The following is a 72,089-nucleotide window of genomic DNA, read 5'->3' as shown; positions in this document are numbered from 1 at the left end:
TAGCATCTTTCTTGATAAGTAAATTTTCTCTTTAATAAAGTTGGGATGTATCATATCCGTGGAGTTTTCCTAGAGTTGTGGGGATCCTCTGTTGTGTGGTGAGAGTATCTAAGTGTGATCTTGTAATTTGTTAGTGGCTAACAAATGGTGTAAGTGATCTGAACACCCTCTTTAATCGCTCCACTAAATTGCTACGTTTTAGTGCTCATGGGGTTTGAATTTTAGTTGAATTAGTTGTTTTTCTTCTGTCATTCTATTTCTGGGAGCGTATTAACAATGTTTTTAGTTGAGGGGTGAAAATAACACAATCTTCCTTCTTATGTTATCATTGTGAAGGCGAGGGATTAGAATTTCGTGGCCTACATGTGTTCTAATGAAAAACTATCACCCCCTTAGAGTTAATGACAGAAAATCTAAACCCACAAGGAGTAATAATCTAGTAAACAATAATTAGGTCACAATATTTATATCACAGTATATTAGCTTTATTGATATTCTGACATATAACCATATTGGGCTGGATGTGCTGATACTTCCTTGCTCTAGGGATGGAAAATAGGTGGCTCCAACCTGTCCATTATTTTATTGTTTACCTTTATTAATGGTATTATTGACAGTGCGATATTTTGGGCAATTAGAATAATTATGTGGGACTATGCACATTGTAAGAATAAATACTTTAGATTTTTTTTATTATTGGGGTGCTATAAGCTGTCATCTTTAGTTTACTTCACTAGCTCTATCACCATAAATTGTTAAACATTTTGGTGAGGACTACCTGTACAAAGCTAATGACTGAGAAGCTTGGTAATCAGGATAGGGTCTTTTACCAATGCTTCTTGCTAAACCCCAAGTAGACATATATACTTTCTTTCTTTAAATCTTTATTCAAGATCTATGCTGTGCTATTGTGGTGCTGGCTATGTATGAGTATCCTCCCTCCAGTCTGGGGGGACATATAGGCTGTTGAGCCAGTATAGGCAAGTATTTATTCCTTTGCTGCCAGAACAACTTTTCTACTGAATATATGTATGGGATTAGTGGAGGAGATGTTGTGGAGCTTGTTCTGCAATATATTACACTACATGAACTTAACACAACAGACATAAACATACCTCAACTTTAAATGCACAGGAGACAAAGTAATGTATTTGTGAATCATGATATCAGGGTGGAGAATAATAGTGACAATGTTGTGTTTGAATTTATCTTAATACGCACAGGTTGCATATTGTTAGTTTCCTGGTTTATGCAGAAATTGTTCTTTAGGAAAAGCTACAAATTTATTCTAGTGTTGTGCCTGGCAAAAAGCAAGGATTCCACACAAGAATGCACTTGTAATAAAGAGGTGGAAGAGGTTAGTCTGATGCAGAAACAGTATGGAAGCAACAGTAAAAGACTATTACAAAGCCCAGAAAGCAGGAGAGACATAGTGAAGGGATTACATTGAACATTGGCTATTAGCTGCTGAGAAGGAAGCAGATCTGTAGGCGTGGTCATCTGTTGATCATGACATATAGTGATCAAGGGCATGAGAGATAGAGTCTGAGTGGGAATCTCAGTGTTGAGGGTTCTGGATAGACAAGGTGGGAGATGGGATGTGGGTCTGTTGACTTTTTGTAAAGGTTTTGGTACCTTTTTGTTTACCATCCTGGCAAGACAGCCATGTAACCTAGGAACATGAAACAAATGTCAGAATTATTTTGTACATGTATCCCTGCACATGGTGCTCTGCACAGATTCATACCAGGATTTAGCTGACCAGTACATAAATTATCTTTCACTGAACCATACACTACTGCAGTCTATCTTGATTAACCTACCTAATATAATTCACGTCAAAACAATAAGAAACACAACTGTGCAATGTTAACAAGCTGCTTTAACTTCAGTCAGTGAAAACCCCAGAGTTGGTCACAAAACTACCATGTAAGTAGTAGATGCACACAGCGCAAATGCCCAGAGCATAAGACACATATGACAAAGGCATAATACATTAAAAGCAAAAAACAATACATAGAATAGAGGTGGTTCACTTTATCACCTGTACCCAATGTTTTATTACCTTAATTAACCACAATATAAACAAGTTCTCTTAGATTTTATAAAAAGACAATATACCATTACGTAACAGAGGCAAACCTTTGGAAATAGATTCCTGATGATAAATTAATGTGTAGTGTGATAGACGAAATACAATTGTAAAAATTGAGTTATTAGTTAAGGGGGGGTGACTGCCCAACTTAAATAATAAATAATACATGCAATTCTCAGGGTGAACTAGGCAAGTCATTGTATTAACCTGAGCTCAAACTACGGCAGCTATGGCTCAGAGCAGACAGGCTGATCTCAGAGCAATGTGTAAAGCATTTATGAAGTAACAAAACAGTCATGAAGCCACAATAAAATACAATAAAATTCCCAAATCAAATGAGCAAAAATGGAGTAATTTGTAATGAATAAAATGACACCAAAAATACAACAAAGTGAACCAGAAATATGAATGTTTTTCATTTTAAGTACAAATAGTGCCAGTAAGCATTATGTAGTATCACAGCTACAGTGGTACAAGAACAAAGTAACAATAAGCTATTAAAATGTCACATATGTGAAGGCACAATTAAGTTAGAAGACAATATACATAATCACCAACAAAAAATCATGAAAAAATTATGATAAGATACCCAACACAGAAAACACTTATGACTGCAAAAACAAATTTTTACTAAAAAGACAAATATGCAACAGAACAATTACAAAGCAATGACAAATACACAAAAGGTGCTCACACAGTTACACAATAAGCATTACTAAAACACAATTTACAGGGTAAGCAAAGAGACGATGGCAAAGGAAAAAATTAAAACAAGACAAGTCCAACACATAAATGGAACAAAGTATTCCAATAAATTCTTCCTCTTTAATATATGCCAAGGACAAGCGTTGACGGCGATTTGCCCCATTGAATTTATAAGGTCATCTTCAGGATAGGAAAATATTTTATAGAACAATCAATTGATGTAGTTTGTGTAGTCTTAGTCAAACGTACTCAGACGAAATCACAAAGGACCTCATACCAATATTTTAACAAAATCGGAAATCCAGCCACAAAAGTTAAAGAGCACACGTATAATTTACAGTACACACGTAAGTTCAGGTGCAACTTTCAGACCGTCCCACTCAAAGTTCAGAAAACATGAGACAAGAATGCTACCTGATAAATCAAACAAGTGTGTGCATTTCTCCTTGTATGTGTCAACTGTGGCCAACTGGTCATGGTTGGCCAGTACCTAGGACAGCTTTTGAGGCTGACCATAATAGAGTACGGGCCGGCTACAGAAACCAGGTTCCACCAGGTAGGTGGTTTTACTTTGGTACTTAGGCCCAGATTTATAGCTGGGTTGATAGCCCACTGGTCTGCCATGGGGGCATAGTAAAATACTCTGTCCTCATGATGGAGGGACTGCCCACCTAATTTATAAATGATCACCAGGCAGGTGGTCATTTATAAAAGCATTACCAGGAATTGCCATCATAACGGTTCCTGACAATGCATTTTACTCTGTGCTAAGTAACGGTGGGCGAAGTTCGCGAAGTAGCGCTACACGAAGCTACGCGAAGTGCACTTCGCACTACGCGAACTTCACGTAGCACTACGCGAGCTGCGTAGTAGCATGCTCACACTGTGCAAGATGCATTTTCAATGATTGCACAGTGTGGACAAGCATCCGGCCCTGTGCAATAATTGAAAACGGCATCTTGCACAGTGCGAGCTGTAGTTTTCTGCCGCTATTGTAGATTTTTACTCGAGCTGCAACTTTCTCAACGCAGACTGGTAGTTTCTCATCGCGAGCGGTCGCGAACATGCACGACCACTCGCAACGAGCAACCTGATCTCCCCGCGTTGAGAATCTCACCAGGAGGTTTATTTTCCACGCTCGCGATCGGCAACTTGATGTTGCTGATTGCGAACGAGGAAAAAGTCTTGCTGGGATGTCATTTTGCTTACTCGCGGTCGCGAACATGACGTTGAGGACCGCGAGCAAGCAAAAAATGATTGCTGCACTACGCTACGCTGCACTACGCGTGTTTGCACTGTGCTACGTGTAGCTCGCGTAGTGCGAAGTTGCGCAAACTTCACAAACTACGCAAGCGTAGCATAGTGCTTCACCCAGGGTTAGTGCTAAGGAGCCTGGACAGCAGGACACAGCCCTGTAACACACAGTATTTCTTTTTTCTTTACAAAAAGTAAATACTGAAACAGGATTTTCTTTTTGTAAAGTAAAATAATAAGGCTACTCTTGCCATGGGAGTCTTGTGGGTGGACCACTATGTTGGTGGTATGGGAACTCCATCACCACCACAACGGAATTCTTTTGCCCCCAACATGTAAAGTGAGCATTAGTCTTAAAAATGGAGGCAAAAAATCTTCAGCGGGGCAGGGCACCAGGCTGCCTACACACCTTTAATTGTACCTGCTTTTTCATAACATTTTTTTCAAATAAATTGAAATGAATACACACTTTTACATGTCTTATATATTATAGGTACATGTTAACAGTTGTAGCTTCTAAACAAAACATTTAACTGAAATATTTTACATTTGAAGACATTGTAATTTTTTAAAATATATTTTGAAACAATATTTTTAGCAACATGTTGAACTATTTTTACAAACATCTGTTTAGTTGATATTTATTAATAAGTACTGTAAATTAATATAACTAATTTTATTAGCACTTTTTAATATATTTCCACTTTTATAGTTTTGTACATTGTATACCTTGTTTGATCTTCAGCAGGTACTATAGAGTGCTAAAGAGGGTGTAAGGAGATGCCACCTTTATGTCTGACACTCGCTTGCGGGTGGCGATGACTCCTGACCATCCCAAACCAATGAGGTAAACATTCCCAGGGCTAACCCTACCCACATTTGCAGCAGTTCCTGTTTACCCTACTACAAACAACCCCCCAGTGCCCCCTCTGCATTAATCCAATATAGTGAAATGCTTCTCCCCTTTTGCAGAACCCGTGTCTCCATGGCAGAGGTGTGGCCAGCAAAAAGAGCAGCCACACCTCTGTGTTCACTCTAAACCAGGTTTATGAGCAGCTTCACTGCCACTGGTGTGGAAAAGTAAATTTTGCCATGTTCTGTGTCTCTACGCCTCATCCATCATATGTTATGTGTGCATGACCAATATGCATATGTTATTCCCCATGTCCGATTAATGACGCAATTACAGTTGTGTCCACCTTTAGTATGCTAGTTTCCAGTCCTCGTGAATACTACGAATATCAGGCCTATGTAAAGTTATGTTGCCACGTTTCTCAGTGTGCACGTTATTCCATTATAAAGTCCCCGTTTCCAGGCCTCAACAGGGCCCGGACCACAGATTCAGCTCCTGTCTCCTGAAAGCCTCGCTGAAGAGCGATACAGCCCCCACCTGTATCCTCGACCTTTCACTTACTTCCTGCCTCGCAGTGCCCGGTGCAGCTTGGCTCTGCCTCTGAGTCTGCCAAGAGTATGTTATAGTTCTAGCTATCAGTTCGGTCCTTCTTCTCTGCATTCCTAAGCTACTGAACTGCATCAATAGTTTCCGTCATTGTCTAGCCTTCTCGTCTCCATGTTAGAGAAATACTGTATTTAATGGTCATTTAGTATTCTTCATCACGCACTACATGTAGAATAATGCATGGTCCAGTCTTAGAATCAAGTTAGCTTTTCCCCTCATGACTTCTAGTTTATATCAACATGTTCCCTAAACATCAGATACCAGATAGGGCTTAGGTACATGTCGCTCCGACCCTCCAGACTTTAGTCTCTGCTCCTAGCACAGAGTTCGTAGCCCCCAGCTTCTCCTAGTAACACGTCATTGCCAGTTTTCGCGCACCATTAGATTAGAGGTCCCGGCTCCTTAGGTAGCCCCCTCCTATGTTTCCGCCCATTCATGACATATTCTGTTACGTTTGCATCACATGTCTATGTATACTCCCAGTTACACCTCTTTTCACTGTTATCTTTCGCGACTGCTACGCGTCACGCCTTCTGCTCCACCCACTGCTACGCCTACTGCAATGTAATGCTATGTGTTTGCGCTATGTATATAAGTCAATGTATTATTATTAAAAGTTAGCGCGCTCATCCCAGACCAAGCCCCAGCAGCTGCTGGGTCATTCTATGCAGGTTGTCCTGATCCTGTCCTTGTGCTGTAATAAACCTGCAGAAACTCCTACTACCTCGAATCTTGACTCTTATTTTATTGAGCTATCTGTTATTCATTCATTCATCCAAAAATAGATCCGGTATTATTTATTTATATACCACATAATGGCGCCCGAACAGGGACTTGCCCTTTCCCCACGCGTCGGTGAAGCCACGCCGACCCCCTGACCCTCTGCAGCCGTGACGGAACCATACCGGCCACGTGCAGATATTTCTGCTTCAAGTATCCCTCAGGCCCACGGAGGAGACGGAGGAGGCGGTCCAGCATCCGAACGAGACGGTGGAGGAACGCGGCGAGTCCCGACCAGAGCCCAAGCCGAGAGTTCAAGGTCCGAGGTATCCGGAGGCCCACCCGTAACTGAAGTCCGAAGTCCGAAGTTCGTCGTCGTAGCAGTCCAGTCCCGTCCGAGGCCTTCCGTTCCGTGCTGCCCGGTGAGTACCATTGCTGGGGTAGTATCTAGACAGGACCAATCTAAATTGACTCCTGGTCCGTGGGTTGGTGGTGCCCAGACTCACAAACGAAGTGTTCACCTAGGTGGATACGGGTCTTGATGCGTCCCTTTGTGGGACCGGTATGTTCCGTACTGTTACAGCAGTGCATCCAGTAACTCTAGTCTGTTCCGTTCTCGAGAAAATTCTTGTATTTCTGTTCTCAGTATTCCAGGTAATATTCTGTTCGAACTGTCATTTATAATGTTGTTTAATGTCTTTCCAATGTCGTGGTATGCCTGAATTGTTTTCCTAATTGTTATTGTTTTTCGTGTATTGTATTGTGTTCCGATTCAAGTTTACAATGCCGCTCTTTTCCAAGTTACGTCAGTTAAAAACTAGAAAGGGTTTATTGGAGGAAGCAGTTCCTGTTCCGCCTAGGGACAGTCCAGGCCACTTTATGTATCAGAAACATGGCATAAGCGCCATAATGTATCTAGATTTATGGGTAGAGTATACCAAACAGTTAGAAGAAAAGTATAGATGGCCCGTATCGGGTACATGGGATGCCGAATGTATCATGCGAGTAGAAGAAGCATTATGGAAAAAGAAAGCCAGACAGTCACAGAAAGATGCCATCGAGTTATGGCGTAAAGAAGCGCACAGAAGAACGGAAAAGGAAGTCAGAAAGTCAGAGTTAAGTAGAGAATCCCAGGAACGAGCCCAAGAAAGAGAATTAATCGAGATAGGTGAACAAGTCAAAACCGAACAGTCAGACAGACAGAGGCATGACAGAGGCATGCCCTCATTAAGGGTATGTATCCTCTTCTTGCCGAAGGTGTGCCAAAAGCGACCCCAGAGGCATCCAGTAATTTCCCGCCACTATTAGTTCCGACCAAGCTACGTCACAAACAGACTGCAGCTGATATTTTTATTTCGTCCTATCTGGACGACACAGTCCCCGAATATGCAAATCCTGTTCGCGCTCCGCCAGTAAATCAGGCACTTCCCGCTCCTCCAGACACCGGGGTGCCCTTAACAGCTCCCCCGGCCCAGTCCGCTATACAAGTCCAGCCCACGTTACAATTACCGACCCTGCCAGGACGAAGAATGTCAGTCGACGATTCCAGTTTAGGGGCCGCGGGAGGAGGTCTTCCTCAAACCCCGCCGCCACACAAGCGTTTATCAGCACTCGAATTACATGCCCAAGCATCACAGCGTACTCCTAAAAGTAATAAGTCTGTCACAGAAATCAGACAAGCCCTTAACGAATGTGTCTATGATCCAGTTCCAGGCGAATATAATATGGTTTTATATTCCGTACGTGTAAGGAGAGTGACCGAGTATCTAGTCACCTTACCGAATATGAAAGAAGATCTAGACAGAATATATCGTTTCATCCGTACAGGGGATGATCCAGAAAGTATTGGCGAGATTATGTCTCAAAGAAAAGCCGAGATCCAGCTCATGATATTAAAGTTCCTGATAAATTGTCTAATAAGAGAACAAGATTACCCGTCTAAAGATCCCGCTGAAATGAGAATCCTGACAAGGTGGAGTGATAATATAGCTGAGGGTAAGCACAAGACCGTCGGTGCCATGGAGAGTATGTACAAGAAAATTCGTAAAGAAATAATAAGGTTACACGAACAGCGTAAAGCAGCACAAGTAAGCGAGAAAGAAAGTATCTCTGATCCTGAAGAAGAGGACGAGAATCCCGCCAGAATAGCGTATGTAGGAAAATCTAGATTTCCAGATCGCCATTCACGCCTAGAACACAAGTCTATTTTTCATCATCCAGCACCAGAACAAGGTTCCCTAGAACAAGTATTTCAAGCTACCGATCACATTCTGAAATCACGAGTCGGTTACAGTGAATTAAGTACTATGCATGAACAAGAACTAGCCCGATCAGCAGTCCGATGGATTACTGATTCTACCACTTTTCCAGACGAAATAGTGGCACAAATGTTTCTGAAACTGCCCCCAGCCGAGCAACGACTGGTGGGTATGTATATGATCCAACACCTTATTACTCTGTATGAGGGTCAACATTCTGATCCAGGCCCGTTGCATGATATCCTGAACGAGTTACTCCAGTATAGATGGAGAGGTCTAGGTACCGATTTAATTAGTGTCATTCTAGAACAGCGTCACAAATACAGAACGTTTCTGAACCCGCATTTTGTTCATGTCTCACCCCCAGAAAGTAAACCATTCTACATAGACAGACAGAATCCGTTACGAGAGGTCCACCCAGTCCAAGGGGCGGGTGGCGTAATGCAACGAGTGTTTGTATACACTCCGATTTCAAAGATGGAACTCCTTGAAATGAAGAAATTAATTCCCTGTCATGACAAAGATCCAGCGGGGTTCCATAGAGAACTAAAAGACATGCTCCGTATGGGAGAATACACTTACCCAGATATCATTAAAATGTTAAAGGTCCTGTTACCCGCAGGGGTATATGAAAAGCTAAAGGAAAAAGAATGGGAGGTGGGAGAGAAAAAGATCGATTGGATAGCTCTAGAAGCTGAAGACAAGGCACGAGTACCAGGTACCGGTCTTGGAGATAAATGTAAAGAATTACCAGAATTACTGATTCAAGTTTTACCCAGATTATTGACAACGAGAAAAGAAGACTGGGATGCAATCTCAGCCTGTAAACAGAAACAAGATGAAGATATTAGTGATTTTTATTCTAGATTCGAGAAATGTTTCAGTATTAATAGTGGTCTCAAGACAAGTAGTGAGTCATACCCTCATCTTTTCGTTACCAAATTAGTCGAGAATTCAAGCCCACAAATTAAAAATCGAGTTTTGAAAGTCGAAAGCACCTGGCAAGCAAATACCCCGTCCCAGATGCTCCAGATGCTCCAGTACCACCAGAATAGAATCAGAGAGGAGCAAGAACACGAAAGAAAACGTATGAAAGACACGAAAATGAAAGTGCTAGTTGCACAATCTGTTCCTCAAGACAGTCAGAAGAGGGGTCCGAATCAAGCCAGTCATCCTGCAGCTCCCGTTAAAGGGAACTGCAATTATTGTAAACAGCCAGGTCATTTTATAAACGAGTGTGCAGTTCTGAAACACAACATAGCTACCGGTAAGACTAAAGAAAGACCACGTCCGCCTAGACAAGAACAAGTTTCACAGATTCCTCAGTCACAGAATGCACAACAGACAGTTACAGTACCGCAGCCTATCGCTGCAACACAGCACGTTACATCGCAGATGTACCAGTATGCACAGTCTGAGTATCCAGAGTACCAGTCATATTCATGAAACAGCCTAGAGAGGGAGGTAGGCTTGCCTCTCATCGAGATACCTGTAGATCAAGAAGTTCCCTATGTTCGCAGTCAAGTATTAGGGAAAGATAGAAAGTTTTTGATCGATACAGGGGCAAGTAGGACCACAATCAATCATGCCGAAGTTCCAGGGGCTCCGCTCTCAGGCTCAAGAAATGTTTCCCTTGGATTTTCAGGAAAGCCAATAGTTAATGAGATATCTAAGCCAGTTACTCTAGAAGTAGGTCCATTGTCCCGCACTACTGATCTGTTACTTACTAAGTCATGTCCAGAAAATCTATTAGGCATTAAGACACTGAAAGAATTAGGTGCAGTTATTTGCTGTTCCCCAGAGGGAATACGTCTGTTCCTACGTGACTTCAAGGGTCACTATGTATTACGAGATTTTGATTCAAGATTGTCTAAAGTTCCACAGCATTTATGGGCGCAAGGTCCAACTGATGTAGGTTACATGCAAATCACACCCCATCGTGTGACTCTCAAGCCAGGTGTAGTGTTACCACGAATCAGACAGTACAGATTGCCACCTGAGGCTGTAGCAGCCTTATCCAAAATTATTGACGAGCTCATCGCTCAAGGAGTAGTTGTAGAAACTGACTCCAATGTATGCAATTCTCCGATCATTCCAGTCATGAAACGTACTGATCCAAATGCACCCCCAGTATATCGATTAGTGATTGATTTACGAGAGCTTAACAAATGTATTATTCCTCAGTATCCAGTTGTCCCAGACATCTCTTCCCTGTTAACAGCCATTGATTCCGAAGCCATGTTCTTCACTGTCATAGACCTCAAGAATGCATTTTTTAGTGTTCCAATTCATCCAGACAGCCAGTTTCTTTTCGGATTTTGTTTAAATGGAAGGAGCTATATGTTCACACGCGCTCCTCAAGGTTTTACAGAAAGTCCTAGTATTTACAGTCAAGCACTTAAGAGACAACTAGACAACATTCACATGCCAACTGACACTGCCCTGCTCCAGTATGTCGATGATTTACTGATCACAGCCCGTTCTGAACGTGCTTGCGAGCGAGCATCGCTTACAGTTCTGTATTTCCTAGCCGAGATGGGGCACAAGGTGTCACCTTCGAAGCTTCAATTCTGTGTCCAGCAAGTGGTATACTTAGGACACTTACTGTCCAAGAGGGGTAGGCAGTTGACACCCGACCGTATCCAGTTAATAGCGAGTCTTCCCCAGCCCAGAACCCAGAAGGAGGTACGTGCCTTTATCGGCCTTACTTCTTATTGTAGACAATGGATTCCCCAGTATGCATTTCTAGCCAAGCCACTGATACAGTTAACGACACAGGAGGCAGCCGTATCGACTGTCCTCCCTTGGACATCTGAACATACACTTAGTTTCAACGAGTTAAAGAAAGCTTTATGTCAAGCTCCAGTTCTAGCTACACCGAACTACAGTAAGCCTTTTACACTTTTCGTTACTGAACGCGAAGGTACAGCATTATCTGTTCTCACACAAGATCAAGCAGGACAATACAAGCCCTGTGCTTATTTTTCGAGCACATTAGATCCAGTCGCCCAGGCGTTGCCTGCGTGCCTCAAGTCAGTTGCAGCCACAGCACTAGCTATCAGACAAAGTGATTCCATAGTTTTAGGACATTCCCTGACAGTACAAGTTCCACATTCAGTAGAAGTTCTTTTAAATCGAACACAAACACAGCACTTGACAATTGCACGTTTAACAGGTTATGAATTGACACTGTTCCAGCCACACATAGATATTAGACGCTGCAACGTCCTGAATCCTGCTACACTGTTACCATCAGTTAGTTCAAATCCAGACCCACATGATTGTGTGGAAGTAGTTAACATTACGACAAAGCCAAGACAAGACCTGACAGACATTCCGTTACCAGATCCTGACCTGACACTTTATGTGGATGGTTCATGTATGAGAACTGGTACAGGAGAACTAGTCGCCGCGTATGCAGTGACTACTGACACCGAAGTTATTGAAACACACCGTATTGATACCCTGTCCGCTCAAGCAGCAGAGCTAGTCGCTCTGACACAAGCCTGTATACATGCCAAGAACCTGAAAGTTAATGTTTACACGGATTCACGTTACGCATTCGGAGTTGTACACGACTTCGGAGTGCTCTGGCAGGAGAGAGGTTTCATGACTTCTCATGGAACCAAGATTCAGCATGGTCTCCTTATTCAAGCCCTGTTAGATGCCATACATTTACCGACATCCATTGCTATCATGAAATGCAAAGCACATACGAAAGTTACTGACATTATTTCCCAAGGTAATGATCTAGCAGATCGCACAGCCAAGCTTACAGCACAGACTCCAGACATTCCAGTTAATCAGACACATACTCCAGATCTGACTACATGCATGACAGTTAAGGACCCTACACAAGATGTCATAGATATCCAGTTACATGCTACTCCCGATGAAATCAAGAAATGGTCTGAACAAGGAGGGGTCCAGACAGATCAAGGATGGTTAACGAAGGGTAGAGCCACATGGTTTCTCCCCGATTCTATGGTTCAAGTCATTATTAATACCGCACATAGTCCAGCACATTTAGGAGAAAAAGCTATGTTAGACAGTATCCAGAACATTTGGTTCAACAAGCATTTACGAGCTGCAGCCAAGCAGAAAGTCCGTACCTGTATGATATGTTGTCAGTTTAATCCAGGTAAAAGTGTCCCGGTGGAACAAGGTGGTTTCCAGCCCCCTGACCACCCTTTTGAGGTCCTCCAGATGGATTATATTCAGATGGAGCGATGCCGAGGTTTCAAGTATGTCCTTGTAGTTGTATGCGCTTTGTCCAGGTGGACAGAAGCATATCCAGTCCCAGATTACACAGCCGCGACCACTGCCAAGCAGTTGGTTCGTGAATTCTTCCCTAGATATGGACTCCCTAGAGTCGTATATTCTGATAACGGCCAGCCATTCTCATCCGAACTCATGAAGCACGTTTCCCTTTTGTTAGGGTACCAGTGGAAGTTCCATTGTGTACGCCATCCTGAAGCAGCCGGTCTCGTAGAGAGACATAATCAGACCCTGAAAATCCGTATTGCAAAGGTTTGTAAGGAAAAAGGTGTGGACTGGCTAGTAGCTCTGCCAGTCGCCCTGTTTTATATGCGCATGGTCGCACATTCCAGATCAGGTCTGTCCCCGTATGAGGTCGTATTCGGCCGCCCCCCTAACATGTGGGGTACTCCTAGACCCCGAAGTATTACTGATGTTTCATGTAATATGCTGACAGATTACCTAGCTTCCTTGATGTCTGCCCTCAACTCATGTCGTTCACAGGTTGCTGCCGCCTTTCCAGACAATACCGAGGTGGCACCGCACGAGATCGTTCCAGGCTCCTTGGTGATGATCAGAAATTTCGACAGATCAAGTCCGCTGGAACCACGTTGGAAGGAGCCACGTCAGGTCCTCTTGACCACCCGTACTGCCGTCAAGTTGGAAGGCAGGAAGGGGTGGGTCCATCTTTCTCATGTAAAACTTTTCAATGGATTGAAACCAGTCTTCAAGAACATTTCCAAGGATTCCCAAGATTCTAAAGACTGCCAAAACATTGTTTTAAAGGACTGTCCCGCACAAGACATTATTACAACCCCTCCCTTGTTAGAGAAAACTCCGCAGCAGGAGTATAAGTTAAAGCTCAGGTCTAGTAAAATAAGTCAGTCAGTTTGATTGTATAAGTCCTCCCCTAGGTGAAACGGTTAGACTGTTTCTGACATGTATAAAATAGACCCCCATAGTGAGAGAGTCAGTCGAAGTTCAATCAGATGTATCATTTTTCTGAGTTTCGTATTATTCATCAGCATAATGATTTCCTGCACCAGCTATGCGTTCTATCTGTATTGTCCAGTTCCTCATGTAAATATGTCTGCTAATGCTACAGTAGAGCACACGTTTAGTGATCTGCCTCCTCACGAATATTCTTACCGCCTCGCTATGCGTAACAACACATTTATCCGTATGTTACATTACTCACACCAGACCAGCAATGCCACTAATTGTTGGGTGTGTGGTCGACTCCCCCCTTTTCAGACACCGAAGGGAGTTCTGCCACTGTTTCCTTATCCATTCTCACACAATGGTTCGTGTGGAGCATGGTCCACGTTAACGTCATCCTCAACAGATATGTCTTTTCTTAACAGTACATGTTTCTCAGACAAGCAAGGTTTCCCCCACAGAACAGGTTTAGATCTAGAAAATGAAGTATATAATTTAGGTAATTATTCGTCGAATTTCATGGTCCTGAATGTTCAGTCTGATACTACTCCAGACTTACCTGCTATTTCAGTACTACCAGTCAAAGGCGAAATATGTGTCCGTAGTTATGGTTCTGTACATATAGGTCATAGTGAATGTACTACTGTTGTCAAGTATAGTGACAGTGGGAAATCTGTTTTCAAAGCTTCACGTCATTCTTATTTTATTTGTGGTCAGACCGCATATGTCCGTCTGCCCCTCGATTGGGAGGGAACCTGTTACATTGCTTTCCTACTGCCACCTGTTTTTCTAGCCCCATCTGATTATCACAGAAACACACATCTGGTACACATTAGACATAGAAGGGAGTCCCCAATTGTCGATTATACTGAAACTACTCTAGAACAGTATACAGATTTCAATAAAGGTTTCTTCTTCTTTGTAGGACCTGTCCAGAATAGTAAACTGATCCGTAGGTTAACAAGAACCCTTGAAGCTGTAGTAAATGAGACTGCCTCTGCTCTAGGTAACCTAACCGAAGAACAATCTGCTATGAGATTTGTCGTTTTGCAAAATCGTCTCGTCCTTGACGTCATACTGGCCGATAGGGGCGGGGCCTGTAGAGTCATCGGATCTAGTTGCTGTATTTTCATTCCAAATAACGCGCCGTCTGTTTATTCAGCTATAACCAGACTCCATAAAATTGCCCATCTGTTACACCAAGACCCAGGCACCTGGACATGGTCCGGTTGGTTCTGGAATATAATTTCCGCATGGGGATGGAAAGTCCTGTCTTTTCTAAGTATTGCAGTAGCGATCATATTTAGCTGCTGCCTCTGTATACAATGTGGCCCTGCGATTTGCAGCATGTGTGCTACCTCTTGTATTCCTAGTCCCAAGCCCCGTTCTAAATCCCGTTCCAAGACAATTCGAGACGAGCAAATGGTACTGCATGAAATGATAGATGGTATCATAAAAATTGATGTTTCCTGATGGTAACGTAGTGACAAGGAGGGAATGTGGAAAAGTAAATTTTGCCATGTTCTGTGTCTCTACGCCTCATCCATCATATGTTATGTGTGCATGACCAATATGCATATGTTATTCCCCATGTCCGATTAATGACGCAATTACAGTTGTGTCCACCTTTAGTATGCTAGTTTCCAGTCCTCGTGAATACTACGAATATCAGGCCTATGTAAAGTTATGTTGCCACGTTTCTCAGTGTGCACGTTATTCCATTATAAAGTCCCCGTTTCCAGGCCTCAACAGGGCCCGGACCACAGATTCAGCTCCTGTCTCCTGAAAGCCTCGCTGAAGAGCGATACAGCCCCCACCTGTATCCTCGACCTTTCACTTACTTCCTGCCTCGCAGTGCCCGGTGCAGCTTGGCTCTGCCTCTGAGTCTGCCAAGAGTATGTTATAGTTCTAGCTATCAGTTCGGTCCTTCTTCTCTGCATTCCTAAGCTACTGAACTGCATCAATAGTTTCCGTCATTGTCTAGCCTTCTCGTCTCCATGTTAGAGAAATACTGTATTTAATGGTCATTTAGTATTCTTCATCACGCACTACATGTAGAATAATGCATGGTCCAGTCTTAGAATCAAGTTAGCTTTTCCCCTCATGACTTCTAGTTTATATCAACATGTTCCCTAAACATCAGATACCAGATAGGGCTTAGGTACATGTCGCTCCGACCCTCCAGACTTTAGTCTCTGCTCCTAGCACAGAGTTCGTAGCCCCCAGCTTCTCCTAGTAACACGTCATTGCCAGTTTTCGCGCACCATTAGATTAGAGGTCCCGGCTCCTTAGGTAGCCCCCTCCTATGTTTCCGCCCATTCATGACATATTCTGTTACGTTTGCATCACATGTCTATGTATACTCCCAGTTACACCTCTTTTCACTGTTATCTTTCGCGACTGCTACGCGTCACGCCTTCTGCTCCACCCACTGCTACGCCTACTGCAATGTAATGCTATGTGTTTGCGCTATGTATATAAGTCAATGTATTATTATTAAAAGTTAGCGCGCTCATCCCAGACCAAGCCCCAGCAGCTGCTGGGTCATTCTATGCAGGTTGTCCTGATCCTGTCCTTGTGCTGTAATAAACCTGCAGAAACTCCTACTACCTCGAATCTTGACTCTTATTTTATTGAGCTATCTGTTATTCATTCATTCATCCAAAAATAGATCCGGTATTATTTATTTATATACCACACTGGGATTGGTGCTTGGCTGAATTGGGTAGCAAAAAAAGGGGCCTGCCCAGATGTTATCTGATATATGCCTGTGAAAGGGGAGGCCTCTTTGAAGTAAAATACATTTCCAGGCATACACCAAATAGTCATCCTGTCAGAGGAACGAAAACACCTTCAAATAACCAGGCATTTGTCTCTGTTCTGGGAGCAGTTTCCACACCTCATTCCTTCGGGGCTTGAGCAGCCAGAGGGCTGTAGCTGAAGGATCAAGCAAATTAGCCTCCAGAGGCTTTAGGAAGGAAAAGGTAAGATTCTAGGTAACTGTTCCTCAATATTTATCAAAAATCCAAATTCACCCTTATAATGAGCTTTTGCTAAATAGTACAACTAGTTGTTGAATCTGTTCCTACCCTATATATCAAAATATTATTTAATTTTGCTTGCCTGTGTTTCTCGATGCCACTTCCTTCAGTGATTCTAAGCCAGCCTTCCTACAATGAAAATATCTTTTGGGGTGCTAGTCACTGTAAGGGCAAGTTTTTTAAGACTTGATTTAAGTTTTCATTCATATAAACAAACAGACCCATGGAGCAAATCCATATGAATAAAAGGAATAGTCAATTTCATATCTTGGTACCATTTAACCATGTTTGCAATATCACTAGTTGACTCGAACAAGCATCAGAGAACATAACAAAGGGATATGGCAGTGTGACAACTTGTCATGCAGAGATTTTTAGTTCCTCAACATCATAGACACTCATGTGCAACACTGCTGGATGGCACATACATCCACCCACAACTCCAGGAAAACATGTCACCTAGCAGCCAAAGAACAACCGATAGGTACTGCACTGTTCACTCATCTTTGTTTTGTTGTGTAATTAAATATCTTCTAAGAGTGACCCCGAATTCTTGGTGCCTGGACTGAGGTTTTGCAGCAGGGCATAATCAGATGCTAGAATTTCCCTAGTTGAAGCGTCCCTCAATCATTCATTGTGGTATTAGGCATTTCATGCATGCTTTCGCCTGAAATGGCAGAAACCGGTCCCCGGAAGCTTGTTTCCTTCCCAGTGTAAGAATTGGCTTTTGTAGTCTGGTCTGCCCTGTTCCCATGATGCACTGGGCCAGGGACAGACTAATTTGCATACAGCCAGGTTCTGAAACTGGGATGGTGCAATGAGCTAAAAAACGGTGTTGGATCTAGCCCTGATCTCTTGACTGGGTGAGAGTACTCTGCTTAATTCAGAGACTCTGTCCATCACCACCCCTTGTTGTAAATAATTTTGTCCACCCTAAGCGTGGAAGGGTATACTCAGATGTGAGTCCCTTGCTCATTGCACCATCAGGATTCAAGCAAGCCGGGCCGAAGATGCCTGAAATGGCAGAAACCGGTCCCCGGAAGCTTGTTTCCTTCCCAGTGTAAGAATTGTTTTTGTAGTCTGGTCTGCCCTGTTCCCATGATGCACTGGGCCAGGGACAGACTAATTTGCATACAGCAGGTTCTGAAACTGGGATGGTGCAATGAGCTAAAAAACGGTGTTGGATCTAGCCCTGATCTCTTGACTGGGTGAGAGTACTCTGCTTAATTCAGAGACTCTGTCCATCACCACCCCTTGTTGTAAATAATTTTGTCTACCCTAAGCGTGGAAGGGTATATTCAGATGTGAGTCCCTTGCTCATTGCACCATCAGGATTCAAGCAAGCCGGGCCGAAGACGCCTGAAATGGCAGAAACCGGTCCCCGGAAGCTTGTTTCCTTCCCAGTGTAAGAATTGGCTTTTGTAGTCTGGTCTGCCCTGTTCCCATGATGCACTGGGCCAGGGACAGACTAATTTGCATACAGCCAGGTTCTGAAACTGGGATGGTGCAATGAGCTAAAAAACGGTGTTGGATCTAGCCCTGATCTCTTGACTGGGTGAGAGTACTCTGCTTAATTCAGAGACTCTGTCCATCACCACCCCTTGTTGTAAATAATTTTGTCCACCCTAAGCGTGGAAGGGTATACTCAGATGTGAGTCCCTTGCTCATTGCACCATCAGGATTCAAGCAAGCCGGGCCGAAGACGCCTGAAATGGCAGAAACCGGTCCCCGGAAGATTGTTTCCTTCCCAGTGTAAGAATTGGCTTTTGTAGTCTGGTCTGCCCTGTTCCCATGATGCACTGGGCCAGGGACAGACTAATTTGCATACAGCCAGGTTCTGAAACTGGGATGGTGCAATGAGCTAAAAAACGGTGTTGGATCTAGCCCTGATCTCTTGACTGGGTGAGAGTACTCTGCTTAATTCAGAGACTCTGTCCATCACCACCCCTTGTTGTAAATAATTTTGTCCACCCTAAGCGTGGAAGGGTATACTCAGATGTGAGTCCCTTGCTCATTGCACCATTAGGATTCAAGCAAGCCGGGCCGAAGACGCCTGAAATGGCAGAAACCGGTCCCCGGAAGCTTGTTTCCTTCCCAGTGTAAGAATTGGCTTTTGTAGTCTGGTCTGCCCTGTTCCCATGATGCACTGGGCCAGGGACAGACTAATTTGCATACAGCCAGGTTCTGAAACTGGGATGGTGCAATGAGCTAAAAAACGGTGTTGGATCTAGCCCTGATCTCTTGACTGGGTGAGAGTACTCTGCTTAATTCAGAGACTCTGTCCATCACCACCCCTTGTTGTAAATAATTTTGTCCACCCTAAGCGTGGAAGGGTATACTCAGATGTGAGTCCCTTGCTCATTGCACCATCAGGATTCAAGCAAGCCGGGCCGAAGACGCCTGAAATGGCAGAAACCGGTCCCCGGAAGCTTGTTTCCTTCCCAGTGTAAGAATTGGCTTTTGTAGTCTGGTCTGCCCTGTTCCCATGATGCACTGGGCCAGGGACAGACTAATTTGCATACAGCCAGGTTCTGAAACTGGGATGGTGCAATGAGCTAAAAAACTGTGTTGGATCTAGCCCTGATCTCTTGACTGGGTGAGAGTACTCTGCTTAATTCAGAGACTCTGTCCATCAACACCCCTTGTTGTAAATAATTTTGTCCACCCTAAGCGTGGAAGGGTATACTCAGATGTGAGTCCCTTGCTCATTGCACCATCAGGATTCAAGCAAGCCGGGCCGAAGACGCCTGAAATGGCAGAAACCGGTCCCCGGAAGCTTGTTTCCTTCCCAGTGTAAGAATTGGCTTTTGTAGTCTGGTCTGCCCTGTTCCCATGATGCACTGGGCCAGGGACAGACTAATTTGCATACAGCCAGGTTCTGAAACTGGGATGGTGCAATGAGCTAAAAAACGGTGTTGGATCTAGCCCTGATCTCTTGACTGGGTGAGAGTACTCTGCTTAATTCAGAGACTCTGTCCATCACCACCCCTTGTTGTAAATGCTTTCAGTAGAAAGCACATTTCAAGAATGGTAAGTATCGCCACCAGTCATCTGACTGTCTAATGACCGCTTGATATATCCTAATAGTAGTCGTCTTGTGGAGCATTGCATCCGGGTCTCTTCTCACTCGCCAATAATTTGAGTTACTTACTTCCATGGGCAATCCCAGGCCAAGTGGAAGAAGCCTGCCTCAGCTCATCCACATCTAGAACAGCCAACAAGTTGTATCGGTCAACTTACATGAAGAAAATTAGGGGAGCAAAAGAGACTGTTGATACATTTAAAATGGATTAGTTTGTGTGCATGATTAATCAATACTCTCTTAGGGCCTCATTAGGATGGTGGTGAATCCGCATCCTCCGGGCCGGCGGAAGCCACCGCCGCGGCCACATCAAACACCCACTGCCAGATTAGGATGGCGGTGGGAATGTGGTGGGACCAGCGGCGGATGGCAGGTCCGTCCGCCGCTGATCCGCGGGTTTTGCCGGGCCATTTGGTGGCGGTGTCTGCAAGACACCGTCAGCCAAATTAGGAAGCATGAGTAAACATGCTTTTCCGCGGCGGTTTTTCCGCCTTGGAAAAGCATGTGGACCTTTGATTCTGGGGGGCCCTTGCGGGCCCCCAGGGTAAAGGGGGGTTGGGGGTGCACATGGGGGTACCTATGGTACCCCCCTGCATTTGCATGCACAAAGCGGCAGGCACCGCACGGTGCCTGCCGCTTTGTGCATGTATATGTGAAACATGCTTTTTTAACCGTGCGGCGGGTGCTGCTTCAAGCAGCACCGCCGCAATGGTAAAGATCCAGGATGTGACCGCCAGGGTGGCGGTCACATCCTAATTTGCATGGAGAGACCGCCGCTGCCCATGCGGACGGTCCCTCTTCCTCGGTGGTGGCGGACGGACGCAGGTCCGTCCGCCATCCTAATGAGGCCCTTAGTTTTTGCACAACAATATTTCCATTTTGCTTTGTTAATTTATTCTCCTGGCTCCTCATCCCATTGACACATCACCCTCAGCCCTATCTTACCAATAGTCTCATTGTACAAGCCATATAATCAAGGGTATTTAAGAATTTGCGAACCAAATCCTGGAGGCTCACCAGGAAAAAGGGCAATCAAGCTTGGGCTTCCTGTTGAAGTCGGATGTAATCAAAAACATCTAAAGGCGATGGCATTCTTTCCCCTATGAACTGGTCCATCTTAATAAACTGGTCCATGTTAAATAGTTGGACAATTTAAAAAAAAATGCCTTCTCAAATCTAATTTCAACCCCTTTATCCAGAGATGAAGGGAGTGCTCGGGTGTCAAGTAATCAAATCTCTGGGGAATAAATCTGAGCATCTTGCCATGGTCCAAAGCAACCAATTTGTGCATTGCAAAGTCTGTAACTGTGTTGGATGCAGCAATGGTGTTGCTTTGTTATTTGTTAACATTTCAACATCTAGTTAGTCTCTCTCCTTCAGTAGGTGTGGTGCTCTTCATTGTGAATCAAACCATTAAATGTTGTGATGGGATTGCACAGCAGGGTAGTAGTGTTCAATGTCCGGAACATAATGACCCCTCTTTTGTAAGGAAGCATCACGGCTTCCCATTGCAACCTGGGTGACAACACCAGTATGGTCATCAATACCTGCAATCGCATGAAAAAGGACTGGCCATCTGAATATGTATGTTGTTGAAAAGGTAAAAAATTGAGGGTGCACCATTATCTTAATGATAGCCATCCTACCAGAGATGGACAGTTGTAGCTCAATCTAACGTTCCACCATGCTTCTTAAATTTTTACTGGTGCCATAATTATCTTGTAAGATTTAGTGCTCAGCCCTGCCAATTTGTATGCTTAGATATCAAACTGATCCCTTACATCATTTCAGCAGGCCAGGTGCAACTGTGCAGTATCTTCTTCAAGAGTGAACACCTACTTGTTCAGATTGATATTTATGCCTGACTTGGGGTCAAATCTGGTAATGTCATCATTGATGGGAATTTAACTGAGAGGCGAATGTGGTCATAATATAAAGACAGGAGCACCCATTTATATGGGCATGTAATGGTTTACTGCTCATATAATATAAATGGCTCTATGGCCAGCACAAAGAGGAGCAGCAAGAGTGGGCAGTCCTCCTGCATGCCATTGTGTACGTGGAATGCTGGTGAGACCCAGACATTAATGCTTAGCTTTGCTGTGGGCTCAGTATACAGTAGTGTAATGAAGTCCAAAATATTGGCACTTATGCCTAATATTCGCAGAACAGGAATGACTCTCCAGCAAGTTGAATGCCTTTTCGGCATCCAGGAAGAGAGCCTAAGCTGGACGAATCTAATGCATTGTGGCAAATAGAAGACTGAGATTGTTGAAGATGCGCCTACCCAGTTTAGAATTGGGTTGCTCCAGGAGCATCAGTGCCTTCATCAGCGGAGTAAGCCTGTCTGCCACCATCTGTGCCAAAAGTTTGCTATCCAGGTTCATAAATGTTAGTGAATGATAAGATACACACCCCTGAGGTTCCTTGCCTAGCTTTAAGATAATTGTTATTAGCGCTACACTCACCGAAGTGGCCAAGTCTCCCCTTTCAACAGAGTCCTGAGAGATTAGCCAATTGGGAAGCAAGAATTAGTCTATCTAGACCAAGGGTAATTACCACTTAGTTGTCCTTCAATGGCAAGAGGTATTTCTTGTGTCTATTGGTTCTTGTAGAAAGGTATTGGCTTCACTCTCAATCCAGGCTAATGATATGTCGTCCAAGTACTCTGTCAATGCTCCCACCTCAGACCCCTGTCTGCCTATTTACAATATTCATAGTACAAGCGAAGTTCAAGGAGGATTTATTCCTTGCCTAGGGTTCCCATGGATTCTTTGAGGGTATCTGCTACTGTGGTAAGTTGTGCTTTCCATAGTTACCAGGAGAGCATTTTACTAGTGTGGCCTCCCTCCCTGTAGCCCTACACCTCTGCATTTTGTACAATGATTCCTTGTTAGCTACTTCCCTATGCACTGTAAATGCCTCATTCAGGTCTGCTAACATCCTCAGGTTTTTCCTAGCTTCATAGTGCCCTTGCAGGTCTCGTAAAACATTCTTCAGCCACATCCAGTTGCCTAGAAATCAAATAGAATACTTCCATCTAACTACTCAGTACAATTGTACAGATGTATACATTAAAGGCTTTACTAAACAACAAAAGTGTGCAGTTTCATTGAATAATGTTCCAAATCCTAAATTGGGGATCTGGACCCAACAGATCATCCAGTGGTGGCTTGCTTCATCATTGGCTGTGCTCATCATTGGGCTGGTGCTGCAATGCCCAGTGGCCCCCTGGTGGGTGCACTTTGCTGGAGATCTTTTTGTTTTACCAGTTGGTCTAAAATGTATGGTCGATAAACCCTTCAAGGAATAGTTAAAGGAGAGTTTTAGGAAATATGTAGACTGGTCCTCAAAAAGTAGTTTAACATTACCCAAAGGTCCTCTTCATGTTTTATTTGTGGGGCTTCTATAATGGGATTAAAATAATCAATGGATACTAGGAGCATATCACGAATCCTAGATCCCTTCACTTGGTCAACATGTTTTATTGTTAATTTGGCCTAAGATGGATCAACAGGATTTCTTCAAGTCCTAACAATAACCTAATTTACTTTGGTAGGGAAGGCTATATCGGAGCTAAGGTGACCTACCACCCATCCCAAAATACGTTATGTGTAACAAGGTTTGATGTATTCCTTTTGTTTTCATTGATGATCTGTAAATAAAAAAAGAAGACAAATGCACACATATACAAAAAATATCTGACATCTGGTCATGTCTCATGCATGTTATATATGCATTGCAACAAAGTGCTTTCTGGCTCCTTTTAATGCATATGCATCATGCCAATTGAATGATAACCAGAAGAAGTTCCCATCGCTCAAAAAGGTTTCCATCACTCCTAGCAGTATTTATTACCATGCTCTTTTGTCTATCATATGGTGCATAATCTATTGGGTAGTCTTTCATGCAATTTTCACTAATCTAGCATGTAAGTGCTCAATGCCCCCCTCCTAAATATGTTCCACATGCAGGGTGAAAGGGGAATCAAGAAATGTCACTCTTGATCGTACAGATAATAATTTCCGTGCACTAACAGCTAATTGTTCTTTCTCTCATTTGCCAATGCCTCTGTCTAAAATAATTAGTCTTAAGGGTGTTCTCCCTGATAAGGTAACATACTATTTTAATTATCCTCCGTCCTTCATTGTTCTGTAGTGTCAGTAACATTGGCGAATGAGAATTAGATTTTCTTTCCATAATTGTCGATCTGTCCATGCTTATTACTTACAACGTTGAGCACAGGGATTCACTTGCCACATCCGTTTGTTGCCTGGAGGCGACTACTGCCTCCCTGGCTGAGGGGGTGGACACTTGCTGCCCGAGGACTTTGCTATTGCCACAGCTGGAGCTCCCCGCCGCCGCAGAGTACTCGACCAGCGGCCGCGGAGCGGGAGGACCACAGTCCCCACAATCCTTGGCGTGATTGCCACGCCCACCGACACGCGATCTTTGGCGCCCGGAGGCGCATTTAACAGCGGCGCTTCCCCCGCGTCGCGGGACGCGCGCGGGCGCAGCCGGGCTAAGCCCGGGCAAAGGGCGGGCCCTCTGTGGCCCTCAGAGGCCAGAGGAGGTCGGGTCGGGCGCACCCCTCTTACATCTTCATTTAAGGTACTTTAACCACCACTGACTGTTTGACTTTGTGGATGAAACATGGCATATTTACATTCTCCCCGTATATATGCACTGAGAGGGCCAACATACTGACATATTTTCAACAGACTCGTTCTTTTTAAACATCACAGAACTATATGGTGTACGGCCCCTTACATTATTTGCATTGATCGTTTATTTATTGATTTGCCGGACAGGACAGTCATTAGGATTTATATTGTGAACTGATTAGCATATTTACATTGTCTCAACATGTCTCCAAGGGGCAGTCGCAGTAAAACTGCAGCTGGGGGTGCTTCAGTGATTGGCCCTATAGATAACTTTATTACCAGAGCCAATGATGCCATAGACCAGGGTATTTTACTTTTGGAACGTAGGGTTTCGCGAGACCTATCCCAAGCTAAACGTTCATTCCTTGGTCTTATTGCACTGGCAACCACACCCACACCCACCCAGGCCAGGCCTAGTAACATCAGACCTTTAATTGATGCACGTGCTGATATCCATACTATACCAAATGAGGTAAACCTATCTGCCTCAATTCCACTGATAGATTCCGACACAGATATAAGCACGGATTTGGAGAAAACCCCCAACTTAACTATCAATCCTACCTCAGATGAAATATCTGTAGTCAGCACGAGGCAACTAAGAGGTAGACGGGAGGGTGCTATTCGAAAACAAGCACAACATGTATTAAAGCCCCGTACTTCCAAGGTTAGAAAACATAGTATGCCTAAAAGAAAGACTAGGAAAGGTGCTAACTCTAGCCCCCATTTAAGTACGAACAGGACAAAGGAGACCATTGAGGTAGATAGTGAGGTGCATCAAGAGGGGATGATAGGCATGGATGGAAATTCTGATGCTAATACTGCCAACACTGCAAATGACCACATGCTGGAAAGAATGGGTGAACTACTTAGTATCTATTTGTCACCCATAGAAAGTAGGCTCACCCGTATAGAAAAACAATTAGCAGAATTAAGTATTCCCATTAAGAACATATCCAGAGAAGGTGCTCCCAATGGTGTGGGAGCTACATCAAGTTCCACAACATTTGCAGGCACTAAACCAAAAAACCCTCAAGCGCCAACTATAATTACAAATACAACACTCAAACCCCCGCAGGCTTTAGATAAAGGGTCCATCGTTAATCAGCCAGCAGCTAACCCCAGTATTACTAATGTGGCTTTGGAGCCAAAGAAGGACCAAAATACCAAACAACTGAAGGGGATTTCTATGAGTCAATCCCATAAACCTTCAAATGATTCCCTTATGGTTCAGCCTCCCCCAAAAACCATTAGGCAGATTCCACTACGTATTAATCTACCACCTGAGTGTGGGGCATACGTGTTGGTCCTAGTTAATGTTTCAAAATTAAGGAAGGACCAAGAAGAAACCCCTATATCCCTTAAAAACAAAACCTTACACTGGTTAATTGCAAATTGTAATTTTCCTATCGAAGGGGCAAGGGAGATTATCCACACTCAGAGAGTGGGCTGGATAGGCCCACTGAGGAAAAAGTTTGAGGGGGACTGTGTAACAATAAACTTTAAAAACCCCAAATAGGCGGAAAAAACATTGGCTAGCGCACCATTACCTTCACCTTGGGAATTTAACACTACTCTCCTTCCATTAGGCTATTTTTATAGACATCTGATACCCCCTAAACAAACTATGGCGAATAATTTCGCCATTTCACACCAGGATTTGAATTTTGGAGCAAGGATTAAATCCCCGCTTTTTTCCCAGAACCTAGATTTTAACTATCAGAATGCCCAGACGTGGCGTCATCAGGCCCAAACGCCAGCCCATTCTTTGCACTATCCGCAATTTTCAACTATGCCCCACTGTGACCATAGAGAAAGGCAATATCCAGCATTCACTCCTAATCAATTTATACCGATGAGTGAAGCTAGGCCACTATTTAACATCCCCACTCATAATCGGTACGAATACTTTTCAAATTTAGATGAGCAGGACTGACTGGATAAAATTGCTGATAGTAGCAATACCAGTAGTCAAGTTACAAATAACAGACATGAGGGACACTTAGTAATAACTGAAGAATGTTTAAATCAGGATAGCCTAGCGACAGATATGAATACTAATAGTGCCCCATCTGTAGTTGTCAATACTATTAAGGATATGCCGAGGAGTGTTGGGAGTAAGCCCATTAAGCATTGTAGTACCCATGGGTTATCAATTCTCAGCTGGAATGTGGCAGGCCTGGAATCTAGGCTTTCAGACCCCGCATGGGCGGAGATAATTGACGGTATGGATATTCTTATGTTCCAAGAGACATGGGCTGTTGGGAATTTATATATAGAAGGTTACCACTGCTTTAGTATAACATCACCCAAACCTAGTTTTGGTAGAGCAGTGGGAGGTTTGTTCACTGGGATTAAGATCTTGGCCGGTGGTTCAATCAGAGACTTATCCAGTGATAATCCTAATATTCAAATCCTCGAATATAAGCTAAAGTCAAAGACCAGGATTTATTTAATTAATTTTTATAACAATGATTTTTATCATGTACCGAATAAGAATTTTCTGGCACTGTCAAAGGTTTTAAGTAAATTGGAATGCACTTTATTATCAGATACAGAGTCAGGAATTCTAATAGGGGGTGATTTTAATGCTAAACTAACAATGAGATATGGGATTGAGGATGGGACTTCCCGAGACCAAGCGGAACGCAGGGGCATTGAATTAGCTAATATATTAACTGATTTTGCCCTTGATGACGCCATGAGAACAGGTTATAGTCCTAGTTCCCCCCACGCCCCCACGTTTATTAGTGGGGATAGCAGCTCCACTATTGACTATATATTCATGTCACCCCACTTAATAGATTGTATAGTAAAGACTACAGTGACGGTGACATCTTTCAGTGATCATAATCCATTGATAGTAACTTTGAATCTCGCACCTAGTCCTGTTTTTATGAATTTGAATGGTGCAAGGGACATTACACCCTCAATTGACGGCCTACGGCTAAAATGGAGGGGAGTCGACTGTGGGGCAATTTTAGATAGTGTACAAACTTTATACCCGCATTTGATTAAGTCTTGCCTGTCTACGAGTGGTAATTATGATACCATAATCGCTGATTTTGAAGTACTGTGTTCTACTATAAAAACTCTTTTGTCAGTCCCATTACCTAAGGAAGGTAAAGATCCAAGGTGGTTCGACTCAGTCTGCTCTTTTGCAAATAGGGAATTAAGAAAGGCACTTAATGCTAAACTCAGGTGCAAAGTAACCGTTCAGATAGCCAGGAAATATTACAAAGCCAAAATATTGGAATTGGAAAAAAAACGTAATTAAGCGCACTGCGGCCAAGCAGCTTCCTGGCGCTGGAGGGTTTGACCAGACTCACAAGAGGGGCATGGGAGAACTAGCAAGGGAATGCTTGGGCAAACAGGAAGGTTTTGAGAGCTTTGCGGAAGTGGGTATAGATGGGAATAGAGCGAATGAACAGAGGGAGACTATTCCAGATCCGGGGGGCCAGTACCGAAAATCGGGTACCTCCCCTTCTGGATTTACGGAAACGGGGGACGTGAAGAAGGGAAAGGGAGGAGGAACGGAGGGTGCGGCTGGGCTGGCTGCTAGCAGATAGAAAGGCAATGCTACTCTCTGAACAGTGGGAATCGCTGGTGATCAGCGCAAATCTGGGTGGCAGCGGTCCTTTTTGGGCCGCTGTTAGGAAAACAAGAGAAATGGGTAAGAAGCTTACTCCTATTAGCTGCAACATAATCAGCAGTGTATGGGAGACCCACTTCTCCAAAATTTATACAGCTCCAATAGAGGAGCCGCCTATTTCAAACTTAGGACAATTGGGCGGCCTACAGATTGAAGCCCACGAAGTTGAGATAGCTATAAAAGAGAGCCTAGGAAATAAGGCGCCTGGCCCTGATGGTCTGCCCATAGACATTATTAAATATAATGCGGATCTATGGCCGCCAATTCTCCTTAACGTCTTTAATAGTCTGCCAACAGCGGCTATGCCGGCCACATGGGCAATTAGTATTATCGTCCCAATTTTTAAAAAGGGAGATAGGACAGAACCAGCTAATTATCGCCCAATCTCCCTTTTGGACAACACCCTAAAAATTTTGGGACGTATAATTTACAATAGAGTACTTGAATGGACTGATGACACAGACTTCCTGGATTCATGTCAGGTGGGATTCCGGAGTGGGGTAGGAACAGTGGAGCAATGCTTGAATCTGAAACTAATAATTGATAAGTATAGCATTGCTCGATCGTCCCCTACCTACCTTGCTTTTATGAATCTTTCATCCGCTTTCGATCTAGTGAATAGATCCAAACTCTGGACAATCCTATCACAAAATGGTCTAGATTACACCCTTGTTAGATTTCTCGCCTATCTTCACACTGACCTGAAAGCACGGGTCAGAGTTGGGATGGGTGGTGAAGTCTCAGGAGCCATTGACATAGGCAGGGGGGTAAGACAGGGGTGCGTTTTAGCACCCCTGTTGTTCATCATTTATATTAATGGTCTATCAAATTGCCTGAAAAAAAGTCACCACGGACGTTCCATCAATCCTAGGGAAACCCTTAGCAGTGCTTTTATATGCAGACGATGTGGTGCTTATGGCCCGCACACCAAACGCCCTTCGTCTGCTTGTACATAGCTTTGTTCATTTTATGGAGGGTCTTGATTTGCGGGTTAATTTAAAAAAATCTTTTATTATGTCTTGTGGTCCCGGCAAAAGGAAGCTCAACACTATACAGATAGGTAAAGATAAACTTGAATCTGTTTCTACATTTCCTTATTTAGGGTTGGTTTTCGCTGCGAACGGCTCATGGAGTGGGCATTTGGCCCACGCCACGAGCAAGTTCTCGAAAGCCACCAATTCTGTTTTGAGTCTTCCTCGCCCCAAAAAAATTGGTGCCACTAAAGCTATTTTAGATTTTTTTAGATTGCAGTGCTCACCTGTTGCCTCATATGGAGCGGAGGTTTGGGGGTCGGGAAGCAGCCATAGTATCCAACGGGAGGAAAGTCGCTTCTGTAGGAAAATATTGGGCGCCCCGATCTCATCCTCTGATTATATCTGCCACAGTGAATTAAACCTTCCATATATAAGTGATTTTATTAGAGCCAGACCGGCACTCTTTTGGATTAAAGTCTGGAGGAATACCGCTGCCGCACTTACCCAAAACATCATGAAAGACTGTTTAAATTGTGATCACGGAATGGCGATTCCTTGGCTCTTAGAAGTTTTTAAAACACTGAGTGCAGTGGACAGAGGCAATTTATTCACTGACCCTACGTTAATTGAATCCAAGGATAAAGCCGAGGTTAAAAATGCACTGTACGCACTTTACAATACTGAACGGATAGGAAGAGAATCGCAGAAATCAACTGTCGCAAAATATTTAGGGAATGAACTGTGTAGACAACCTCTCCCGCCCTATCTCTCCCTACCTATAACTAGCTGGGAGAGATCACTTCTGTTTCGCTTAAGGGCGGATACAGTGAAATTTTTGTTGTCTTTTCCTTTTGGGTATCGACATAGCACGGATTTCAATTCGTGCCCCTGTGATGGTTCACAGGATGATTTGCACTTCCTATTCTTTTGTAAATTTTACCTTAGGTATATTAAATGGTTTTTAACTCCTTATTTTAAGAAACATAGACCACTCTCACTTAATGAGTCGCATAGAATGTTGGTTTCCCTGGATACTGATTAACTAATTTTTCGCACCAGCACTTTTTTAAGATTGACTATACGAGTGCGCAAAATGATGGAAAATCCCTGAAATCACAAATTAGTCTTACTGGAGCTGAACTGTAAGGAATTCCAAAGCATGTAATTTTTTAATTATAAAACTTTTTGCATGGATGTATATTGTAATGATTTGTTGTTTTTAATTGCGGTACTTTTATGAATTTTATGAAATTCGAATAAAGGTCTTTTGAACTTGAACTTGAACACAGTCTCACCCTAGTATAAGTTTGAACGTCCTCAAGAAAGTCTTTAGAATCCACATTTGGACCATACACATAAATGAGAGTGATTGGTACGTCATGTAACATGCCCCTTACCAAGAGGAAATGTCTGTGGAGGTCAGAGTGGGTGAGCGAGTAAATGAAACTGGGTGCCTTTCTAATTAGTACCGCAGCCCCACATGAGCACTGATTGAAGGAAACAAAATGCCTAGACTGTCCTCAGATGCCCAAAAAAGAGCATATGGAGCCCTGGGGTAGAAGCATATCGCTCTACTGTGCCTTTCCAGATAGGCTAAAGCCAGATGTGGATTCTTTGGGTTGCTCAATCAGACATTGACAAATGTAGGTGCTTCCCTTGGATTGGTAAAGAAATTAGTCAATTCCTGGTGATGGACCCTGCGCTGGTGGGGTGAAGCATAGCAAAATTAGTATCATCTGCCTGTAACAGTCTTTTAGCCACACCACTGGCATGTAACCTGGATAGATGGGGATATTTTTACTTTGCTAGATGAGGGGACACTTTTCACCTGCAAGGTTCACCACGTGTCATGGTCCCAATAGTTGAGGAGACTGGAGCTGAATAGCTGAGAACGGGACTCAGGTGAAAGCCTAGGACCAAAGGAGCTATGAGTCTACCCCATGGTCTGAAAAAATTGTTTCTGCCAACAAGTTCAGCAAGCAGTGTTTCAAAGAAAGTCTTTGGGCTTACCAATAGTAATTGATGCTGGCAGGCCCATGACCCTTCAGTTGTTTCAGTGCCTTGCGATCTTCCCTCCGTATAATTGCTCTGTTCAGTTCTTTCTCCAGGCATGTGTGGTTAGTGTGGGATCTTTCAACCAGAGATCTGGCATTCCACCTCATCTAGGCAGTCACCTTGCTTCTCTAATTGGTCTTTCATGAGAGCAATCTGTGTCATCAAGTGATCAATTTTAATATCTATTGCAAGCAGACCGAATTTCATATCTAGAAGTAGCGTTTCAATATCCAAGTCCAATTTGGCAACAGGGTGATCCATGCTTGTAGTAGGGAGTGAGTGTTCGCCATCCTCTTGTTCTTAAATGTGAATTCTCTTTGCCTGGCATCAGTTTTTCCCCTCGTGCAGTTGTCCTTAGTAGTTTCTCTTGGCAGCAGCTTGTAATTAGGGCATCACTATTCCAAATGCTGAGCCAGGTTTCCTGGTCCCAGCAGACCCAGAACTCCTAGTGCCCCCAAAGCAGAGTCTCCACAGCAGATAATGTTCTCCCCTATGGTAATCATTATAGTTCAATAAGGCATTCCGGGGTCTAAGTCCACATGCACAGCATCAGTAGCAATTGTTATAAACTTTGAGGCTCAGGAAAACTGGTGCATATAACCCCTGGTGCTGTGGTTGAACACTAGTTATAAAGGACATGGTCGTCACATCAGGCTCTCCACACTCTCCGAAGCAAACACAACGAGATGATGGACGGAGTGCTGAAACTTTTCAGACACTCAGTCTTGACCCTGTGCCTCATGGGAACAGTCCAGCCCAAATTGCCAAGCCAGGTCTTCCCTAAACAGCAAACAAGCATCCTGGGACCAGTTTCAAGTTAACACCCTTCATCAGCCAGGATAGCTTGAATCCAGTGGGAAAGTGAGCAAGGGACCAACGTCTGGGCATACCCTGCCAACTTAGGACGAACAAAGCAAACACAAGGAGATGATGGACAGAGTGCTGACATTTTTCAGACACTCACCCCCAGTCACGGATATGGGTTGAATCCATCATCATTCTTTAGCTCACTTTGCCACCTCAGTTCAGACCCAGCTATATGCAAATCAGTCTTGACCCTCTGCCTCATGAGAACAGTCCAGCCTGAACTGCCAGACGTGGTCCCTTGCTCACTTTGCCATTGGATTCAAGCTAGCCTGGCTGATGAGGGCTGATAGCCTGAAACCAGTCCCAGGATGTTTGTTTTCGGCCCAGGGAAGACATGGCTTGGCAACACCAGCAAGATTTACTGGCTGGACGGAGATCATCGTGCCCCCGGCCTCATTAGCACACGCAGCTCTGTGTTTCCCTTGGCTCTCCTCACCCAATAACTCCACACTGCTGCATCTTGCTCAGCTTCTAGTAAACACAACTGTCACTACAGTCCTTTGTCTCACCTACTCGGCTCACCCTCAAGACTGTAGAAAGGGCCCACTACCTTGTCTCTCAGCTGCAGTCTACTCCCCCATTGCAGTTTGACAAGGTTTTCAGGCATCCATAGTAGCCCCTGGGTTTTTACATTATTTGAGCTTGGGAACCAGAGCTCCACTAGAGAGTGGCCATCTTGTCCGGTGGTCAGCTCCATTGTAAGGATATGTTAATATTAGTGTTACAAAGAAAATACACTGGAAGGTTCAACAGATTATTTTTTACGCTCGCTACACCACCACAGGTTCCAGTCAGCTGGAATCAGCTGTAGAAGCTTCAGGTCAACCAATGCCAGCACATTCCAAATGAGCCAAGACAAAAGGGGAGGGGGAATGTACCAAGTAGGTTAATTATAACAATTACAACAATTACGCTTTAACATGTCCTACTTGTAAATACCTTGCACCTAGCCTGGTAGTCTTCAAGGCCTACTTTATGGTAACTTATTAATATTAATATTTAAAAGGAAGGTATAGACCTGTCCAAAAGGTTTAAATTGGCAAGTTGAATTGCATTTTTTTATTTGCCCTAGTCAACTGTTTGTTGTTTACTGCATAGACATGGTTGCCATCTACAGGAAGTTTATATTTTTAGGTCGATCCTGGGCAACGCTTGCGCTGCTGTGAGGCATGCTGTAGTTGAGTATGGACTTGAATCCATGCCACTCTCCGCCCAAATTTGTTATTTGGCTTGTGTCATTGTCCTTCATAAAAGCTGGCTTCCGATTCATTATTAGGCTTGTTATTCCCTCATTGTCACCGCCTTGTCTGCATTTGTTACCTCTCATAACGACTGGACCGCTTACTTGTCTTGTTACACGGTCTGCTTTATCTTGGATCCGAACACTATTTTAATTAAGGATTTGCCCCTATTCCACCCACTACCTCGCAGCAAGCCACCTGCTTTTATTTCAATTTTTACTTATGGCGGTCCACTTTTACTATAGCGGCCACGTTTTACATTTTTTAATTTTAGCAGTGCGGTCTGCATTAAATATAGTGGCAGCGCTTATTTATTTATTTTGTTTACTAGCACCCATGCAGCACTTTTACATTCATAGAGGCCGCACCCCTTTCTTTACACAAACCGCTTCTAAAGAAAGGCACGCAGCCGACATGAGAGTGAAAGTGTGGCACCCCCCAAAAATCTGTTTGTGAACTTGACAAATAGATGCTTTTTTTGCCAAAGACAAACAGATGCATTTTTTTGTCAAAGCTCCCATGCCGTGCTTTCACTTTTATGTCGAACACCCCCCTTTCTTTAGACATGATTTGTCTAAAAAAGGGGCGCGACCTTCATACATGTGAAAGCGCTGCTTGGGTGCTAGTAAAAAAACAAATATTTGCAATGCAATAGGTCTCGCATTTGCGAGAGTTTCAGTGCCATTAGCTTAAACTCTCATTAATGCGAGACCTATTGAATTGCAAATGCTTGTGGTACATGTGTCGCTAGAGTTTTTACTTTTGATGGAAAATTGCAACATGGGAGCATTGAGAGGTTAACAAACAACTCTCACTGTATGTGATTTTTTTTCCTTTAGCCTGACATCCACCTTGGATAAACTAATAGACTGCTTTGACTTTTGCATATGTTTAGTGGAAGTGTTTCTGGAATTTACAAGTGGAATAAAAGTGAAACATGCCATGTGGGTTCAAGAAATCTTTCATCACTACAAAGTTATACATTTTCAAGGTTCTTATGTGCCCAGCCTGGGGGACAGGCACTCTAGACCCTCTGGCTCAAATGATTTTGCCAATGTGTCAACCGGAAGTCTAGCAGTACTGCAACAACCACACAACTTACTGTGTAATACTTCAGTAATATGCATTTCAGCTAACAGGCAAACCTGTAAAATATCACAAGAGTGATTTGTGCCACCAAAGCCTCTTTCATGATAGAAAGGCACACTCAAGAACACTAGCAATCAAAGGAGGCATGTTAAAGGTTTCATTTAAAGTGACAAACTTATCTCATTGCAAACAATATACATTGTAATTATAATAAAAGCAAAGATGTAGCTGCAATGTTTACGAGTAATGTGAACAACTAAATATATTTCAACATATTGGCTGTTTAGCTTTATAGAACCATGTTCACACCTATGCAGTAAATATTTTAGAACATAAAGCAGATTAGATACTGTTAATATATTGCATCAGGCCTGATTATCATGTTGCAAAGAAAAGTGACATTAACCAAACACACATTTCCTATTTGTCATATATAATTAATTGATTAACAGATGTAACTTAAAAGTAGGATGCTAAGAGGAGAAAGAGCAAGATATTTACAACATCTCCAGAATGATAATAAAAGTATATGAGATGAATATCTATGTATGTGGATATATGCACAAAGACGAAATGAAGAAAGGCAGGCTACTATATTTCATCTGTTAACTATTGCAGTTGTGTGCAAAAAGTGTTAAAAAAGAAGAAAATCAAAAGGTACAGCCTTTCTGCATGCTTGTTCATGCATTTTCTTTTTGCAGTAGAACATGTAGAAAACCACACTTTTCTGAGATTGAGTGCAAATTAATTACGTTGTAGCAATTTGTGGATGGTGGTGGCATTAGTCTCTCTAGGAATAAAGGTAGGTGGACCCAAGCTTGAAAAGGGACCTGATTTGGCAGACGAGCTGATGATGTGATTATGATGGTTGAGCTATAATGGGAGGTGGAGCAGCACCAACCTAATCAGTGAGCTTTGATCTTGTTGTTGAAAATGGCAAGAGTGAATGTTGAAACACAGCACCAATGGAATGCGAGGATGCAGACACTGTTAAGAACCAGACTCTCTCTAAAGCTGGTGAAGGAGGAGGTATCGTTGGCATCTGGGGGTCATCACATACCGCATACCTGATGATCGATAACTGCTTTGGACTGCAGTATTCTTTATGCTGTCTTACTAGTCGAATTGCTTTTCTCATGTTATTGACACCCTAGGTGGTGAACAACACTTACAACGCAACTTTCACATCGCAGAGCCTTTACAACGCAACCATTACAACGCAAACTATTACAACGCATTGCTCTGGGGGGCGCTCTAGGATAGGGAATAGGTTAATTTACTATCCAATAACCTTCCCTAGTGTCCACGGGGACTGGAGTTGGAATAGTAAATTAAACTATTCACTATCCAGCACCCCAAAGCACTATGCGTTGTAATGGACTGCGTTGTAATACTTACGTTGTAAAGGCATGCGATGTAAATGCATGCGTTGTAATGTCATACACCCCCCTAGGTGTTTAAGGAGCTTGAATTCTGTGAAATGACAGAGCCCAATGTGTACTTATTTTGTTCAATAATTCCCACCAAAGTAAAATACCATAGTTTCATGACATTGCTGTTCAGTCAGGTAGAAATCACTTCCATTCACTTTGGCTCACCAAGCTATCATAAGTCTTGGTTAAAGTACACTATACAGATTTGAAAACAGTGCAGTGAAGAATGAAGGAATGAGTCCAAAATAGTCTTCAAGCCTTTCAAAATGCCCTATCCAATGGTTTTAAACCCATGGGTTATGCCTGTTGGCATAATGGTGTGCAGTAAGTTGGGAAAATGTGTTGGAAATTGTGTCGGCAGAAGTCGTTGATTTCAGATGTAGACTAGGCTGTTTGTAAAGCAAAGGTGTCTGCTGCAGATGTTAAGAAAAGTATTTCTGTGTTAAAATGGAGATTTGCTTATTCATTTATCTTTAATTACATATTTACTAAGTCTATATTTTTACACTTTCAAACAATTTCCTCAGGAAGGACACAATGTAATACCTCAATATTTCTTTATTTTCGGAATGGCTAACACAAAGGTTACAATGGGAGTCATCCCATGGCAACTTTATTTTGTTATAATTAGATGAGACCCATTCCCAAGGAGAGGATGACAATGAATGGAAATGGTGCTGTGAACAATTTACAATCAAGGCTGGATTTCAAAGGTGCAGTGCAGAGTTATTGAATAACAAAGGATTGAATGTTCTGGTGGATTGGTGCATGCAGATGTGCTCATCAATACAGGATTGTTTTTTGTCCAGCAAATGTGAATTTCAAGGCATGGACAAGAAAGGTGGTGTATAATTTTCCATACCATTATAAGGATGCATGTTTGTGACAATCACAGAAATGGAAGGCAGTAGTTGCAAATAGATTACTCCATGTAGAAGCAAAATAAGATGCAGGTCGTCTGCTATAGCAAACGGAGCACTCTTTAGCTCTTCCAAGGACATGAAAGTGTACACTGCACTGCTTCCTTTTTGGCCACTGTTATCTGTCTTGAAGTCAAATTCTAAGGGTCAAACTCTGCACTTTCATTTATGAGCTGTCAGTGCACCGAATAAAGCGTTCAAAGACTGTAAATTGTATTATAGCTTTCATCTCAACTTTGTGTTATTGCAGAAGATGAAGGTTTTCTTTGAAAAGATTAAGGACAGGATACATTTTAGCTGAGATTGTGCATACTTGTTTTGAGAGTGTCTGAAAGACAATATTAATTAACTTTAAATGTGCTGTTAATTATGTGCTTGTCAGTTTCTTTAACCGCATGCGCGCTAGCAGTTTTCCCGCTGCGCGCTGGGTTTTTCGAAAAGCCGCGTTACATGACGAGCTGAGCTCGTCATGAGCGTGCGAGCGGTGTAACTCATGACGAGCTCAGCTCGTCATGAGCGCGGAAGGGGTTAGTTCTCTCTGCAGCTTCTTATGGTGGCATATATTATAGTGGGTATAAACCATTTTAACAGGGTTTTGGTGAAGGCGGAAATCACTCAAAACCATTTCTTCACTAATTCTTAGCAAATGATCTTGCACAGCGTTGAGGGGCATATTTACGATAATTGTGACTCAGTGAAGCGCAGCAAGTTACTTTGTTGTGCTGCTCTACCCTGCCTCACAGGAAAAGTGCAGGAATGTGCTGTATTAATCTAATATGACGCATTCCTGTTCTTTCCCCCTGTGCTGGTGCTGTTTCAGCAGCCTAGTCCCTAAGTAGGATTCCTTGCATGGTGCAAAGGTGCCTGTGATGTAGGAGGAATTTTTTTTGTGCAGGTAGAGGCTCCATCTTGCACAAAAATAATCCCTAAAGGTGTTTTGCTCTTTCTATGTGTGCTGCAGCAATCAGGACACATACAAAGAGTAAACAACGAGGAGAAGTAAAGATATTTCTCCTTGTGTCATCTCACCTGCAGAGGCATATCTTCTTGGCACATTCCAAGGTTTACCAGGTCTGGCAAATCTGGGAATGCATCAAAAACCATGGTACTTGCATGGGAACACCCACCCCAATGCCCACGAATCATCCCCCTTATGCAGAGTAATGCACAATGCATCGGTTTGTGCTGCATTGCATTACTCCATATTTTTTAAGCATTCAGAGCCACACAAAGTAGCTTTGCGTTGCTTCATAAATTTGTCTTAGAGCTTTGCCTTGTGCATGTACCACATTGTGCGGTGCAAGCATGACACAAAGTCCTCATAAATATGCCACTTACAGTAGAATGTGCCAGCCATGTATGGCAGATCTGACCAACACTATTTGGGTCCTGTCTTAGGGTATATATAGGCCGATGAAAGGTTACAAATAAAATCTACCTTACCTAGCCGAAGGGTCCGTTTCTTCATTTCGCTGCTGCAGTGGAGGTTCTGAAGATTTCCGTTTTATATATATATATATATATATATATATATATATATATATATATATATATATATATATATCACCAAAAGAGCTCTTGCGCTCTCGAGGGGCACATCTCGACATCTCTCTATGCAGCCTTGCCTGTGCGCCTCTTGTAGCTCTAACTCCCTTTGTCCAAATTGTTACTTATGACTCCCGAAGCGTTTCGAGGCCACTCCTCTAATCTGATGTTCAATTTGTGTGTATAATTGATTCAATTTATTCAAAATGAGAAATACGCAAAAAAACTACAAAGTATTTTATTTTCAATGGCATTTACAACTCACTTGATGTACTTTAGCACCGTTACGAGCACTTTAGGAGGTGTAGGAGTTCCACAAACCTTTGTGCACACTTGTTTGTTTGATAAAGAGAAAAAACCTGAAAAAAGGGAAAAAGTGAAAAAAGTAAAAAAAAGTGGCATGCTACTTAAACGATTGTAATAGGTGGTACGGCGTCATGTGATCAAGTCCCAAGCTAGGGACGAAACACGTCATGCTGCCCCTTCTGTTTGTACAAAGGATTAAAATAAACTGAAGGTATTCCTAAACTGTGGTCCGTGCTCTTATTGGCGTCCTGCGAGGGAAATTCAAAGAAGAAGAGTTCTGCTATATGTATATATATATATATATATATATATATATATATATATATATATATATATATATATATATATATATATATATATATATATATATATATATGTATATATATATATATATATATATATATATATATATATATATATATATATATATCTCACACACAGAAAGGTTGCCCTTGAAAGTCGCCACACACTGAGGGGTGTATACACACACCGCCACGGGTAGCAGGGTTGATCAGCATGCCACAAGCCTTCCAAACATGCCATACGCATTTCGAGCATCTGCATGCTCTTGTTCACTGGCTGCAATGAAGAGGAAAAATGGGCTGATGGAAACAACTGTTTTTAATTAATAACAAGACCCACCCTGGTGGGCGTCCCAAACCTAATCATTTTGGTCAAAGTAGTTCCTTTAAGCTCACTCCATCAATCCAAGTGGGCACCATCATCATTAAAATGTCAAACCCGGTTGGGTGAGAAGCATTGTCCGCTCTGCTGCCATTTTGCCAATATGGGAAGGCTTGTGGCATGCTGATCAACCCTGCTACCTGTGGCGATTTGTGTTTACACCCCTCCGTGTGTGGCGACTTTCAAGGGCAACCTTTCTGTGTGATATATATATATATATATATATATATATATATATGTGTATATATATATATATATATATATATATATATATATCACCAAAAGAGCTCTTGCGCTCTCGAGGCGCACATCACACCATCACTGCAGCCTTGCCTGTGCGCCTCTTGTAGCTCTCACGCCCTTTGTCCAAATTGTTACTTATGACTCCCGACGCGTTTCGAGGCCACTCCGCCTCTTCATCATGGGGACACACAGAAGAATGCAAATAACCCACCTCTTGTTTCCTTCATTTTTTATTCAACTGGGCAAACACCGCCCTCAGTGGGCGTGGCTCAACACGTTCACCTTCGGCATGTAGTCCATGAGGTAGGTCTGTAATCTCCCTTTAGTAGGTAGCAGTCCTCTGTGCACAATATTAATGTCCTTAATTACATCCTTTAGTAGGGAAGAAGACACAGGGCGTCAGCGCTGTTCATTTATGTGAGACGTCGTACCTGACGGCGAAGAGCTGTTCTCCCCCACGGCTACTCTGCTTATGTTGACCTTCCCACCAGTGAACAGAGCGGTTCACCCTTGCACTATATATATATATATATATATATATATATATATTACCTACTGGCGGTCGCCAGTAGGTATATATAGTTAGGATTTTTTTCCTATGGGATTTTTGAAAATTCTATGTTGAATAACTTTGGCGTTTGAGGACGGAATTGGCTGAAATTTTCTGGAAAATGGAACATTTTGTTTCTGAGCAGCCCCTGAAACTTTGGGGGGGTTCGTCAAGGGGGGGCCGAGAAAAAAGGGGGGTCCCAAAACGTGTTTTTAACATTGAGTTTTCCATAGGGCGGTTGGCCTCACTTTTAGCCCGAACGGCTGAATGGATTTGCACGAAACTTGGCAAAATTGTAGGGACTGGTAGCCCGATGTGCCTTTTGTAGGTCTCAATATATGTGCTCCAGTGGATTTTGAGAAATTAACGTTTAAAAAAAGATATATATCTGTAAGCGCGCTCTGGGCAGCGCTCCGGTCCGCGGACCTTAAGCGTACCGGAACTTCGCGTAGCGAAGCTGATTGGCTCTCCGGTGTCTGTCAACATTCTAAACAGTCCGGAGCGGCCGCCATCTTGTCTCTCGGTAGGATTGAGAGACAAGAGGAGGCCAAAACAAAGGGGGAAATAACCATAAGGGGGCATACTAGATCCTCCCTGACCCCCTAGGTTTAATGTGGAGGTTTTAAAAGGGCCCCGCGGGGCAAAAAAACCAAAAAAATGTTTTTGTTTTTTTTGCGTGGGTAGCGCCCGGTCCGCGAACCGGGAAGCGTTCTGGGCAGCGTATTACAATGAAAAATGAATGATAGACTTTTCAAATGCTGTATGTTAATTGATTGTTGGTTTTGTTTATTATTTTTTATTTTCTTTATTTTTTAAGCATTTTTTTTATTGTGATTGTGTTTTAAATGATTGTGTTTCATAATTTATTAAACTTTCTAACATTTCATTGTCAGAAATTTCATAATTATCATTGAATATACATTGTAGTCTCTGAGGGTGTAAAATGTCCTCATTTTCAAGGAGGTTATCTACTGCTTGCACACATTGCAGTAGTTCTTTGTCCCAAGTTTCATCGAAAAATTCAATATCATTTTCATCAATGATTTCTTGGCTGCTCTCTTGCAGGACAATTTGAAATTCAACTTTCTGTTCGCCTTCCATTTTGCCTGAAATTTAGATTAAAAAAATATATATTAGTAGAGATAGGGCACTGTTGGGATTAATTTTAGGTAGGCAGTTTTTATCAGTGAATTTATCTTTGGGGAGTGTATAGTATCAGAGTGGAAGTAGGAATATAAAAAAAGTGTATGTGATTTAACGTAAGTAATTTCATAATTATACAAGAGAAACCTAACTCCATCCATAACTATAACAGAGAAGTCTATCTAAATCTATAAGTACTACAGAGGGATAGTATATAACTATCAGAAAAAGTTTACCATATTAACTTATAGTGCACAATATACTTCAGTTTTAAAAATAAAAACTTACCTTTAGAAAGAAGTTGAAGGAATTAGTGAAAATACTATTGAAATGTACACCAAGAAGTAGTAGTCAAAATGGCTGTGTTTTCTTCTCTTCCTTTATATATATTCAGGTATATAACCAATGAAATGTCAGGTAAAAAAAGTAGAAAATGAAAGTAACATTTTCATTGGTTGTCAATTCCAACACTTCAGATGTGTTTTGTGAAGTAATTTACCTCAGGGTATTTAGAGAGGTCTACAGGCTAAATGGCTCAATGGAATTCCAACCAAATTTGTGAAAATGGTAGGGATTGGTATGTAGTATGAGCTAATCTATATTTGGTGAAATTGTCTCCAGTGGCTTTTCTGTGAACTACTTTCCCACCTTTTTTGATGGTGCGCTTCCCAGGGAGCGACCCGGTACGCGAACCGTTGAGCGCCCCGGTTCGCGAACCTTAAGCGTTCCGGGAGTCCACCAGTTTGTGTTTCGGTCGAATTAAGATACAAGATGGAGGGCAAATAATGTTCAGAATGGGTAGAAGGGGGCACGGTAGACTTATCTTGACCCCCTAGGTTTTCTGAGGGTGGCTGAGGAGGCTTATATGTGCGAAAAAAAAGCATTTTTAAAAAAAAATTCGCGAGGTTAGCTCCCGGTTCGCGTACCGGGTAGCGCCCCAGGGAGCGTACTTTGTTGAAAATTAGTGAAAAATGTTAGAGTAAAATAATAATTGTGAGTGATCAGATGTAGGGTAGCTCTGAGAAGAGCTTTTGGGTTTATGGTACATTTAGGTACTTATAAGTAGGTACCAATGCACAGTCTTAAATTCAGAGTGAAAATTCTGTTGCCCTCATCTGAGAAGTGAACTCCATCTCCTCTGTAGATATCTTGCATGTAGTAACGCAAGTTATTGTTGTACATGGAGCCCATTCCATGGTCTCTCATGTAAGCTGAAACAGATTTGTTTACATGCTTCCTCGACTTCTCAATTTGTGGACAAAATTGGTTTGACCACCTCCATTTCTGTCTTTGGCATATATTTGAATATACCAAGGCAGTCTGAGGAAAAAGTGCCATCAATTGCTCAAAGGTGTCCTTTAAAAGCATTTCCAGACCTACCCCAGTCAAAGTGCCCAAATCATTACCTCCACAGTGCACAATTAACAGGTCAGGTTTGGGCAAATGCATAAAGGTTTTCACCAATGGTATCAATTGGTGACATTTTAATCCTCTGTGGCCAAACCACTTAATTTCCACATCTTGTAAATTGAGGTTAGGTAAATTCCTGTTTTCAGCGTACCTTTGAGCCCAGTGAATATAACTATGTCCAACAATCCAGACAGAAAACATGGTGAGAGAAGGTTCTCCTGCAGTCAGATGAAGTGTGGCAATGAAATGGCAGTTGAAAAAATGAGAGTTTAAAATGAAAAAAACTGTGGAGTGTCTGTGTTGATGAAGCAGTAACAGTGATTGGTGGATTTTGATTGCTGAAAACAGAAAGTTAGGGTGCACGGATAAATTATTTGAAAGATGTATTTTGAATGGTCAATAAAAAATCATTAAATGAAAGAATGCACTGGATATGCAGGTGCACTGAGAGTTCAGAGTTCAATTGCAACATTGTTGTGTGAACTTGCAAACACCAGAGGTCTTCCAAGAGGTGGTTGCTATGCAAAAAAGGCAGAAAGGGCAGAGGGGGGAAGGGTTTTCATTTGAAAAAAAGTGAGGGAAGAGTTTTGATTGGGTGACATGAGAGATATGTGTGAAGAATTACAGCATTTCTGTGCTTTTGATAGCTGCAGACTCTGGAGTGCATACCTTTTGCTCTGCTGAAGACAAATTGGTGTGTTTCTGAGACTGTTTTCAAACTCAAAGTATTTGCTAAGGTGAGAAAATATTTCTTTAATTTAGATAGAGAATAGTGTGCTTTAAGGAGAAAATTATGAATTATGTGGCGCAAATTGCTTGTAAATATGCTCCCACCTGTGCATGGAAAATTTAGATTTTGAATGTTTGTGTTACATAGCCATGTTAAAAGTGATACAAACATGCTGCAAAGGCAATCAAAAAACGCTTTTATGTGTCTTAAGGACATTTTAAGTAATTTTCCCATGTGCAGTGTTTTGAAATTATGATTTGAAAATCGTTTTTGGGGAAAAGGAATTGTTTTTAAATTTATGACAAGGACATAATGGTGTATGCTTCTTTATACGGCAATTGACTGTCCCTGATGTTATTTTTCCCATTTTAATGTAAGACCTTTCTCTGTGGCGCAAGTTGCTTGTAAATATGCTCCGACCTGTGCATGGCAAATTTAGATTTTAAATGTTTGTGTTACATAGCCATGTTAAAAGTGACCCAACCATGCTGGAAAGGCAATAAAAAAACACTTTCATGTGTCTTAAGGACATTTTAAGTAATTTCCCTGTGGGCAGTGTTTTCAAATTATGAATTGAAAATCGTTTTTGAGGTAAAGGAATGTTGTTAAAATTTATGTGCGCCATATGCCCCCAAATTTCTTTTTCAGGGGTGCAGCAGGGTGTTATTGAGACACCCCTGCACCTTTGGAAAAATTCCTAATTTGCGATGAGCTAATTGCTAATCGCAAATTGCACCTTCATTCATATGGGCATCCTGGCCCATGGAAATGAATGGGTAATTTGCAATTAGCAATTTGCTCATCGCAAATTTGGAATGGTAAAGAATCGCTATTTATTCCTTAAAATTCGCTATTTTGGAAATGCAAAATAGTTATATGATACATATGGCGGTTGATGTCTAACAAGATAAGAAGCTTAGGGATACATTTATGATGACTGGCGCAATGAAGTGGACATCACTTACTTCATTGGTAGAGCTTTACATGTATTATGTCCTCTGTATTCTTCATCAAGCGTAACTTTAATCTGCAATCCTGAGTAGGCCTCACCTTAAACAAACCTCTGGATAGGCCACACCTTATCGTCATCCTGAATTAATCATTTAAAATGCTAGGGACAGATTTATGATAGGTGTATGACTCTTTTGCGCCACTTACAAAACACTGTCTACGGGGAAATGACTTAAAATGTCCTTAAGACACATGAATGTGTTTTTTTAAAGCGTTTCCAATTTTTTTGGGTCACTTTTAACATGGCTATGTGACTCAAACAGTCAAAATCTAAATTCACCATGCACAGGTGGGAGCATATTTACAAGGAATGTGCTCCATGGGGAAAGGTCTTATAATGTAATATGGGAAAAATGACATCAGAGACACTGAAATGCCTTATAGAGAAGCATACACCATTATGTCCTTGTCATAAATTTGCAAACCATTACTTTTCCCCAAAAACGATTTTCAAATCATAATTTGAAAACACTGCACATGTGGAAATGACTTAAAATGTCCTTAATTCAAAATTTGCTATTCCTTATTTTGCGATTGCACTGAAGGATTTGCAAATTTTGTGATTCCTTAAATGCAATGTATCAAACAAAAAATATGTAAAAAATGACATTAAGGATTTGGAAACTACAACCAACTTCTAGTTTGTGGTAATTTGCGAATTCTTTTCAAAAAGCATTTTTTTCCAAAAAACAAAAGGTGCCATATGACGCCAATACATGTCCTTAGGGCATGTATGTGTGCCATATGCCCCCAAATTTCTTTTTCAGGGGTGCAGCAGGGTGTTCTTGAGATACCCCTGCACGCTTGAAAAAATTCCTATTTTGTGATGAGCTAATTGCTAATCGCAAATTGCAACCTTCATTCCTATGAGCCTCCTAGCCCATAGAAATGAATGGGTAATTTGCAATTAGCAATTTGCTCATTGCAAATTAGGAATGGTAAAGAATTGCTATTTATTCCTTAAAATTTGCTATTTAGGAAATGCAAAATTGTTTGATGGTACATATGGTGGTTCATCTGTAACAAGATAAGAAGCTTAGGGATACATTTATGATGACTGGCGCAATAAAGTGGACATTACTTACTTCATTGGTAGGCCTTTACATGTATTATCTCCTCTGTATTCTTCATCAAGCGTAACTTTAATCTGCAATCCTGAGTAGGCCTCACCTTAAACAAACCTTTGGATAGGCCACACCTTATTGTCATCCTGGATTAATCATTTAAAATGCTAGGGACAGATTTATGATAGGTGTATGCCTCTTTTGTGCCACTGTGCGTCACTTTTATGATGCAGCGGCGGTGCTAATTTGCAATTAGCAATTTGCTCATTGCAAATTAGGAATGGTAAAGAATTGCTATTTATTCCTTAAAATTTGCTATTTAGGAAATGCAAAATAGTTTGATGGTACATATGGTGGTTCATCTGTAACAAGATAAGAAGCTTAGGGATACATTTATGATGACTGGCGCAATAAAGTGCACATTACTTACTTCATTGGTAGGCCTTTACATGTATTATCTCCTCTGTATTCTTCATCAAGCGTAACTTTAATCTGCAATCCTGAGTAGGCCTCACCTTAAACAAACCTTTGGATAGGCCACACCTTATCGTCATCCTGGATTAATCATTTAAAATGCTAGGGACAGATTTATGATAGGTGTATGCCTCTTTTGTGCCACTGTGCGTCACTTTTATGATGCAGCGGCGGTGCAAAAGATTTGCTATGAGGCGACAAAATTACAAATTGATGCATTTAGGCAGATATGTCATGGTGTAAAAAAAACGTACCACATGAAACCGATGCAGCAGTGATGCAAAAGATGCACCATGTTGCAAGACAGGCCTCACTTGGGGCCATATGTATCAAGCTAATTAGCATTCGCAAAGATCAAAATTCTACGAATTTCGGCCTTTGCGAATGTTAATTAGACAAATGGTATGTATCAAACAAGTTTGATGCAAAATAAGGAGTAGCAAAATTTGCTATTCCTTATTTTGCGATTGCACTGAAGGATTTGCAAATTTTGTGATTACTTAAATGCAATGTATCAAACAAAAAATATGTAAAAAATGACATTAAGGATTTGGAAACTATTGTGGTAAATTGGTGGTAATTTGTGAATTCTTTTCAAAAAGCTTTTTTTCAAAAAAACAAAAGGTCCCATATGACGCCAACACATGCCCTTAGGGCATGTATGTGTGCCATATGCCCCCAAATTTCTTTTTCAGGGGTGCAGCAGGGTGTTCTTGAGACACCCCTGCACCCTTGGAAAAATTCCTAATCTGTGATGAGCAAATTGCTAATCGCAAATTAAACCTTCATTCCTATGAGCCTCCTAGCCCATGGAAATGAATGGGTAACTTGCAATTAGCAATTTGCTCATTGCAAATTAGGAATGGTAAAGAATTGCTATTTATTCCTTAAAATTCGCTATTTAGGAAATGCAAAATAGTTTGATGGTACATATGGCGGTTCATCTGTAACAAGATAAGAAGCTTAGGGATAGATTTATGATGACTGGTGCATCACCAGGGATGTGTCAGTCATCCTGCGCTGCTGTTCCGCCACCCATGGTGTGCTGCATTTACAATGCGGGGCATCATGGGGCAAAAATGGCACAGATGCGTGACGTATCTGTGCTGTAAAGGTAGTGATTGCTGGAGTTGTATCGCAAGTGCGATGCAGCTCAAGCAAGGCTCAGGGGTGCCCCATCTCCACAATGTTGCGTCAAGACCTATGCCTGCTTAAAGCAGGCGCAGGGTTTTGACGAAGCTTTCTCCTATCTGATTGTAAATACGGCACACCATGGGTGGCAGAGTAGCGGTGCACGTTTACTGGTGCATGCCTGGGGATGTGCCATTTAACATAAATCTGCCCCTTTACATTTAAGTATGTGCAGGACACACAGAGTCGGTGAGGCTTATCCAAGGTTAAGAAGAGATGAGTCCTGTTCACTGAAAAATTAGACATAGTCTTCACCTGCTCAGCATTGCTGGACATGGCTAAATAATAGCTGCAAAATATTACTCTTGTTAAACAATTTTACTATTATAATCTCTGAGATTTGTTTCTTACTCTGCAACATCTCATTGTTGTTATCTTTCTTTAAAGATAAAGACAACATCAACATGAGCGACAATCTGCAATCAGTTGATTTTGACCTCATCATTGAACTTGTAATTGAAACATCAGTGGATGTTGATCCCTTGGATGATTTAAATCCTGAGGATGAAGAAGAGCGTGATGAGGATGCAGATTTGTCCGAATTATATGACATAGGGTGGGAAGCTGACCTGCTTGAGCCTATGGAAATATAAACATTTATTTTTAAAATTTATAATTAATAAAAAGTAAAAATGTAAACCGTTTAATTTAAAAATAAAGACACCTTCAAAACAGGTTATGTGTAGTGTCTTCAATAAAATATTAAAATATGCTCATAAAATTAGATCAGATTCACATATAAAATAGCACAGGTAACATAAATATAAATGTCATTTCTTTTCTGCTATTTCTGTATTGTAAATTTGCCAAGGACTAAAAAATCTTCTATTTAAAATGTCAAGTAGTGTGTTAAGTTTTTGATCACTGTTATTGATTTACTGTTTGGTAATAATGGTTAATAACATTTTTTATTATATTTTACCACAGATTCAACTGCAGATCATTTCAAGATTTCACCATGCCAACAATAGAAAGACAGAGAAAGGCTGCAAAACGTCAAAGACAGCAGGTGAAACAAAATAAGCAGCAGTCCTCTAACAAAAAGATTTGTCAAGTCACGAAGAAAGCACCGGGTAAGAGCACAAAATATTTCATAAGAAATATGTGTAGTAAAAAAAATATTACTACAGAAAATGTTTCAGTCCATAAAACGAGAAGGAATTCAAATGGAAAGGAAAGGCCGATCAAAAATGTTACTGCTAGAGCAAGAGATAACTCTGTGCATGATAGTAGAAGGAAACAACAGTTTAGGGAGATTCGTAAACGAATGTTCCGCAACAGGATAATTGGCAATTTGTTAAAAAATATTAAGAAAGGTCAACAGAAACTGGTTTTTTATAAGAGAAAAAAAAAAGTTGAGAAAGTTATTGATCAGGCATTTGAAATTAAACGTAAGTTATTTATTTTGATAATCAATAGAATTAGGAAGCTAAACAAGGCAATTTATGATTTCAAAAGAAATAGTAGATGGAAGAGAATAGTTAATCGTAGTAATTTTTGTGAAGTTTTTTCTGGAGAATGGATGCATAGTTCAAGCTGTGAGGCATTTTTTAATGAGGAGAGTTATTTCCAGGATAATGATTTGGTGCATGCAGTTGACACCAGTGGTCGTGCTTATGAAGTGAAAGATGGTTGTCCAGTTGAAAAAGAAAAACTTGTGACAACAGAGACAGAAGAGGTGTTAGGTAATGAGGTTTTAGGAAGACGTGCTAAGGGTCCTGTCTACACCTGGAAGTGTAGTAGTATTTGTAGTGTGCGACAGGATTCCATCAATTTGCTTTGTGATTTTGTACGGTCATTTAATAAGAAAAGTTTGAAGCAGAAAATAAGGTTGTTGCAAGAATTAGATCCTTGCAGAGTGAGAGAAGTGACAGGTTTGCATGGTCATTCACTGGCTTGTCTTTCCAGGAGAGTATGCCAGAGTGTTTTTCATCATTTCAGGATGCTAGCAGTGCATCATAATAAAGTGAGGAAATTTGTTAGAATGTTGTATTATGCTAAGAGTCCAGCAATTATGCTTAAACAATTATGCGCTGCTCTTTTGCATGGTTCTGAAATAGATGTGAAGAATATATGTGAAGAAATTGAGTTTTGTTACTTTGGAAGTAAAGAGGAGAATGTTGAAATTGACCAAGAAGAAGAGGGTAATGTGGAAGATAGTGTACAGGTTTCCAGTACAGATAATTTTCAGAAGGAAATTGCGACGTTTCAGGTGAAATCAAGTGAGAGGCCTAATTTCACTTGTGTGTGTTGTCGACGCACTTATTATAAGAATCAGACTAAGTTAGTGGATTTATATGCAAAAAGTGAAAGGGAAAATAATAGTGAATGGAAGGATTTTGCAACATACTTGATGGTAGAAAATTGTTTTGATTTGGGATTCGATCAACGTGTGTGTACTTATTGTTGTTGCAAATTAAATCAAAACCAGATGCCTGCTTGAGCAGTTCATAATAATCTAGAATTGGTTGAGATTCCTTCTGAATTGAAGGATTTAAATACTTATGAATCTATTTTGATTCAAAGTATCCATCCCTTTCAGGCTATTGTAAGAATGGAGCCAAAGACAGGGAAATTGCCTCCATCAGATTTACAGAGAGGATTAAAGGGAAGAGTTGTTTATTTGCCTCTAGATTTGAAGAAAAACATTAACACAATTGGAGTAGAAAAAGTGGAAGAGGAACCTCTGGTTATCTTAGTTAATGGGGTTCCGACAAAGAATAAGAAAATATGGCAAGATTTAGTAGATGTTAGGAAAGTTAAAAAGGCAACATTGTATTTGAAAAAAAATAATAAATACTATAAGAATGTATATGTTGCAGAAGAGGAAGTAAGTGAGGAAGAGGATAGCGATTTGTGTGCTGGTCAAATTGAGAAAGTAGAACCCTCTACTAGTGAAGAAATATATGAACATTATAGTGTTCATCCTTTGCCTTCCAAGGAAGTCATGGGGAATGCTATTGAGTTGTTTCAAATGAAACAAGCCAAAGGGAGTCCCATTAGTGTTTGGGAGGAAAGTTTGGAAGCTCGGTGTTTCCCACAGCTTTTTCCAACAGGTCAGGGAGGAAGATATGATGAGCGACCTCATCAAATTCCTGCTTCTGAATACCGGACTTTGCGATTGTATGCAGGAGATGCTAGGTTTCGACAATGCATTCCTTATTTGTTTCATCTCCTGTTTGAAAGCGATCTGTCTGGACTGTCATATGCAGTGAACCACATCTTGAAAAGTGGTATACACATGCAAAACATCTCGGCAAGTGACTTTATGGATAAAGTCAATGTCCAAGACAGTATTTTGGATTCTCACCTGATTAATCTCATGGCGTGTCAGCGTGGTACTAATGAGTACTGGTACCGTCGTCATGGTGATTTAAAATGTATGCTGAGGAACTTAGGTACTCCCACATGGTTCCTCACTCTGAGCTGTGCCGAGTATGGCTGGGAAGACTTACTTGAATTTCTACGAGAGGCAAATGCTAACGTAGATAACATCGAATTCAAGACACCCGGAGAACTGTGCTCTTTGGATCCAGTCAATGTATGTAGGTACTTCAATCATAGATTTGAAGCTATGATGTCTTTCATCATGAATAAGAAGAATCCACCTCTTGGAGAGGTGTTGGATTTCTTCTGGAGAAAGGAGTACCAAGCAAGAGGTGCTCCTCATATACATATGTTGCTGTGGATCAAGGATGCACCTAAATTTGGAACGGATCCAGAAGACTCAGTGATGAGTTTCATCCAACAGTATTCTACGTGTGCTGTTCCAAACGCAAAGGAGAAGAAAAGCCTAAGAGAAAAAGTTCTGCGTTTCCAAAGCCATCGATGTGGAAAGTACTGCTGTCGTAAATTCCGAAACAAGGACAAGTTCTACACTAAATGTCGTTTCGGCTTTCCACGACCGGTGATTTCTAAAGGAAGAGTAAACAGTTTGATGTCTTCGCTGCGACACAATGTCATGAAGAAATCACCTAAAAACACATACAATTTGAAGAGGAACGAAGAGTCCAAGTACATCAATGACTACAACCCGGTGATTTTGTCCATGTGGAATGCTAACATGGATATACAGTTTGTGGCTGATAACTGTATGGCTGTGGCTCGGTATGTGACGTCTTACATCACCAAAAAAGAGAAGACAGAATTGAAGGATATGTGGGAGGACATTTCCCATGAAAAGAGCCTCAGCAAGAAGTTGTACAGTTTCAGTCTGAAGATGTTGTCGCATCGAGAAATCGGAGCGTACGAATGTTCTGACCGGTTGTCTTCAGCAAGTCTCTATGCCAAGTCCAGGAGTATCGTTTGGGCGAGTCTTGGTCTTGCTGCAACGCGTAATCGAGTTCTCAAATCTGTCCGGGAAATTGAGTATTTGGCGGAAAAGGAGCCAAACAGTACCGACATTTTGAAGACCAACATGTTGGATACATATTATCCAAATCGAAGCATTCACCTCGAGAATGTTTGTCTGTATGAAGTTCTTCAAAATTACATATTCAAGAGGAACATCAAAGAAGATACTGAGAAAGGAGTGTATGCTGTAATAGGAAGTAAGGGATGTCTGGTCAAGCAAAGAAAATGCCACTTGGTAAACCATCGAAAATTGAGTGGTGAATCTCCTGAAAAAAAGGAGTTTTTCTATTTAGCACTTTTGCAACTTTTCAAGCCTTGGCGTGCAGAAGAGGAACTGCTTGGAGATTTTCTCTGTTACGAAGACTCTTTCAATGCCGCCAAGGAGACCATAGAATGTCCTGCTTTTCCCAAATATGTAGAAATGTTGAATGCGGAAATTGAGCAGGAAGCAACGATTGCAGCCGAGATTGCCAGAGACAGTTCTCAGGACAGTCAGAGTTCTGCTTCATTGAGTCAGGATCCACTAGGAGGACCTGTTATTGAAAATGAAGCTGCCACTGCTATGAATGAAGTGGAAAGAGCCATGGCACATGCTCAAGAGGATGCAGTTAACTTAGAAGAGTTGGAAAGACAACTCAACGTTGAGCAGAGGAAAATATATGACGAAGTTACCATGCAAATTGATCATGGATTAAGTCATGATAAGAAAGAGTGCTCATGTACGTCGTTGAAGCCTGTCCGACTGTACGTGAGTGGAGAAGCGGGAACTGGAAAAAGTTTCCTCATTAAAGCAATTTCATGCTATTTGCAGGAAAGGACAGAGTCATCGCTGTCTTGTGTTGTCACTGCTCCAACTGGACTGGCAGCACATAATATTAAAGGGATTACTTTACATCGTTTACTGATGCTGCCAGTGGAGCATGACAACAAATTACAATATCACAAGCTATCTGGAGATGCTTGTTTTGAAGTTTCAAGAATCTTGAGGAAAATGAAACTTCTTATCATTGACGAAGTAAGCATGGTTTCCAATGTCATGCTTGCCTTTGTGCATTTGAGAATGCAAGAAGTTCTCAAAACAGAGTATGATGTGTTATTTGGTGGCAAACACATCATTGTTTTCGGAGATCTTCTGCAGCTGACACCAGTGAAAGGGCAACCTGTGTTCAAAATGCTCACGCATGAAGATACCAGGAAGTGCCTAGGCAGCATTGGCAACGTCAATATATGGTTAAACTTCAATTATGCTGAACTGCATGAAAATATGCGTCAGGCGAAGGATGAAGTTTACAAGACTATTCTACAAGATGTTAGAATTGGAAAAGTGACCGAGCATGGGAAAGAAGCTTTACATGCACGATTACTGTCAAATTTATATCCAGAACAAGATGTTGTGCCTGAGAATATTTTTCAGAAAATTACTGAGAAGAAATCTGGAATATGTTTGATGCCAACTCTTGCAGAATGTGCCAAATTTAACAACAAAATGTTGCATTTAGAAAAGCAAGAGATTGTGAAACTGGAAGCTATTGACAGAGTAGAGCATATGGGATCAACAATTATTTTGTCTGAGAATCTGAAAACAAAATTGGATTCATTAGAGAAGAGTATATCTAAAACTGCAGGTTTTGAAAAGACTCTGAATGTGTGCTTGAACTGCCGTATAATTTTAAGAAGGAATTTACATGTTGAAAGAGGTCTGGTAAATGGATCAATGGGTAATGTTGTTGATTTTGTGAAATACAGAAATAGAGATGGAATTGAATTTTTAAAAATTTAATTTGATGGCATTGAGGAAGTACAGCTAATTGGTCGTTGTTCTGCTAGATTTTTGCTTGTAAAAGACTTATATGTTCGCCGTAAGCAGTTTCCTGTTTGCTTGGCATATGCGGTGACAATCCATAAATCGCAAGGTTTAAGTGTAGACAGTGCATTGGTGAATATTGGCAGTTCTGTGTTCAAGGAGGGTATGGCATATGTGGCATTGTCACGAGTTAGAACTTTATCGGGATTGTACTTGATTGAGTGTGATGTCACAAACATTTGTGCGGATCTAGATTGTGTTAAGGAATACAATAAGTTAAGAAGAGAGTATGCGCCACATTTGCCTCAGTATCCTTTGTTTGAGAAACGTGTGGTAGGCCGGAAACGAAGAAATGTGACCAATACTGGGGAGGTTGTAGCAAAAAGACAAAAAGTCAATGAACCTAAAATTACAAGCAGAAAGAAAAAGTATTCTGTTGAAGATGTTGTTGGTTTTCAGTTTGAAAACAGTTCTGGTGTCAACTGCTATGCTAATGTAGTGGTTAATGTTTTGTTTTCTCTAGAAAATGTAAAAGAAGAGATTGTGGTCAATTCTGATCAAAGATTTTGCAGTTTGTTAAATTCTGTGTTAGAGAAATGTAGCACTGATAGAAGAAACATAGAAAGTGTGTCTGAAATTCGAAATCTGTTAGACAGATGTTCAGGCCAAACACAATTCTCTCAAAATATTCAGCAAGATTGTCAGGAGTTTTTAATGTATATGCTTGATGTATTACATGCTGAAGGTGTAGATGTAGATCAGCTGTTTGGGCTTTCTTATCAATGGCAGCATGACTGCGAGAACTGTATGGTATCAAGTACTACTAGTGTAGACTCAGAAAGATTTATATATTTAACTTTGCCAGACAGTAAATCAGTCTCCTTTAATAAGCTAGTAAAAGCAGCTGATCACAACATGGAGTGTAGCCAATGTAAATCTGAAATGATGTCCACATTATTTATACGAACATATGGCCAGTATGTCATTTTAATGTTCCAACGATGTAGGCCTGATGGAACAAAATTGACAACTTTAATTAAAAATTTTGTAGCTTCGCAGTTGTCAATATCAGGAAGGACTTTTGTAACTGCAGCAATTATATATCATGACGGCCCTTCAATAACATCAGGACATTACACAGCTTATTTAAAGTCTAGAAATGGCTGGTCATTCTGCAATGATTCTATTTTAATTTTCAAAAAAAAATTGCCGTATGACCTTAAAAACTCTTACCTGGTTTTTTTAAAACCAAAAATTTAGGGAAATAATCTCGGGATGTGCTCTGTGGAATTTCAAGAAGTTCTAATGGCTCCTACACAATTTGGCCTTGAGGATAAGTGTAGTTCAGAGACATAACTTCTAACCATAAGACTGGACATCATGGAGAAATACGTGCACTTTGAATGAGTTCAGAAAAACTGTTTCTTTTTATAAGCTAATTGAAGCAGCCAATCAAAACATGGAGTAGAGGGAATGTAAGTCTGCAATGCTGTCTACTGTTTTACATTGCTTTGTGATTAAAAGTGATGTAGAGAATTAAATAATTGTAGTAGTCATAGAGGTAGTGTAAGTCTGCTAAATAGTAAGCAGTATCAGTGTCATAGGAAATGTAGAACATGACTGAGCAAGAAGGGGAAGATATTACTATTCCAGGATTGTGAAAATGATCTTCAACATTTTAATTCTGAAAGTTGCGGAAATGCCAAATGACGGGATTGGCTTACAAGAAACCCAAGAGTTATAAATGGGTCTGACAAGATTTGGCCTTGTGGAAACTTGTGGTAGAGAGCAAGAAGTCATTTATTGCATGTAACATGTTTTTAAAAACGATGGAGATTTTCTTTCAGAAAGTGGCGGGCTGAAAGTAATAACAGCACAAAAGAGTGTAAGCTGTTCATAGGACATCCTTTGACGTCATGGAAAGTAAGTTAACTTTAAGGAGTTCTGAATTCTGATTTCTTATGTTGTATGGGTTTTTTAAACACAATCATTTTGATTGTGTTTTTTTTCCCCGCTGTTATATGATGAATACCTTCAAGTCACTGTTTTTAGTGAATTTTGATACATTCTGAGAACAGCAAAAATAAACCATTTAACATGTATAATTAATTCTGTACTGTTTGCATTTATGATGTATATGTAGAACTGTGTAGGAGGCATGGAGAAGGTGAGGCTTCTGTAAGTGTCAAAGTTGTTGCATGCAGTGCTGCACTTCTGCGTATTCTTTCATATGCTAGACTACATCTGCACAATGAGATACCTAAGCAAAGGAAACACAAGTGATGTGATTGTGAAATGAGCAAAATAAATTGCACGTATTTCAATTACATCACCTGTGTTTCCTATCATTACGAATCACATTGTGCAGATCAAGTTTAGGTCTGTCCAGGGAAACATAGGAGGTTTGGACTTTGTTCAAGAGTGCAGTGGACATGACTCACTTCATTGGTAGACCTTCACATATATTATCTCCTCTGTACTGTTCAACAAGTGTAAATCTCATCTGCAACCCTGAGTAGGCCTCACCTCAAACAAACCTCTGGATAGGAGACATCTTATTGGCATCCTGAAGCAATTATTTAAAATTTTAGTGTCTTGCGACACTTTTCTGAAACAACAGCAATGCAAAAGATGCACCATGTTTTAAGATAGGCCTCACTTCATCTGCATCAAGATACTGTTAGTTTAAAATGTATATCTTTAGGACTGTGTAGGGGGCCTGGAGAAGCAGAAGCTTCTGTAAGTGTCAAAGTTGTTGAAAAACTGTTTGTCCTTCAATCTTTTCCCTTGTCTTTTGTAATTTTTAAATACATGTTTTAATATTTTTCAAATGTTTGTTCTCTCTTTCACAGATTGAAAGTATAAAAACAAAAAGTGAGTAATTTAACGACAATTATAAGGTAAATATTTTGTACTCTTTTCGTTACATTTCTATCACATTTAACTACTATTAGTTCCACTGCTTCATTTCTTTAACCCTCAGTTTCCTGCCTTTGCTACTTCCCTCATTCCTTTCTCTATTACCTACTTACTCAACTCCTTCCACTCTTTTTCTCAGTCCCTCTCTTCTCATAGTTCCTCACTCTTGTTCACTCACTCCGTCTCTATTACTCTTAGTGTCTTTGACTGATCACTCTATCACTACTTGTTCATAATGCTTTCTCTGTGTAGTTGAAGCACACTAAGGGGAATATTATGAACACAGCCAATAAAATTATTGCTCTTTTTATTGGCAGAAAACTGGTGCAAAAGTGGTTTTAGCGGCAGTTTTCTGCCGCAAAAGCAGCTTTAGCGACACATTTCTGCCAATAAAAGCTGCAAAACGTTTATTGCCTATGTTGATGATATGGCTCTATGTTACTTACATTTCTTTGCTGTTTCAATTAATCTTTTTCTGTTATTTTTTGTTTTCTGTTTTCTATTTTTTCTCTCTGTTATTCCTCATGTTTTAATCTTATTTTGAACATTCACTCACATTCTCCAAGAAACTCTTCTTTGTTAATGTTATACTCTCTTTTTTTTTCTTTCACTTCGTTATCTATTTTGTTTTTCACAATTATACCCTCTTCCGTCTTTTCTTCGGTAAATAGATCTATTAAACAGTATCTCTTCTTTACTCCCTATAGCTGTCTTTCTTTTAACATCACTCTCTGTTTACTTTCCTTATACTTACACTTTTTTTTTGTTTTTTTTTTTTTTGGGTTAGCTCCCGGTCCGCGTACCGGGAAGCTAACCGGGGAGCGAACCAAAAGAAATAGAGCTTGCCAGAGTGCTAAACATTCTAGCAATTTTTTTTGAAAGGGAAGGTAGTTCTGAAAAGAACTTTTTTTTTATATTTTTGTTGTTTTATATTTTTTTTATTTTTTGAACATTTTTTGTTTTTTTTGTATTTTTGGAACGATTTTATATTTTTTTGGGGGTTTTTTTGGGGGGGGGAAACAACAAAAAACAGGCATTGAAAAGGGCTCAACAGGAGCAAAAAAAAAATTACTGGGGGCGGTTAGGGCAATTATGGTGTTCATATGCCAGGTTTATAGCATTTATGCTCATGTTGCCACAAGCTAACAATGCACGACAGTGCATACAAGAGTGAATCATGTGCCCAAAATTTTCTTGAATATTTGGCACAGTTTCCCGTGCCTCTTCTGGTGTTAATGAAATTGGTATTCTTGGTCTGGCCACAGGAGTTGGTCTTGGATTGTCCTGTAAATCCCTTATTTCCGCCCGGCTGTAATTGAGCGGATGCTTCCTTGTCATGTGCCTGTGCATTGTGTGATTTCCGTAACTATATTTTTTGTCCGTCCCTCTGGACAATTGTTCTTTGCATATGAGGCAGGTGACATACCTCGCATTGACTTTTTTTTGGCCACGAGGGATCGAATAAAACTGCCAGATGAAACTGGCTTTCTTTCGGGAAACCCGGGGCACCTCTTCTAAGAACTGTGGTTCTTCTCCCTCCTCTTCATCCATTTCTTCCTCTTCCTCCTCAGTGTTGGTCAGGACCTGGGGAGGTGGTCCTCTCTTCCCATGAGGAGGTGGTGGTGGTGGTGGGGGTCCACCAGCTGAAGCTACCAATGAAGCCATTTTCCAACAAGCAAAATAGGTCTTCCTCTCACAATGATGAAAGTCAGAGTGAGGAAAGAAGGAGGGGTTTTCATCATTTGGGAAAAACAATACTTCTCAACCAATGAAAAGTGTTATTTTTAGGTCACCTGACCTAGCCTTACATCATTATGAAACCAAAAGTGAAATGAACCAATGAAAAGTTTTATTAACAAGTCACATGACCTCTCACGCTCATGTTACGCGCTGCGGAACGCGCCCCGGTTAGCTTCCGGGTCGCTAAGCTTCGCGCCTCGGTCCGCGCCCCGGGACACTTACGGGTGCGCTAACGCGGTACGTCACAAGACGCATTACGCGGCAACGCGATACGTCGCGCTTTCGCGACGCGCCGCGGATCGCTTCCGGGGAGCTGAGTTTCGCGCCTCGGTCCGCGCCCCGGGGAACTTCCGGGTGCGCTAACGCAGTACGTCATAAGACGCATTACGCGGCAACGCGATACCGTCACTATGTTGATTTTTTACCGGTTCGCGGACCGGGTCGCGGCATCAAATTGAGCTAACGGGAAGCTTCCCGGTTCGCGGACCGGGAGCGAAACAAAAAAAATATTTAAAAAAAATTATTAATAAACATATAAAATATATTTTTGGATTTAAAGAAGAATGCATTTTACAGCTATAGATATTTGCTATTAAAAAACCATTGAAATTCACTGAAAAAACCATAGGTTATAGACCATATATAGTTAGGAATTAGCATTTACAAAACCTTGAAAATTCACTGAAAAAACCATAGGTTATAGACCATATATAGTTAGGAATTAGCATTTTAAAAAACCTTATTTTACTCACACAAAACCAATGAAATTCCATATATAGTTAGTTGTATAACTATATATCACGCACCCGCAATCCACTGCTGATGATGTCACATATTACATCATTCATGACATGGTCAGTGACATCACTGATGACATCACTGATGACATCTCAAATGACATCACTGATGACATCACTGATGACATCTCAAATGACATCACTGATGACATCACTGATGACAACATCCAGTGACTGTATTTTTCTGTAAAGTTAAAATATGTCTTACATATTTAAGAATGAGTGGATGTATAAGTGTCTGGATGAAGGATTTAGTAGGTGCATGACAGACTGTATGAGTGAGTGGTTAAATGTGTCTCACTGAGTGCATGGGTTAGTGACTAAACTGTCTTAATTTGTGCATCATTATGTCTGTTGTTCTGTAAACTGCTGCATGTGTTGATCAGTAGCTATATGAGTAACTATATGGGTTATTGATTGGTTGCCCAAGCATTTGTATGGGAGACTGAGTGTGTGTGTGGGTGGCTGGGAGGTGTATGACTCTGTGCATAGATGTATGGGTTCAAAAGTGCATGTGGAAACAGCTGTATGGGCGGTTGACTGTGTGCATGACTGTATTGGTGAGTGAATAGATATCTCAGTGCTACATGTCAAAGTAAGTACATATGTAAAATACAGTACATGTGAGAGTTGACATATATAAATAACTGTGCATAAGAGCCAGTGAATGTGTGAGTGGCTGTATGGATCATTGTGCTCTTGTATCCAGGATTGTATAAGTGAGTAAATATGTTTTAGTATATGTTTGAATAAGTAAGGTGTGTATAACTGTATAGTTGTGAAAATGGAGCTGTGATTGATTCTTTGCATGACTGACTAGGTGTGTAAGTAACTCCATGGATGAGTGACAGTCTGTGAGTGTCTGTTTACACTGAGTGTATCTAAGGTTATATTAGAGTCTGAAGAGGTTCATCGTATTATCACATGAATGATGTCATCAGTGATGTGATCAGTAATGTCAAATGAGATGTCATCAGTGATGTCATCAGTGATGTCATTTGAGATGTCATCAGTGATGTCATCAGTGATGTCATTTGAGATGTCATCAGTGATGTCATCAGTGATGTCACTGACCATGTCATGAATGATGTAATATGTGACATCATCAGCAGTGGATTGCGGGTGCGTGATATATAGTTAGTACAACTAACTATATATGGAATTTCATTGGTTTTGTGTGAGTAAAATAAGGTTTTTTAAATGCTAATTCCTAACTATATATGGTCTATAACCTATGGTTTTTTCAGTGAATTTTGAAGGTTTTGTAAATGCTAATTCCTAACTATATATGGTCTATAACCTATGGTTTTTTCAGTGAATATATATATATATATATATATATGTGTGAAAAACAAAGGTTGCCCTCTGGGGAAAGGCCACATCCGGGAAGTAGAATCCTCCATCGTGAGGACAGCAACTGAGCCAGCCTCCACCTCCAAACAAGCGCCAAACATGTTTCGGACGTTCAAGTCCTTGATCACTGTCAATAGATGACGGACAACAGCAGATAGTGGGAAGTGCCTCTTTCTTAGATAAAGTCCCGCCCCAGTGGGCGTTGAGGTCACGCCTTGTGGGCGTGTGCAGTGTTGCACGCTGGTTACCATAGTCCCACTATTTGTATATCCATGTGGGTGCTCCTGGACGCCATCCATTAAAAACAATGTTAACCCCAGTGGGTTTGATGAAAGGTAAAAGGCTGGCCCCTTTGCCAGTAGCACAGTCACTCACATTTGGGCACAACCCGGTCCCGCCGGGTCTCTGAATCAGCAACCCTGGATCCGCTATATCTGCGGCGGGGCCCTTCTGCGACCGAGCAGGCCGCTAAATATGTGAAAAAGAAAGGTTGCCCTCCGGGGAAAGGCCACACCCAGGAAGTAGAATCCTCCATCGTGAGGACAGCAACTGAGCCAGCCTCCACCTCCAAACAAGCGCCAAACATGTTTCGGACGTTCAAGTCCTTGATCACTGTCAATAGATGACGGACAACAGCAGATAGTGGAAAGTGCCTCTTTATTAGATAAAGTCCCGCCCCAGTGGGCGTTGAGGTCTCGCCTTGTGGGTGTGTGCAGTGTTGCACGCTGGTTACCGTAATCCCACTATTTGTATATCCATGTGGGTGCTCCTGGACGCCATCCATTAAAAACAATGTTAACCCCAGTGGGTTTGATGAAAGATAAAAGGCTGGCCCCCTTGCCAGTAGCTTGTTGTAATGTTATCAATTTCTCCTTTTTGTTTCTACTCTGGCTGCCTTGGTGTAGCCGTGTGAGGGAGCCGTTATGAGTAATTCTCTAAGTGTTTAGCAAAGCAGTTAAATGTTCAGGTCCGGTCGGATCCTCAATATTTCTGTAATCTGCCGATTTTTTTCTTAACTTCCTGCTATTGCAAGCCCCTCTGCGTACGTTGACGCGTCAAATGAGGACGCGTCCAATCACGCGAATGCTGTTGTTAGCCGCACCCCTGTTTTATGTGAATTGTATTACGCGCCGATTTCCAGGGCCATCTGAAGAAAGATGTGCCTGAATTAGTGTTTGTACGTCGATATGTACAATTGTGCTCATCAAGCGGTTGCGCTTCATTTGGATTTCGCTCCCATATGTTATACGTGCACGATACGCCCACATTTAATGACGCGTCCAATGATGAGAAAGGCATGTTGTGATGCGATTGCTATTGTAAGCCACACCCCTTTCTATGGTAATGTTAGTACGCGGCAGGCCATTTAGACGGCTATATTATTGACGGCCACGATACAATGTAGTGCACCATAACGCCACGACGCACACGACCCGCCCACTGTAGTGAAGGTGGCGAAGTTTGAGGTCGATGAGACGGTACACGCCACGCCCCCCAAAGACGCCCACGACACGCCCACTGTAGTTTACAACGCCCAGAAGGGACTACTTTACCCCCTATGTTCTTTTACGTTTCTAATGTATATGGTGCCCAGATGTATAGCCTATGTCCATCTGCTGAAACTACCCTTTACAATGGTCTATTGGGTGTTATGATTGGTGCTGTACTTTTCGAGTTTACCCGCCTCAAAGGTTCCCAGTTCTCTCTTAATAATAGTAGTATAGATATACATATGGTATTGGGGATCTGATATGTAAGCTAATGTACTAGTAGCTTAGGAAGGAAATCTATTCATCCACACATAAAAACCTAGCGGCCACAGGGCAGTTTCATCTGAATTAAATGCATTCAATTATGCATTCCATTTTGCACCATGTAATGTAGTTCAGTATTAGTAATGCCGTGCCTTCATTGCCAAGTTGGGAATCATGTTAGATTAATTTTTGCAACCGTTGATGTCTTCATGTTTCTAGTAGATGCAAAGCCAATGCCTGTGGTTTGCTGAATTGTTTTGTTCAAAAACATAATTTCTCTGGGACTCATGCATGCTTTAAACAGGGATTCTGTACCTTTGATTTCACTAGACCTTGTACCCTAAGGGCCTCATTTATGGGTTTCTTGTCTTAGGGCAGCTCAGCAGGCCTTGCTGCTGCAATGCCATACGGCAAAAAAAAAGGGGCAGGAATGCACCGTTTCTACTGAATACATCACATTCTTGTCCATTTCCCCTGCGCCGGCGCACACTGGGCTGCTGTGCACCAATGCAGGCACCTTAGCACCATGGGGCAAGGATGCCTGCATTGCGGGAATGATTATTTTTGTGCAGGAAGGGAAACTGTTCTGCACAAAAACACTTACAAGAGGCTTTTTCCTATTTTTATGTGTGCTGCAGAATGCAGCATGCAAAGAAAGAGGAAAAACAAGGAGAAATTAAGATATTTTGCCTTGTTGTGCCTTCCTTACGCCTCCCCTGGGGAGGCATACGTTTTTGGTGCTGCCTCAGGCATATGATTTCTCGTAAATCAGGGGCAGTGCCAAAAAGCCATGGATAATGCTGGGAATGCCCCAGCAACTTCCATGAAACACCCCTTTCATTAAGTTTTCTGCATGAAAGGGGCACATATTTATAAGGCCATCAAAAGCCACGTAATGTGGCTTTACTTGGCCTTATGAATATGGCAGTGGCACATTACGCTACTGGAACGTTAAAAAAGTGAAGTTCTGGTGGCACAATAGTGCCAGTAGGGCCTCATAAATGAGGCCTAAGGGCCAGATGCATCAAAGGGTTTTTGTTGATTCTGTATCTATGGGAAAATGTGTTGATGCTTATGGCCCTAAATCCTTTTCTCATTTATGTTTTATACCAAGATGCATAACCTGAGATTATAAGTGAATGGATTAACCCTGCAGAAAAAAATTAACCTGTGGTCGTAGGCAAGAACCTTTGTAAGCCTTTCTGGTTCTTGGGAATAATAAAATGCAGATGGATCAGACGTATTAATGACAACAACAACGGTCCCATGCATAAACCAGTTTAAAACACAAAATAAATATAGACACAATGGAAGCTATATTAAGTCTTGACTTGTCCAGCCGGACAGAGGTCCAATTTTTACTTTAAAGAGCATATGCAGTCACAGGATACCTTCAACAATTCCATAGAGAGGGGCACAAGCCTGTACCCAAACATGTACAAATTGTCACAGAAAAGAAGGTGGCCAAAGAGTAGACCAGAGTTTTTAGTCAAAAGCTGTTGTTTTCTGTCAATATTACAATAGCAGAAATTCCATTAGCACCATTACTGGTTCATCATAATAATTTTTACATTACACAGTATATGGTGTTGTAAATTGTCGACGGCGTTTCGATCCCAATTAAAGAGTCATAGGGATCATCATCAGGACTAACTATTGCCTAAATAATGCAAGCCATGATAGCCTAAAGGAAAAGGAGAAAATCGAAAATTCATACAAAAGTGGCGCACATTAAAAATAACTTACAGGTGACTTATTAATGGCGATAGGAAACAGTGACCATGCCTAATGCCTTAAGGGCCTATACATACAATAATTAACATAAAAGGGATATAGCCTTAATAGAGGAATAGAGTCATATATTTACAGAAAGAACAGAAGAGTGTAGTGATTGAGAAGGTGATCACTACTTCCATGTGAACAAGGTGGTGCCTATATCGAAACAGTGAAAAATCGGCGATAAACGGCGCAATGAGTGTGAACCAGGTGGTGATTAAAACCAAGATTTGTGCCTAGCGTGTCACAACGGTGTTTTTTTTAAAAAATTTTATTTCTTTTTATTGAGTTTTTAACAACAGAAACAAGAAAAGAAAAGAACAAACAACAAGGCAGTACAATCAATCAAATGGCGAAGCGTCCTGCGGGGGGGAGCGTGTAAAAATGATACAAACAATGAGCCTGCGGGATGGGAGGAAAGAGGGACATAGCAAGTCTGGAGACAATCCAAGCAGCACATTAGGAGGAATGCCAGGTCAAGGGGAAGGAGGGTCCGCCACTAAGTACGCTAAGGGAGAGGTGCAAATATCTCCCCGATAGGAATTCCAACGACCCCAAATCTTGCCCCATTTACGGGGCCTGCCACGCGCAACATACACCGCCTTCTCTCTGAACATGCACCAGTCCATATTTTCCTTCCAGGCCAAGACTGTGGGCGGCCTCTGGGAACCCCACAACTGGGCGATGTCCCTCTTTGCGATCATATTACCTAGGGTCACCCACTGAGTCTGGGCCAAATCATAATCATTGGGTTCCCAAACATTCAGCAAACATCGTCTAGCCTCAGGCAACAACGCAACACCCGTGACCTCTTCCATCACTGCATGCACTCGATTCCAGAAACGAACAACCACCGGGCATTCCCAGAGTATATGGAGAAAAGTGCCCATTAAGCCGCAGCCACGCCTGCACAGCCCATCGGAAGCATAACCCATACTGACCAATCGTGGACCGGTAACATAAATCCTGTGGAGAATCTTAAGTTGTACAAACCGGAGGCGGGCCGGGATTGCAACCTCCTTCGGAGAGGATATGGCTGACTGCCAATCCTCGTCATCCAACTCCAAGCCATCACCGGTCCAAGCCTCCCTAAGTCGCTGTAAGAGGTCGATCCTATTGTTCATCAGCTTCTTGTAAATGAGCAAAATCGTGCTGCCGGGAACGTGTCCGTCCAGCACCCGATCCTCAAGCGGCGATGCCTCCGGAACAATAGTGCCCGGGGGGAAAACCGCCATCAATGCATGACGGATCTGAGCATACCTAAAGAACTCCTTGTCACTCAAGTCATACTCCAGTCTCAATTCCTCAAAGGTTTTGACCCGATCCTTAGTCCATACATCGTTCACCCTGCCTATACCTACAACATCCCACCGATCGAAACCTTTCGTCTTCCACAGGGAGCCTAGTCTCTAGGAGGCATAGAGAGGGGTCGCGCGTGTGAGTCTGTCCCTCCACACCATTGCATCGGTGGCACGATGCCATACCTGCACAGCTATCTTGGTGGGGCCAGTGAGCGTCCTCCCAGCGGATTTCGAATAAAGCGCCCTATTGAAGTCCCCACCAGGCAGCAACCATCTGTCCATTTCAAACGCGGGGTTAGACGCAGGGTCATACATGCCGTGGTTAATCACCCCCAGCTGGGAGGCCCAGTAATAGTGCCTAATATCCGGGAGAGCTATTCCACCGTCGTACCAAGGAAGTGTTAACTTGGCAAGGGCTATGCGGGACCGCCCACCCCATATCAGCCGTCTCTGTAAGCTTTCGACCTCTCGGAAGTAAGTAGCCGGGATGGTATCAAAAGTGTTCTGGAGGGCGTAGAGAAATCTGGGCAAAGACATCATCTTAAATAATGCCGCCCGTCCGAGCGGGGATAGTGGGAGTCTACGCCACGCCTCAACATCGGACCGCAGGCGCCGAAGCAGCGGCAACAGGTTACGTTCAAAACGGACAACGGGGTCCAAGGTAATAAATACCCCCAAGTATTTGAAACCCGCCTGTACCACCTGTATCGGGCACCCACGCGGCAAGAGAGGAGATTCACCCGAAAGAACGTAAACGCAGGATTTGGACCAGTTGATAACAAGGCCAGAGTTTTTACCAAAGGAGGTCAATACATCAAATAGCACTATCAGCGACTTTCGAGGTGAGGTGAGGTATAACAGGATGTCGTCCGCATAGAGCGACACTCTATCTTCGAAATCGGGGGACCAACGTATACCCTTCATTGATGGCTCCCACCTCAGCCAAGCCGCCAGGGGTTCCAAAGCAAGGGCAAAAAGAAGCGGGGACAGCGGGCACCCCTGGCGAGTACCCCTCCCGAGAGAAAACAAGCCAGAGACGCGACCATTAACTACCACCTGAGCCAAGGGATCCTGGTATAGTAGCTTCACCCAACTGATGAAAACTGGGCCAAAGCCGAACTTGGCGAGGACGGCCCAAAGATACGGCCATTCCAGCGTATCAAACGCCATGGTGGCGTCCAAGGAGGCCAAAATGGCCGATTCACGCAGTGAGGACGCTCTCGCGAGGGCGCCATGTAGACGCCGAAGATTAAGTGCCTTGTTTCGGTGCGGAATGAACCCAGACTGGTCCGGATGGATCAGGCCGCAGACAACAGTCACCAGGCGATTCACAAGCACTTTAGCGAGGATCTTAGGCTCGGCGTTCAGGAGAGAGATGGGCCTGTACGACGCGCAATGATCCCGAGGCTTCCCCTCCTTATGGATCACAGCGATAGATGCAAGTCGTTGGTCATAAGGGAGGGTACCAGCTTCTAGCGACTCCAAAAACATAGTGCGAAGATGAGGTGCTATTGTATCTGGACGTAGCTTATAAAGTTCGATGGGAAGTCCGTTCGGACCCATGGCCTTCCCGGACCTCACAGAGCGAACCGCGGCCGCGACCTCCTCAATGGAGAGCGTCGCATCCACCAGCTCCCTATCTAGATCCGACAAGCGGGGCAAAGCGATATCTCTGAGGAGCAGGCGCGAGTCCTGCTCCGGCCTGTCCGACACTGGGGAGTAGACGGTTTGATAATACTCGGAAAAACACTCCACAATCTCAACCGGGTCAGTCACTCTCACACCGTCTGCCTTCTCGATCAAGGGGACTACGCGGCTAGCCCTCTCCCTCTTATCCAACCATGCAATCAACTTTCCGGCCTTGTCACCCACGTCATACAAACAGCCCTGCTGCTCCCTGCTCAGCACCTTAGCAGTATCAGTGACCAATGCCCTGTAGTCAGTTTGCTTAAGGCTGAGAAGGTGCAACCTGTCCTGAGTAACATCAGATTCCAAGTCTCTTTCTATATCTGCTATCTCAGTTTCAAGCCGGACCACTGCCTCGCACCTACGCCTCTTAGCGCCATTAATGAGCGATAAAGCATGACCGCGGATGACGGTCTATAAGCTTCCCATAGCGAGACCGATGATGACACAGACCCCACATTATCCACAAAATAATGATCCAGTAATTTAACCAGTTCCGTTCGGATTTTGGGGTCACGGAGATACCAAGGGTTGATCGGGGCTACCCGGCCCTCAGTCCCCGGCCCAGCTTTCATTTCAAGCCACAAAGGGGAATGATCTGAAATGCCCCTGGCCAAGTGTCTGATTTCTTTAATCAACGGGGCCTGTGTCGCGGGCATCAGGATATAGTCTAGTCTCGAGAGGCTACCGTGTGCACCGGAGTGAAAGGAATATTGCAACTGTTCAGGGTGGAGCAGCCTCCAGCAGTCTATCAGTCCCAGAGTATCGAGAAAGCAACCCAACCAAGACTGGGACCTCCCAAGATCCCTGGGTGGGTAGCGATTGGGACAACCGGAGACCACCGAGTTAAAGTCTCTTCCAACAACAAGAATGCCTTCTGGGAGCCCCAAGACCACCCTCCCCAAATCAGCAAAGGTTGTGGCCTGAAGGCCGGGCGGGACATAAACGGAAAGTAATGGCGTACCGCCCCCTGTCGTCAAGCATGATGGCATCGATCTCAAGAGGGAGGGAGGCTCTGACCAGGATTCCCGCCCCGCTAGAGCCAGTGGTAAAGCCAGAGTGTGCAATGAGACGGTATCCCCTATGATTCATAGCATGACATGTATTCCCAATCAAGTGTGTCTCTTGCAACAGTACAATATCAGGGGAGAGACGTCTCAGGAGTTGTAATACCACACCACGTTTTATCCTGTCCCCCAGTCCGTTAACATTCCAACACAGCAGTTTCAGCCCCCTATCCCCCATCCCAAACATGATGGCAGCATCCACCCCACATAAGCCGCGACAGCCAATTCCAAAAGTCCATCAATACAGTGCCTTGAAATGAACCAAACAAAAAACAACTTCCCCCCTCCACCCCCCAGCAAACCCCGGAAACAAAACCCCCCACCCTGCACCCCTGCGTTAGACTCAAAGGCCCCCCCAACTTGCAGTGTGCCTGTCGCCCTAGCAAATAACTAATCTACGAGAAGAACCCCCGAGGAGGAAGAGACCCACGTCCCCTGCCACCCCCGGAGACCCGGTCAATTGAAGCGGAGGAAAGAAACCGCAAACCACAGCTGAAAGGTCTATAGGAAGTCCATCGGATCAGGTCCCACCACTATTCCTGCTCCACCGGACAACCTTCGGCTCCACCAAAGTGTCCAGAATGTTCCTGTCGTCCGGGCAGCGAGTCGAGCCAGTCACTTGCAGCCTCAGGGTGATCAAAGAAGAACTTTCGCTCCGCATGTACCACACGTAGCCGGGCTGGAAATAGCATTGCGTACTTCATGTCCCTGTCTCTCAATCGCCTCTTCACTCCCAGAAACCCCGACCTCTGTTTCTGCACCAACTGAGTGAAGTCAGGGTAGAAACTCACCGTCGTGTTCTCAAATTTCGTGGGGCCACCCAAACGCGATGCCGGCAGGATAGCGTCCCGATCACGGAAATTGAATATCCTTGCGATTATGGGCCGCGGGGTAGCACCCAACTTGGGTTTACCACCCGGCACTCTGTGGGCCCGCTCCACCGCAAAGAATTTACTGAGGCCTTTGGGTGCCAGATGGTTGACGATGAGGTCCTCCACAAGAAGGTCGACGTTTGGGGAGTCAGAATTTTCAGGGACACCCACAATACGGACATTATTTCGCCGAGAACGACCTTCAAAATCCTCCAGACGACGGGAAAAGAAGTCATTGGAGGTCCGTAGATTAAGGACCTCCGTCTGTAGGTCGGAGACATCCGTCGTGAGGCTAGAAGTCTTCAAGTCCAGGGATTTAACTTTTTCGTTTGTTTTAGCTAAATCCGCCCTGATCAAGTTGACCTCAATCGCCACCGTGTCCAATTTGTGTGCCAGGGTTTCATACTGCTCACCAATGGAGGTCTTCATATTCGCAATGGCGCCCATGACATCGCGGAGCGTCAAATCATCTTCCGCTGTAGAATCCTCTCCCTTGTCAGCCGGATGCTTGCCCGCTCCACTGGGGGATCCCTTAGGATGGGTGTATCGATCCATAACGTTAGTTTGTACGGAGCCCCCACGGTGAACAGACTTGGTCTTTCGCTTTTCAACCTCGGGCTTGCCGGCCATCTTGGAAGCGAGGTCCCCAAGGGGACCCTGAGATCTGGTGAAAATGGCTACGTCAAAATCACTCCCAGATGCTCGTCCAAAGGACAGTGTGTCGCACGTCCCACACCGATCGGTGATGCACGGTCCAAGCCCTGAAGTAGGACCAGTGAATAAAGCCAACCTCAAGCGGTGTGAGAAATCCGCGGCTCAGAAGGGTCCGGACCAAAAACGAAACCGAAACTGAAAGCCACATCCAGGGTCGATAGCCAGATCAGGGGCAGCCGTTGTTGTTCGACTACCGCCCAGGCAGATATCAACTGGAGACCCGGGCAGATCCTTGGAACAGGCCAGGAAAGTTCAGATTGTCACAAAATCGGTTCCTGTGGACCAAATCGATTTTTGAAAGCAGCTAGCAGATCAGCATGGTTGCATCTTCAATAATCCAGCGTCAGAGTCAGGATTATAGTCAGGATAAGTGCCGGAGGTGGCGAAGGTCCGGGAGCACTGTGCTCACGCGACCATCTCGGTTGCGCGCGAAGCTCCTCCCCCCCACAACGGTGTTATACTAATTTCGTAAAGACTAAGTGCCTCGTGTAGACATGCTTCTACTTAGATACCAAAGCCGGGCTTACCGCGATGGGCGGTCTGGACACAGTTGATGCCGGCCAGGTTGAATAGGGCGAGTAAAATTCTGAGGTTGACGAGAGCATTACGTTTAGTGAGGAAGTAAAGGGGTTTGGTAAGAATTAACCAGTATTAACGTCGTTAAGTGTCTTACCAGAGTAGGAACAACGAGGGATATGTTCCGTTTTGTAATAGGTGTCCGAGTAGGGATAATTCTCCTAGGCAAAGCAAGGAGCACAGTATTGGGGAGACTGTAAAAAGGCATGCAATGTGGTCGACGATGAATAAGGATGTGAGCTTACCCCGTGTTCGTCAGACTCGATCGGGACGCGCCGGCAGATGGCTCGGTCGCTTGTGAAAGGAGCCTGAACAGAAGCCAAAAAGAATTCAGGACTCAATAAAATGAAAGCGCCCCAGCCCCAGAGGGTAAACACGGATCCCATCGAGGATCTTACCTGTCAATGGGCTGCACTCGCTTTCCTGGCCGATGTGGGCAGAGCTAGAGAAACGAGATATATCTAAGCCTGGGATTGGGCACAAGGGAGTCACATGTCCAAAGTTGAAATAAAGGACAGACAATGACGCGGCCATATTGGGTGTGTAGTGATTGCCCTAAGTAGACATAAAGGACGGACATTGCAGCGGCCATATTAGGAGTGAAGTGACATACAGCTAAAGGCCTGGGTGTCCAATAGATGATTAGGGGCCACACGTGGAAGTGGTCATAATGAACACGTGAAAAAGTGAAAACATGCAGTAGCAATGAGAAGATTTAGACAGGAAGAGTTAAAATTTTTACAGTTTGAAAAGATTAACAAGTCATATTGGAAGATAGAGGTAGCTGACCCAGAATACATCAGTTTATGTAAGATTAGTCCAATCCTCCTGCTGGTTGAGTCCGGAATTCAAGCTATCAGTTCGTAAAATCCATTTAAGTTCTTCTCGGTTGAGAAGTTTCAAGAGGTCACCACCTCTTGGAGGCAGGGTCACTTGATTGATCACTGTCCATCTTACATCATTCTCTGAGTGTCCCTTAGATGTAAAATGTTCCACAAGGGGGGCCTTCTCTGTTTTACATCTAATTCTGCTCCGATGTTGTGAAATCCTCAATTTGATTTTCTGTTTGGTCTGTCCCACGTAGATCAAGTTACACGGGCACAGAATTGCATAAACCAAGTTACAGCTGTTACAGTTAGTGCAGGTACGCAATACATTTTTTACTTCACCAAACACAAACTCTTTCCCTTCTATGCAGAAGTCGCAGGCTATACAGCAACCACATTTTGAGTGACCTTTTAGTGGAGGAAGTGACCATATATCAATCAGGGTGGCGCTAGTAGGACTCGGGGAGGGGAGAGCAGCCCTCACCAAATGGTCTTTTAGATTTTTGCTTCGCTTGAATGCAAACATGGGGATATCTAATTCTAGATTCCCGGAGTTAAGAATGTGCCAATTTTTTCTAATACTTTTCTGTATTTTGTTGGAGACCGAGGAAAAGGTCGTGACACAAACCAGTTTGTCAGATGGCTTTTTCTCCCTAGGTTCAAGTAAAGTCTCACGAGGACAGTACTAGGCCCTTTTCATGGCATTTTTCACTAGGCGGCGGGGATAACCTCTGAATCTTAGTTTATCCGCCAGTGTGTTAGCTTCCCTGAAATAATCTGTTTTGAAGAAACAATTACGTCTCAACCGTAGAAACTGGGAGTAGGGCAAGCTGTCTTTTAAAGCACGAGGGTGGCAGCTCTTATAACTTAATAACGTGCTTCTCTCTGTAGGTGTACGGAACAAGGAGGTAAACAGTAAACCATCCTTATGCTGTACACAGAGATCCAGAAAAGGGATACTGGTTTTACTATGGGCTAGGGTAAACGTTAAGCCATTACAGTTGTTATTCAACCAGTGTTGGAATAGTGGCAGGGCTTCAACTGGGCCGCCCCAGATCATAAAGACATCGTCTATGTAACGTTTCCATTGCACCAACCCAGAGTGGAATGGGTTGGTAGGAGATAGGATGATGTCACACTCATGCCAGTCCATGTAAAGAATAGCCAGGGTTGGAGAAAAAATTGCCCCCATAGAGGTGCCCTTCACCTGTTGGAAATACTCATTATCGTACATAAAGAAATTTCGGGTCAGGCAAATTTCCAATAATTGAATGATGAACAGAGTTGGCACTGTGTGTGGACGCGGTCGTGTATTAAGGATTCTCTCCATTACAAATAAGGATTCTTTTTGAGGAATGTTCGTGTATAACGATTCAACATCGAGAGTGCACAGAGTCTCACTAGCTGTATCAAATGGATGATTCTCGATGAGGTTAATCATATACATACTGTCTCGTACATAACAGTTCGTGCAAGGTACAAAATCTCTCAAAA

The sequence above is a fragment of the Lissotriton helveticus genome, chromosome 10 (genome assembly GCF_964261635.1).
Source record: "Lissotriton helveticus chromosome 10, aLisHel1.1, whole genome shotgun sequence".
In the NCBI taxonomy this organism is placed as follows: Eukaryota; Metazoa; Chordata; class Amphibia; order Caudata; family Salamandridae; genus Lissotriton; species Lissotriton helveticus.
Note: the sequence above shows the minus strand (reverse complement) of the source record.